The sequence below is a fragment of the Spermophilus citellus genome, assembly GCF_964194105.1.
Source record: "Spermophilus citellus genome assembly, chromosome: 1".
Lineage (NCBI taxonomy): Eukaryota > Metazoa > Chordata > Mammalia > Rodentia > Sciuridae > Spermophilus > Spermophilus citellus.
Window position 1 is genome coordinate 118,831,701 of NC_138182.1, and position 72,089 is coordinate 118,903,789.

At 43.3% G+C, this 72,089-nt stretch overlaps 2 protein-coding genes and 1 long non-coding RNA gene across 3 annotated transcripts; 2 read left to right on the forward strand and 1 right to left on the reverse strand.

The window, feature by feature from the left end:
* Positions 1–12,659: 12,659 nt before the first annotated feature.
* LOC308655954 lies at positions 12,660–15,043 on the forward strand. Its single transcript, XR_014023564.1, has 3 exons — positions 12,660–12,841; positions 13,232–13,513; positions 14,935–15,043. It is a non-coding gene; the product is annotated as an uncharacterized lncRNA (long non-coding RNA).
* A 14,927-nt stretch (positions 15,044–29,970) lies between these two features.
* Positions 29,971–50,417, forward strand: LOC308648844 (uncharacterized protein; the record flags this gene model as incomplete). Its single annotated transcript, XM_081293921.1, is given in 5 exon segments — positions 29,971–30,094; positions 39,784–40,756; positions 49,437–49,752; positions 49,756–49,873; positions 49,876–50,417. Coding segments are annotated over 5 exon segments (2,073 nt in total).
* A 12,243-nt stretch (positions 50,418–62,660) lies between these two features.
* LOC308648902 (olfactory receptor 11L1-like) lies at positions 62,661–63,632 on the reverse strand (the record flags this gene model as incomplete). The annotated part of the gene is made up of 1 exon (XM_081294060.1): positions 62,661–63,632. The coding sequence occupies one exon, from the start codon at positions 63,630–63,632 to the stop codon at positions 62,661–62,663; it is 972 nt and encodes a 323-aa protein (XP_081150186.1).
* Between the last annotated feature and the right edge of the window lie 8,457 nt (positions 63,633–72,089).

Below are 72,089 nucleotides of genomic sequence, written 5' to 3' on the forward strand. Positions count from 1 at the left end.
TCAACAGAGAGAGAAAGAGGGAGGAGAAAAGCACATAGGTCAACCATTCACAAGTTTGAAACAAAAAGTAGAAAAAAATTAAAATGTGATAGTAAATTGCTGTTTGAGCAGTAGATCAAGCAGTACAAAACAAAACTGTAAATAGAAAGCCCTGAGGGCACTGCCGTGGTTGTGGGGAGTCCACAGTTGACCAGTGACCCCCTTAGACAACAAAGCCTCTGCCCACCTCCAGACAGCAGCAGATTAAACCAGAACACCCTGCAGTGGGTTCTCTTCAGAATCCAGCTAGAGAGGACGTGTAACTGGATCGCTACTAGCTGAAAATGGTGACAACCCCCTGCCCCTGACCAGAAACAAGGACCACGGGGTGGAGCAGCCCACCTGGAAAGTTTAGGAAGGACCCAGGACTCAACTAGGCTGCCACCAGGCAGACAGAGAAGGAGCAGAGGCCCACAGCTGGCGGAGGTGGAAGTCAGAGCTCAGATCTGGGCAGCAAGGCAAGTTAGGGCCTGAGCATAGGGAAGGGGCAGGGGACCTTAGAGCTCTGCCCAGGAAGAGCCTTAGTTGTAAGAAACCTGGAGAGACTGTCCCCCTGACCATGCACCCACATGGGCCAAAGCTCAGAGAAGCTACCTGAATGTTCACATTCAGAGGTGGGGATCCCAGATTGTGGCTGTGGCTGGGGAAAGTAGGGCAGTGGTGCCTGAGTCCCCAGGGAGCTTAAAGGGAGAGTGCCCAGACCTTTACCACAGCAGAAACTCTGCAACTGCTAGAAGAAAATGTGCACCCAACACTCCTATATGGTAGCACAAGAACTGACTTCCTTAACAGGAGTCCCAAAGCATAAGAAAGAAAAGGGAGAAACAATAATTGGGGTGGCATCAAGTTAGACTGATTCTGTGTAACAAGAGAAGCGATTAACAGCATGAATCAAGAGCCTAGAGAATGGGAGAAGACTTTGACACCTGCTTCCCAGATAGAGCATTAACATCCAGAATATACAAATAATGTAATATATATATATATATATATATATATATATATATATATATAAATGGGCAAAAGAACTAAAAAAATACTTCTCAAAAGAAGAAAATCAACTGGCCAACAAATATATGAAAAAATATCCAACATCTATAGCAATCATGGAAATGCAAGTTGAAACTATGTAAAGATTTCATTTCAGTCCAGGGAGAATGTCAGTTTAAAGAATGCAAGTAAAAGTAAATATTGGTGAGGATGTGGGGGAAAGTACAATCACACATTGTTTGGGGAGACTGCAAATTATTACAAACACTCTGGAAAACCTTTGGAGATTTGTTGAAAAATAGGAATGGCACTATCATATAACCCAGCTATGCCACTCCTTAGTATTTACCCAAAAGAACTAAAATCAGCATACTATAGGGATGCAGCCACATTATTGTTTATAGCAGCACAACTCACAATATCCAGACTGTGGAACCAACCCAGGTGCCCGTCAATAGATGAATGGATAAAGAAAATGTGGTGTATATTCAATGGAGTATTAATCAGCCGTCAAAAAAAGAAATCAGGGCATTTGCTGGAAAATGGATGGAACCAAAGAACATCATGCTAAGTCAAATAAGCCACACTCAGAAAGCCAAAGGATGAATGTTTTCTCTGATATGTGGAAGCCAGTCCAAAGTACGGGAGGCAAGGGATAGAGTGGGAGAGAGGGAAAGGTAAAAGAGGGGGGATTCCACCAAAACAGAAGAAAGACTCATGGACTAGATCAAGAGGATCGAGGGGTGGGAGGAGGAATAGAATAAGGGAAGAGCAGTGGAATGGATCTGATCCAACTTTCCTATGAACCTACCAAACTAAGTCTCAGCTTGAGGTATATCCACAAGACACTATTTTTTTTTTAAGTAAATAGCAGAAAAATCAGTACAGTAGAGTGAAGGGATCAGGAAAAGCAGGATAGGAGAGGAAGGAGAAGTTCTGAGGACTGAACTAGAGTAATTATATTACATGATTTTATAATTATGTGAAAATAAATCCTAATGCTCTGTATTACTGAAATGCACCAATAAAAAATGACAGTCATTCATTGATAACTGAGATATTGTTTCAAGTACCCAATATCTCAGCTCTATTTGATGAACAATGCCATAAAAATGAGAAACTCCATTCTAACCCTGTAAACCAAGCTTTCACTATTGCTTTTCCTCATTTTTACCAGTATGAAATGTTTCTTCTCTGCCTAGGGTAAATTAGGATCCCCTCGGTAAAACCAGTTGGACTTGGCACACCACTCAAAATCTCCCCAAATTGTGTCCAGAACCAGTGTCATGACATAAGTAAAAACACTACATGGCTTCTTCCCGGAGAATGGGTGTCTGCAGCCAGTTGGAGGCTCTGGCTAGAGGCCCAAGGCTTCCCTCCTTGAGCAGCCGATTAAGTTCACACCCCAACTCCTTTCCTTATCAGGCTCCCATTCAGGAGCCCCATGTACCTACCTATCTCCCCGAGCCAGAAACCCTGCCCCTGGAACCTGGAACCTGGGGAATTATTCAAATCAGCCAATCCACAGGGTGCAGAGAACCCTGGACAGCCCCAGCCCACCAATCCTGCCTCAGATGCTCCCCAGAGCCCAGCCTGTCTCCTGGCCCTGGGGACAACTCTCTCAGTGGCCCTGCCTGGCAGCCTGCTCTTCTTCAACCTGTAAGTAACACTCTGCTTTTCATCTACCCAGGCTCAGTGTTGTGTCCCATCATAAAAGAAAGATTCTTGTTCTTGCTAGAATCTTAAGGGGGGTGGACCAGGACCTTCACTGGGTCCTGAGGAAACCTGAGTTTCTGTGGCAATTAGAGAGAAATGCAGGGTTCAGCTCCATTTATCAACAGAATTGCTGAATAAACTGAGACTTGTTTTTTTGTTTTGTTTTGTGTATTTTGCAGCATTATTTATGGTATTTATATTGCCATCATCATATTCACATGTCTTTCTATGAGTTCAGCCACAGTAAAAATGGGTCCATTTTCTTATATAATTCTGAGTCTCCGACCCATCCCTAGATTTGCCTAACTGCTTCCTCCTCAGGAGGCAGAGCTGCTCCCTTTTCCCACTCACCTGTCAGGTGAGTGGCTCATACAGCAAGCAGCCTTTCCAGGTGGCTCTGGGACTGGACCTCTCACCTCCCCATGCAGCCTCTTCCTTATCCTCTCTGCATCCCAGAGGGACACCAGCTCCATCCTCACTAGAGCAGGCCTGTTAGCCTTGATTCTAAGCTCTCACTTCTGAGGGCAAAGCTTCCAGGAACCCATGTGCGAGAGTTCACCTGGACCTCCTTGTTTCTCCTCCCCAGGGTTTTGGTCAGTGAATGTCAGCAGTCAGCATTAACCTTCTTTTTTTTTTTTTAATTTTTTTATTGGTTGTTCACAACACTACAAAGCTCTTGACATATCATATTTCATACATTAGATTGAAGTGGGTTATGAACCCCCAATTTTACCCCAAATGCAGATTGCAGAATCACGTCGGTTACACATCCACAATTTTCTTTCCCCAGGGTTCTGTTTTAGAGTTCCCTCTGTGGCTGCAGCTCAAAAGCACCTCCTGCCTGCCCACCAGTAGGTGGCGCTACTCTTATTCTTTATTTGGCCTCTAATAAGAGTGTTCCCTCCTGTGGCTTTAGGTTGGCTGTCCCAACCAGCATTTGAAGACATAACAGTCACATGAAGTTGTCACCTCCCCAGTTAATTGAAAGAATTCTGGATCAGAAAACCTGACAGGGACACTAAAATAGAAAGCCTCTGGGCCAGAATGTTCCCTGCCCTGAGGCGCTGGCTTCCCAGTTGATCAACAGCCTGCCTCACTTTTCTTCCTCCTCAGCTGCCCTTACTATGCAGCAGGTGGAAGAAGAGTCCACTTACCTCCTGCTTCTGCTTCCCACATGCAGGTGTCCAGGAGGCCAGCTTTCTGTCCAGGGATCCTGTTCACAGTGTTTCAGGAAGAGTGTGCACAGCAGTGAACCAGAGGAAGGACTTGACCCAGGACAGCCCCTGAGAGGACAGAGGTCTGAGATCCCCAGGATGCAGCCCTGGAACAGGAGCGTCAGGACCCTCCTGCTCTGCCTCCTGCTTCCCTGGCCAGGCACAGGTGAGTGACAAAGGGCACAGCTGCCCCTTCCTTTACCTGGTGTCTGGCTCAGGCTCCCTCCTCCTCAGGTGCCCCTGAGCCCAACTCATGCCCCTTTGCTGGAGCTGAAGCCCAGGTGCTTCTGAATTCAGTCTGTCCTTCTGGCTCTTGCTGATTCCTGTTCTTTTCTCAGTCCTTTGTGAGAATAAAGTGACCCAAGTATCTGAAGCTATTTTTTTTTAAATTATATATATATATATACACACACACACATACATACATATATGGTTGTAGATGAACACATAGTATCTTTATTTATTTTTATGACCACATAAATCTTTCACCTTTTACTAAAGCTGTGTCTTAGGGATCTTTTCTGATTAATTCTGCTCAAATTTGTTTGCATCTTCTCTAAAGCAGAGCCTGGAGTACAGGTGCCTCCTGGGGACACTGGCTGCCCTCTGACAAACCTGGGGACAGAGCTCAGGGACCCCAGGGTCCACTGCCCCCACCCAATATGCAGGCCCTTCTCGGAGTCTTTAGCTTCTTCCTCTCATAGAATTGATTTCTTGTGTCTCTCCCTGTTGTGTTTGTCCCTGACTGGGAAAAATGTACACCCAATGCGTGAGACAGCATCCTGAGTGGCTTTGACACATGGAGGTGGCCTATGTCTTGAAGTTTTGGTGTTTAACAAGAGTTTATGTGAGAGCAAAGCTCACTTCCAATAAGGTAATTGACCTACATGAGGACCCAGGAGCTTATAGATAGAAACAGAGACTTTCCATTGAAATGAAAACCACCAACATTAAAATGAAAGATCAAAGCATGTTAGAGAAAATACATATTTACTCCAAGAAAGCCATCCTGATGGACAAGAAAATCAGTAGACATGGTTTCCAAAACAGGTAGGAGACAAGTTTAGATTGTAGGCTGTGTCAGCCCACCACCTCAGAAGTCACCATCTGTTAAGATCCCAAGAAGGCACCTGGCACCTTGCAAGAGGACTTGGTCACCTCAGTGAAAAACTTCCTTTTGCTAATTTCTCCTTAGCTGTAAGATTCTCTGAAGTCCTTTCCTCTGGTTCCATGTTCAGAAATGAGGGCAGGATTGGGTCTAAGGGGATCAGGATTGGGTCTAAGGGGATCCAGCAGGAGGAGGGCCACCTAGAGGTCTAGTGGTATGTGTCTTGCTGCCTCTGTCATCCCCCAGGACACCTGAAGAAGGAGCCCCTGAGGTCCTCTGTCATCAAGCAAAACAGATATAGGACTTCTGGCCTCTTCTTCTTGGAAACAATTGTCATTTGCTGTCCCTGCTGAGGTCCTGGAGCCTGGCAGGAGAGTCCCTGATCTCTGTCATCTCCCCTGGTGGCACTGTTAGTACCTGTTGAAAGAGGTGAGACAAGTGAGGTCCTCCATGAAGGACCTCCTGCAGACAAGGAGCAGGCTGTGCTCATCTCTGGCCTCTAGTCACGCTGTGTCACACACAGAAGGGGTCTTCTTCTGTCAGATCACGAGCAAGTCCTGCCATTTCCTAGTTATTTTAATGTCCTTTTGTCCCCAAGGTCAGGTCTTCCTCTGTCTCATCATCTTCTGGTGACTTCAGTGTCAACCTAGTCACATGCTATGCCACACTGACTTGAAAACCAAGCTCCATGATGCTCTGACAACTGGAATTTTTAAAGAAAATGCCAAGATGACCCTCAAAAGTTTCCCAAATCGAGCATTTTGGCTTTTGAAACATTTCAGATTTGTGATTTTCAGGTAGGAATACTGAACTAGTATAGTTCATGCAAATATTGCAAAATCCAAAGAAACTGAATTCTGAAACCGTCTGAGCACCCTAATGATGACAGTTCAGGCCAGTACCACTGCTTTAGCTTTCAATGTTGGAAATTCTCTTTAAAAAATAAACAGAATAAATTTGATTTTTGACCTTTTCTATGGTGCTTGAAAACCATTTTTAACTGTTAGCGTTTTGTGTTGTGTTGTTTTACATCATTCTGGTGACTTTCTTAGGCAGGTAACACTTATTTTCAATGGTGCATTGATACTGGAAAGTCCTAGGGATGGATGCAATTGTTCCCTTACATTTAAATTGGCTGCCAGGTCACTTTAAGTCCTTCTCTGACACCACTCAGTTCTAGATTTATCCACACCAGCTCTGTGTGCAGTGAGTCGCCTCAGGTATGACACCACCCACTCAAAGTTGCTGGAACCACAGCTTAAGGGCTCAGTCCACAAGAGCACCCACAGCAGGGGCTACCTGTACCTTTGTTCTCCTGACCCTGGACTTAGGGGTTCTTGTGACAAGCTTCAGAACTCAAAGAAGCATGATGTTTAACATCCAGTTTCATCACTGGGGATAAAATGTGGGAAACTCACATGCAGGAGGTCCTCAGGGCAAGGTAGGTGGGGCCCTCCCTGGTGGACTCTGGTGTACCCCTGGCAGTACCTTGCTATGTTCACTATGTGGAGGTTACCTGGCCTGGCTGTTTCAGAGGTCATGAAAGTTTCTTCACAAAGCCCTGGCTAAGCCAGTCATTGCCCACTGGGGAGAGAACTCAGTCTCCAGACCCCTCCTGTCCCTGGAGGCTGGGGTGTGGCCCGTAGGTCAAACCCTCACTTCCCAAGCCACCCTCACCATGTCTAAGGACAGCCAGGAGCCAACCCATTAGAATGAGCCACAGAGTGGTCAGAGGGGACAGTAAGAAGTAAGGATAAAGAGTACTGGCACTCTTTTGTGGATATGCCAAAGCTTCTATTGTCCACTAGAGAAAACTTAAAAAACAATGTGAAGCCTGTCTTGAAGATTAAGCCTATCAGTGTAGACAGTGATGACCCTACAGGCCATTACTGAATTTTAACTAGGTAGATTTCCAGAACTCCTATTAAATGGTCTCCTGGGGCTTTGGGAGGGATGGGAGACTCCATGTAAGAAAGAACAAGGCAGGAGTTCAGATCCCTGTTCTCACGTGATGAAGAAGGACTGGACAAAGGAACCATGAACTTCGGTTTGCCTAATTCTGCCTACATGATATAATCCCCAATGATTTGTTTTTGTGCTCTGTCTGAGATTTCTGTGCAGAAATTTTTTTTTAATTTGTAGTTTAACAACTCATTCATATAAATGGAATTTTAAAAATTTTAAGTGAATTGAGGACTAGGAAAGTAGTGCACATATCTTTCAAGGCTTTTGATAATTTATTTTCAATTTTAATTGATTTAATTGATTTTATCTGGTACATATCAACATAGATATGTATATTTTCATGTTGTACAACGTGATGCTTTCATATTTTTATCTATTGCAAAATGTTAAGTCAGGGTAACTATCTGTGCCTCCTCAAACACACCACCTGTCATGGTGAAGTCTTCAGTACCTTCCTTCTGCTTCTGAGAAGCACAGTGGGTCGCTGTTGCTTCCAGTACTCTCCTGTGGGCAGCCCACCACCTCCCATCACCCAGAGAGCTGCGCCCAGGCCCCCTGGGCAGCCTCCAGGTAGCTCCTCCATCTCTCCCACTTGTGCCCATTCTGCTCTCAGCTTCCTGGAGCTCCCCCTGCTGGGGTGCTGGGTAGGAGCGCAGTCCTGCAGAACTTCTCCTAGCCTGGCTTCTTTCACTTCACCTGAGGATCTGCAGATCCGACCCTGTTGTCCATAAAGGACAGATTTCATTTTTTTTTTAAGCTGGAAGAACTCCATTCTGTGTATGTGCCACTTCTCTTTAATCCACTCACGTATTACTGGAGACCTGGGCTGATTTAGTATCTTGGATACTCTGCATAGTGCCGCAGGAAACTCAGGAGCATAGAAGTCTCTTTGGGATTGGGATTGGGGTTTCACTTCATTAATTTTAATTTTTTTAACCTTTCCACCCAGGGACACAGCACCACTAAGTGAGGACACACCACCCCCAGATTTTTTTTCTTTTCTTTCTTTCTTCCTTTCTTTCTTTTCTTTTCTTTCTTTTTTTTTTCTTTTTTTTTTTTTTTTTTGGAAAGGGGTCTTGATAAATATCAGTTTGTCTTGAGCTTGAGATCCTCCTGCCTCAGCTTCCCCAGTCACTGGGAATACAGGTGTGCACCACTGTGCCTGCCAATTTCATTTCCTTTGTCTAGGTATACAGTAGAATCATTACTGCTTCCTGATGTAATTTAATTAATTAATTTTTTTTTTTTGGTGGGAGGTACTGGGATTGAATTCAGGAGTACTCAACCATTGAGCCACATCCCCAGCCCTATTTTGTATGTTATTAGAGACAGGATCTCATTTAGTTGCTTAGTGCTTTGCTAAATTGCTAAGTGTGGCCTTGAACTCATGATTCTCCAGCCTCAGCCTCCTGAGCCACTGGCATGTGCCATCATGCCCAGCCTAATTTTAATAATTTTCAGAACCTCCATGCTGTTCCCGACAATGGCTGGGCTAATTAGCATCTCCACAACAATGTGCAAGGGTTCCATTCCTCCACATCCCGACCAACCTTCTTCTCTTTGTCTTTTTGATGGTAATTGCCTTTTCATGGAAGTGAGGTGATATCTCATTTGGTTTTCTCTTGGAGGCACACTGGGAGGTGAGGTTGCAGGATCCTGTGATTTTCTTGTTTGCCAAAGGCTGCTCCAGCACATTCCCAGCACGAGTGTGCAAGGACTCCCTTCCTCCACACCCTAGCTGATGCTTCTGCTCTTTCTACAAAAGCCTTTCCACTTTGGTTTAAAGGGAGCATCTCCTGGTGGCTTGGTTTGCTTTTCTCAATGATTGATAAAAATCTTTCCATATTCTTGCTGGTCATGTGTGTGTTCCTTGGAAAATGCCTACCCATATCTCTTTATGGTTTTTTATTAGCTTATTTTTCACTGTTCATTTTCTTGAGTTTTGGCCTCTGACACATCTGTGGCTGGCACACCTGCTTTCTCCTCTCTGGGTGTCCTTTGGCTTGTCTCTGCTGTGTGACCTGGTTATTTGATGATACCCGCTGGTTCATTTTGGCTTTTATCCCCTCTATGTTTTTGTATCATATTCAAAAATTATTGGCAACACCAATTCCAGACAGCATTTTTCATTTTCTTATAAAAATGATACATTATGGGTTTTACACTTATTACCTAACTCAGGTTATCTAACCCTGGTGTGCAGAGGGTCAGATTTTAATCTTCCACCTGAGGATATTCAGTTCACTCAGCTCTGTTCATTAAGCTGTGTCCTTTCCACAGTCCACATTGTTGGACCTTTGCTGGATTTAGACCACAGCCTAAGTGTGTGCTGAGCTCTGGGCTCCTTGTCCCTTGTGCTGATGTGTGCCTGTGTCCATGACAGCACCTAGTGCTCTGCTCACTCCAGAACTGAGGTCCTTAGAAACCAGCAGCTGTGCTCAGACGGCCTCACTCTGCCTGCTGGAGGGTGTCCACTCTTCATGAGCTGTGCGTTTCCACAGGGACATTCAGGATTTGTAGTCTATTAATTGTGAATAAACCATTTTACATTTTATTTTTTTAAATCAATTTAAAACACTGTGCTGTGTCCTACAGAGTGTGTGCTGAAAATCACACACTGTGTAATGGTTATGTCCACTTAATTAGCAACCACCTTGCTGCACATAGTGGTCCTTGTGTGGAGAGAGCTCAGCTACACTTGAGAACACAGTGTGCCATCCTGACTTGTGGGCACATTGGTTTACGCCAGACACAGCAGTGCTCATGTTGATCTCAGTGCACAATAGGAATTTAAAAAATATTAATTCATATTTTCAGTCCATAAATACTGCAATACAGTTCCTTTTATTTTTGCTTCTTTAATTTCCTCCACTAGTGCTTCACAGTTTTGGAATACACTCAGTCCTGGTGATGCTGCCCCTGGGTGTGGATCCAGGGCTCAGCTCATGCTGCTCTGGGCATCTCCACCTCCAGGAAGGCTCTCAGCCTCAGTGTCTCAGGCCCTGCTGCACCTTCCCTGTGGCCTTGGGATCCTCCCTGAAGAGGCACATGGGGCTGGAGCAGCTCAGAGCCTGAGGTCTGTCTAGAGCCAGGCAGAGCTGCCCTCCTCTCCACCTGGTGCTGCTGTCTCCAGCTCTGGGGTGAGGTGACATGGGCACAGCCAGCACAGGAGCTGGAATGGGTGACCTGGCACACTGATCTTATACCTGAGAAAATATTCTGTCAGTATTATTTTGTAGCATAAAATTATTCTAATTGCTTTGAAAATATATTTTAAAATATATATGTAGAACATATATAGTTGTAGAACAAATATGTATGAGCATATATGTAGAATATATATCTTAATTCATCGAACTTATATTTTACTCCATTCTTTAAAGCAAAGAAACATAGTATACTCATTACTATAATGCTTGCATTTCATCTTAATAATTACATACAACAGGTCAAGTACCTGAATCACCCACTGGCTGATTCCCTCATATCTAAAATCAGGCTGATCTCTGTAACACATACACTTCTTATGGGAAATCATAATGGATTATATGAACTTACTTCCCACCCTAGGCCACTGGAAGAGCAAAGTTGAACATTTGCAGGTTTCCCTGAGGTGCCATCAGCATCTGGGCCTCTCTTGCCTCCTCTGCTAATGTTGCCAACCTCCCTGTGTTGGGTCAGCTCATGGTGCTAATGCAGCTGGTCTGCTTCTCTGCTCAGTCCCAACCATGCCTGCCCCAGACTGAGGAATGACTTCATCCTGCTTTCTCTCCATCACTTGCAGGGCAATTCCAGGTGATGGGACCAAGATCACCAGTCATTGCCATGGTGGGGAAAGAGGCTGTGTTCTCCTGCCACCTCAGGCCAGCCATGGATGCGCAGCAAATGGAGGTGACATGGTACAAAAATCATCAGTCGGGCCTGGTGCACGACTATAGGAATGGCCAGGAACACGTGGAGCAGCAGCAACTAGAATATTGCGGGAGGACCCAGTTTCTGAAGGGGAACATCAGCCAAGGACAGGTGGCCCTGAGGCTCCAGCCCATCCGAACTTCAGACGGAGGGGTCTACAGGTGTTTAATTGCAAGCTCCACAGGGTACAGTGAAGCACAGTTCAAGCTGTTAGTCACAGGTGAGCCCTGGCATGAATACTCTGAGACATAGTGTGTTGTAGTTTTTTCCTAACAGCACTCTGTGGTGTGCATGGCCAGAGGTGGCTGAGTCCACACAAACAGGGAGCTGGAATCCAGAATGCCAGAGCTGAGCCTCACCTGGGTGGCCCACTCTGGCTGCACCATGTCTCAGTAGAAATCCACTCTCCTCCCTTTTCTTTCTCTGTGTGACTGCTGAAGGGGAGGTGTGAACAGGGAGCACAGTGTGTCCTAACTCTGAAATGTCCTAGAGACACTTCTTGGTCTGAAGATGTCACTCTCTTTTCCAAAACCCAGAAGCAGCTTGATGTGCAGGAGGGTTCTGAGCAGCCCACCAGCAAGCCTGACTCTCTGACCTCATTCCAATGCACACAGACATGCCAATGAGCAGTCGGACATGGTGTTGTACACTCTTCTTTTTTTTTTTTTCATGTAGGGCTAAAATTTTTTATTGTGCATATTTAAGGTATTTTAACATGATGTTTAACATGATGTCTAATATGCTTATCTTGATACACACTTGCATAGTAAGTGAAGCAAATTTCCATACCATCATTGCTAGTGGTGTGTACACTCTTCTTAAACACCCTTGTCTGTTCAGGTCACAGCTTGTGTTTGTGCCTTACATCCTTCTACAGAGATGTGGCTCCCACTCCTGTCCTGAGTGGCTGAAAGAGTGAGGAAGGTTTCTTTCCTAGACACTGGATTTGCCAGATTTCAGAAGCTTCTGCTCTGGCTCAGAGGACTTCTGCCAGCAAACACAGAACAGCTTCCCACAGCTGTCCCACTTTGTCCCCAGATTCCTTGCAAGCACACACCTTTCCCCTTGAAGCTTGGCCCAGGATACTAGGGCCTAATGCTTGCACATGTGTGTTCTGAGCTTCAACAGTGGGTCACTAATGCATTCCCAGCAATCTACATTTTATTACATGATTGCAGGAGAGGTTCTCCCATATACTACTCCTCAGAATTTCTCCTCAGCAGAAGAAAAAGTGGTATATGTTTTTCTTACTGCAAAGCACACAGAGAATTAAAAGAAACCAGGGCCTATGTTCAGCTTTCGAATTTGAAGTATGTGCATATATTAGGCACAACACACGGGAACCCACTCAACACTGTAAGAAGCCAAAGTATCTCCAGCATATCCAAATGTATAGTTGAATTTATAGTTTACCATGGGCAGTAGAAATATCCTGAACTTTATTCCCCACTAAGGACAATATCACACCCTTATCTCCCAGCTGTAGCTGTCTCACAACCACCACTATGCTTCAGATCTGGAGGACAGAGATAGCCTGAGGGGAAGCCACACCCCCTTTCTCTATTGATATTGTCTAGAGCATTTCCTTTCAGACTTGTCAGCATCTGAAGGCCACTCCTTAGAGCAGGAAGTGGGAAGGTGCTTCACAGCTGGGTAGGCACTTCCCCAGCTAAGAAGTTCATTACCCCAGAATGCGCTGCCCAGGTAAGGCAGCTACCTCCTGCATGTGGCCATGCAGGTGCAGCTTAACCCCTACTAAATCATACAGGAATTCCAGTCCCACAGCCACCTGGCTAGTGGGTCTCACACAGAGCCCTGGCCTATTGCACCAGACAACAACAGCTCCAGGGCTTCCCCTATAAGAAGAATTTCTGCAGGAGGCCTGAGCAGGAGGAGGGTGAGTGAATGTTGGGGAGCAGTTTACCACAGGAGCCTCTAATCCACACGTGCTCTTCAGTTCTCAACCATGATGGATGGATGGATGGAGGGTCTCAGCCCTACTGTAGTGAGCCTGAGAAGAAAGGATGAGTCATGAGTCCTAGGAAAGGGGGAAAGAAAATGGTCCAGTTGGTGTTTGACCACTTGTATACGCACTGGTCTAACGAATTCAATTTCTTTCTCAAAAACATAAAAAAATGTCTTTTGGATGAACAATTTTCACAAGCAGGAGAGTTCAGAGCCTGCAGGTTGACCAGTAAGCCAAAGTCCATAGGCCTCAGGGGGGGCAGAGCCATTGGCCTCCTAACAGTACAGTCTCTCTCTCTCTCTCTCTCTCTCTCAATCCCAGCCTCAGGCCTGGATCCTCATATTCTTGTTGAACCTGGTCCCAGTGGGAGCATTAAGCTGACCTGCACATCCTCTGGGTGGTACCCGGAGCCAGAGGTACAGTGGAGTGGCCCAGGACAACTCCAACTGGAACCTGCCTCAGAGGCAAATGCAGTAGAAGGAGATGGCCTGTACCGTGTGGAGTCCTCTCTCTCAGTAGAGGAAAGTTCCAGAGAACATGTGACTTGTTCCATCAGGAACCCTGTCCTCAATGAGGAGAAGAAGGGCCACGTGTCCATGGCAGGTCAGTTCCCTCCCAGGTGCTCATCCAGAGGTTCCAGTGCAGATAGGAAGCTGTGAGGAGCAGAGACTCCTGACACAGACTGCAATGAGGGTCCAGAGTGTGCCTTGTCACTCTTGAGTGGGGACTTCCTCAGATATACCCCTGTGCACTCCTGCTGAGGTCAACAAGGTCATTATTTCACAGGGTAGAAGTGGATATGCCAAAGCCTTCAAGAGTAACAGGGCTGACAGGGGTCTGTCAGAGCCCCTTGGAACTTTCCACTGCCCAGACTCACCCTGCACAACCATTGAGATTCTTCCCCCACTTGTCAAGTTTACCTGATGTGCTTATCACAGCCACCTCTGTGACCTTGACACATGCAGACTGTTTTGTGCTCAGGTTTGGACTAGTAAAAAGGGCTAATAATAGTATGTCCTTTTTGGAATGAGGGTTAATGACACAATTCTTTTCACAGGCAGAGAGGACCAAGCACCCAGGTGTGCCCTCCACCTCTGCAGAGTGGCTGTCAGGGAAACATAGCCTGCCCCCAGCTCTGCCCTGCACCACCCCTCCCTCTCCCAGTCAGGGAGCAGAGTGCAGTCTGTGCTCCAGGGTGTTCTCAGGCCCTTCTCTCCCCAGCTCGCCCCACCCTTCCTGGCACCTCACATCAGCACCTGTGCATACCCACCCTCTGGTGCTCATGGGCACTGGGGGGCACTATCTTTGTATCTCCCCTGAAGTGGCATTTCCTGCTGGTCCTTCAATACCTAAATCAGGAGGTCTCTTTTCTGGAAAACTCCCCCACCCGTGTGCACCTGTGTCCCTTCAGTCCTCAGCCTGCCCTTAGACATACATCTATGTGGCGACAAGGACAACTGGACAAATGGACCCATGATGAAGGCAGTTAGTACCTCAGGAGGGAGGGGAAGGGCAGGTGAAGGTGTATTGTATCTGCAGTCTGTTCCTCAAGAGCTGGCCCCAGAGGATCTCACATGATTCTGAACTTCCTGTGGATCTTACTCCAGGTGGGCTCTGTGTGGCAGCACAGTTAGGGGCATTAGGATGCCCTGGCATTTCCCTCAGGCACCCTGAAAAGCTGAGCCCTCAGCCCAGGCAGGCCAGCGCCATCCTCAGAAGCCCTGAGCAGACAACTACCCAGTGGGATTCCCAGCGGAAGCACTGCATGTGGAGCTGGTCTCACAGTGCCTGCTGGGTTACTTTCCTCTCTTCAGCCTGTCCACATAGCTGCCTGTTTGACAGGGCAGTTCGGGGCCTGCCCAGGCTGGGGGGAGGCAGGAAGTGGAGGTCCTTAGGAGGGCTGGGGAGGCTTGGGGTCTCTGATGCCTGGTGACATCTCCATGAGGAAACAAGAAGGACTCGTCCCCATCAGCCAGGCCACCTGCAGTCAGCCTAGATCTCAGCGCCAAGGTCCTGTTTTCCAGGTGACCTGTTCACCAGGGTCAGCCCCTGGACTGTGGTGCTGGCTGTGTTTGATGTTCTTGTGGCTATCAGCTTGGTGGTCATCGGTGCTATCCTCATGAGGACCACAAAAGCCAAAGGTAAATGGAAAGAGTGGGGCTGACATCATTTTTGGAATTTTCATGGGATTGCCATAAAGGTAACAGGGAAATGGACTCAGGATCCTTTATCATTACAATTGCAGAGGAATCACCTGAGGAGGAAGAGGTCATTCACCTGCACAATCAAATCTTGTGCTTGACCTCATCTTGGACTGTGTGCTTGCTTTAGTCTGCCCATGCAGACTAGGAGAACCACTTGTTCAGGAGGGATTGAGTCCTCTCCAAGACTTCTCGGCCCTGCCTCACTAACTCTCACATCACATGGAGCTCTGTGCATGTGACAAACCAGTCTATGTGATATGGTTCACGGCAGCCATGACTCTCTCAAGGTCACAGTGCATGGCTCTGTGCTTGTGACCAGATGGGGCCATGTGACCTTATTCACTGCAGCCATTCCCTAACATAGAGGAGTAGTAGACCCTGGTTGCAGGTGAGGGGCTGCATTGGTGGGACCAATTCACACCCACATGCATTGGGAGAGCTGGATCTGTGTGGTCTGCTTAAAGAGCTAATGGGCAGAGCTAATGAATTTCTCATCCTAAACCCACAGGATTTCAGGTGGTTCCATAAACCAGTCACAGAGGCCAAATGCCTGTCACTTAGTCACATTCATGCAAATTATTAACATTAGGTGTGTGACAAAGTCCTTCTTCTTGTTAGTTGGGTGCAGCCCAAGAAGCCCACTGGGTAGTTGTCTGCTTAGGGCTTCTGAGGATGGTGCTGGCCTGCAGAAATTTTATGTGTAATTCAAAATGAATAAAATCACTTGCTAAGTCTGCAGGGGAGCAGAGGTCTTTGTTCTCTGTAGCCCATGCTCCTAGCATTGAGCTATGATTGACAGGTGTCTCTCAATGGCCCTGAGGGGAAGAGACCCTATTTGCTCATGGTGATATCCCTAGTACACAGGGCAGCAGCTGCACTGAAGTGCGTCCTCAATAAGTGTGTGCTGAGTGGACAGGAAAGAGTGGCTGTGGCCTCAGAAATGCCATGGAGATAAACTGACCCAGAGCAATGGCCACTGGTGAGCAGCAGACTGTGGTGGACATAAGAAGCAAATTGGAAAGGCTCAGGGCATTCAGGATTTCAGGAGCTGGGCATGTCCAGTGTGGGAACATAAGACAAGGTGTCCTATCAGTCTGTGCCCCTCAGAGTCCAGCAACATGGCCCACATGTTCAGTGGTCCCTTCCCATCACATAGCAAAACCCAGGATGAACTTGATTGGCATCTCAGAGACTCATCTCCATTTACCTCTGTGTTTTCTCTTTAGAGACTCTCTCTGAAGAACTTGGTAAGTTCTATGTCTCTGTTCTAAGCTCACTTAAAATTCCAGCCATTTTGTCCTCCAAACACTGATCTCTCCCTGTGATTGATTACAGAGGAACGAAGTTCAATAGGAGGGATAGGTAAGTGAAGCCCGTCCCCCTTTTCCCGCATGCCCATTACTGCAAAACCTCACTGTCCCCGTCACCCAGCTAACCCTGGATGTGTCCATCTCATTGCAGATCTGGAGGAAGCTCAGAAATATGCAGGTAGGTGCACAGAGAAGGAGGTGTGACTAAGAATGGCCTCATGCCTGTCCTCTAAGCTGTCTGGGATTCTATTGTGTAAGAAAATTTCTTCCCAAATGATCCAGAGAATACAAGTAGGCAAAGACAATGCTTAGACACTGCATGTAGGGACCTAAGTTGGTTAGGACCCAAATCCCGCTATGGGAGAGGTGGTCTAGCTAGACTGCCACAAATGCACACATGAGCTCTGGGCAGCACAGACACTTCTGACCTGACAAGCAAGCGCTGCTCCATAAGGAGTAAGTCCCCACCATCCCCTTGTGACCACCACCACAGTTCTCTCTGGGGTGATGATGAAGAGATGGCATTTGCTGGTAAATGGATGGAATCTCCATTCAAATCAAGCCCTCCATGTCCCTCAGGTCATTCTCACCAACAGGAACACACCCTCTTTTTCCTCCTTAGTTTTCTTAACAATAAAGTAAACATCAATCTCAGTTAACCCAGTCTCTCCATTGGGCTGTTTTCCTACTCCCTCTCCCTCTCCAGAACAGACTCATTTCATACTTGTGCATCCTCCTTCCTAATTTGTACCCTCTGCTGTCTTCCCACCCCAGCTACACAAATACCCACAGCCTGACAACGGCCCTCGTGGTCCTCAGTGGTCCCTACCACCCTCCTGCTGCCTCCTAGCTCCACCTCCTCCCACTCCCTCCTCCTGTGGCACTGGCCAGTCTCCTGCCCTCTGAACCCACTGCTGAGCTTCTGCCTCTGAGCTGAGCAGGGGGATCGTCTCCTTGACCTTCCCCGACCCTTCTGTTATGTCCCCTCTGTCCATGGAGGGCCTGGTGTTCCTAGTGCTAACACCTGGAGACCTTCTAAGTGTCAGAACCTTGGTAAAGACCTTTCCCAAGGGGTTTCCATGCTCCACCCATCTCCTACCAGCTGAGGCCTTGCAAGCTCTGAGGTGACAACAGAAATCTGTTCCCCAGATGGAGCCCTCTGGAGTACTTTCTTGCAGGAAATGAACTTCAGATCAGTAGTGGGGATGGTGTCCTGGATATGGACAGAGTGCTGTTTATTTTCTCTCCGTGTTGAAGAAAAGGGCCCTTAAGGACACGGGCCTTGTTCCTCTTCTTTGCTTTGACCCTGGCTGAGACGGTGAAGAGTCTCTTCTTTCTTTGTTATAATTTTTTTATTTGCTCTTTTTAGTTACACATGACTGTAGACTATATTTTGACATGTTATACATACCTGGAGTGTAACTTCCCCTTCTTGTGGCTGTGTATGATATGGAGTTACACTGGTCATGTGTTCACATATGAACACAGGAAAGAGATGTCTGATTCATTTTTCTGCCTTTTCTATTGCTACCCATGCTCCCTCCCCTTCATTCCTCTTCATCTAATCCAGTGAACTTCTATTTTCCCTTACGTTGTGTGAGCATCTGCATATCAGGGACAACATTTGGCCTTTGGTTTTTGGGTTTGGCCCATTTCACTTAGTATATTATAGTCTCTAGTTCCATCCATTTACCAGCAAATGCCATAATTACATTTTTCTTTATGGCTGAATAATATTCCTTTGTGCATAAGTACCATGTTTTCTTTATCCATTCATCTTTTGAAGGGCACCTAGATTGATCCCATAGCTTAGCTATTGTGAGTTGAGCTGCTATAAACATTCATGTTGCTGCATCACTGTAATATGCTGATTTTATGTCCTTTGGGTATAAATGAGGATTAGGATAACTGGGTTCTGCTCTAAATTTTCTGAGGAATTTCCATACTGCTTTCCAGAGTGGTTGCACCAATTTTCAGTCCCCCAACATTAGATGAGTGTACCTTGTCTCCCCACATCCTCACCACTGTTTTCTCTCACATGTATTCTTGATAATTGCCATTCTGAGTGGAGTGAGAAGAAATTTCAGTTTAACTTTAATTTTCACTTCTCTAATTGTTAGAGATATTGAGCGTTTTTTCAATTGCTGACTGATCATATTTCTTTTTCTGTGAAGTGTCTGTTCATTTCTTTGCCCATTAATTGAAAGGGTTATTTATTGTTTTCATTTTAAATTTTTTGAGTTCTTTATACATCCTGGAGATTAGTGCTCTATCTGAAGTGCAGGTGGCAGAGTTTCTCCCATTCTATAGGCTTTCTCTTCACATACCTGATTGTTTCCTTTGCTGAGAAGAAGCTTTATAGTTTCATATCATCCTATTTATTGATTCTTGATTTTACGTCTTACACTTTAGGAGTCTTACTGAGGAAGTCTGTTGTTAGGCCACCATGATGGGCCCACTTTTTCTTCTAGTAGGTGCAGGCTCTCTGGTCAAATGCCTATATCCTTGGTCCACTTTGAGTTGAGTTTCATGCAGGGTGATGAATATGGTCTTAATTTCATTTTCCTGCATATGGAATTTCAATTTTCCCAGCATCATTTGTTGGAGAGGCTCTATTTTCTCCAATATATGTTGATGGCACCTTTGTCTAGAGTGAGATAACTGTTTATTTGGGTTCGTCTCTGTGTCTTCTGTTCTGTACTATTGGTCTTCATGTCTGTTTGGGTGCCAGTATCCACCCTTTTTGTTAATATAACTCTGTAGTGTAATTTAAGGTCTGGTACTTTGATGCCTCTTGCTTCTCTTTCCTTACTCAGGATTGCTTTGGCTATTCTGGGCCTCTTATTTTTCCAAATTATTTTTATGAATTCTTTCTATTTCTATGAATAATGTCCTTGGACTTTTAATAGGAACTGCATTAAATCTGAATAGTGCTTTTGGTAGTATGGCCATTTTCACAATATGAATTCTACCTATCCTGGAGATGGGAGGTCTTTACATCTTCTGAAGCCTTCTTCAATTTCATTTCATAGTGTTCTGTAGTTTTCATTATATTTCATTGTCCTTCATCTCTTTTGTTAGATTGATTCCCAAACATTTTCTGAGGCTATTGTAAATGGGGTAGTTTTTTAATTTCTCTTTCAGTGGATTCATCACTGATGTAGAGAAGCAATTGATCTTTGGGTATTAATTTTATATCTTGAATTAATGAATTCATTTATGAGTTCTAAAAGTTTTCTGTTGCTGTTTTTTGGGGGGTCTTCTAAAAATAGAATCATATCATCAGCAAATAGTGATAGTTTGGGGTTCTTATTTTCCTATTCATAACCCTTTAATTTTTTTCTTCTAATTGCTCTGGCTGGGGTTTCCAGGACTATTAAATAGAATTGGGGAAAGAAGGCATTCCTGTCTTGTTCCAGTTTTCAAAGGAATGCTTTCAGTTTTTCTCTATTGGCATCTATCAAGTTAATCATGTGATTCTTTTATTTAAATATATTGATATGATAAATTCCATTTATTGATTTCCATATGTTGAACCAAAGTTGAATTCCTGTGATGAACCGCACTTAATCATGGTGCACCATTTTTAAAAAATATGTGTTGTAGGAAATTTTCCAGTATTTTATTAAGAATTTTTGCATCTATGTTCATCAGATATATTTTTCTGAAGTTTTCTTTCCTTCATATGTTTGTCCAGTTTTGGTATCAGGGTGATACAAGCTACATGGTATGAGTTGAAAGGGTTCCCTCCTTTTCTATTTCATGGAATCATTTGAGGAGGATTGGCGTTAGTTCTTCTCTGATGGTCTGGTAGAACTCCACTGAGAATCCATCTGGTCCTGGGCTTTGGTTTGTTGGTAGGCTTTTGATGGCATTTACAATTTCATTGCTTGAAATTTATCTGTTTAAATTTTCTATGTCCTTCTGATTCAGTCTGCATAGGTCATATGTCTCAAGAAATTTTCTGATGTCTCAAGACTTTCTATTTTATTAGAGTATCAATTTTCAGGATAATTTCTGATTATTATTTCTATTTCAGTAGTGTCCCCTGTGATAATTCCTTTTTCATAGCAAATAATTAATTAATTATAGCAAGTAATTTAGTAATATGAGACTTCTCTCTTTGTTAGCTTGGCTAAAGGTTTATCATATTTATTTATTTTTTGCAAAGAACCAACTTTTTCTTTCATCTGTTTTTTGGGGGGATTTTTTGTTTGTTTCGAGTTCATTGATTTTAGCACTAATTTTAATCATTTGATGTCTTCTAGTGCTTTTGATGTTGATTTGTTCTCTTTCTAGTGCTTTAAGATATAATATTGGACTATTTATTTGTTGACCCTCTATTCTTTTAATGAATGAGCTCAATACAATGAACTTTCCTCTTAGTACTGCCTTCATAATGTTCCAGAGATTTTGTATATTGTATCACTATTCTCATTTATGTGTAAGTATTTTTAATTTTATCCCTGATTTCTTCTGCTACCTATTGGATATTCAATAGCATATTATTTAAATGTCTCCAGTGTTAGAGTAGCTTCTATTTTATCATTGATTTCTAATTTTAGTCTATTATGATCTGATAAAATGCCAGGTATTATCTTTATTTTTTGTATTTTCTAAGAGTTGCATTGTGGCATAAGATATGGTCTCTTTTAGCGAAGGATCTGTGTGCTGCTGAAAAGAAAGCACGTTTTGTTATTGATGGATGAAATAGTCTATATATGTCTGTTACATCCAAATTATTAATTGTAATTTTTTGTTCTGTAGCTTCTTTATGTAGTCTATGTTTGGGGGATCCATCCAGTGATGAGATAGGTGAGTTAAAGTCACCCAGTATTATTCTATTGTGGTCTATTTGATTCTTGAAATTGAGAAGGGTTTGTGTGATATATATACAGATGCTTCATTGTTTGGGGCATAAATGTTTATGATTGGTATGTCCTGTTGATGCATAATTCCCTTTAAAAGTATGAAATTTTCTTCTCTGTCTCTTCTGATTAACTCTGCCTTCAAGTCCACTTTATCTGATATGAAGATGGAAATCCCTACTTGTTTACTAGATCCATGTAAACGACATGTTTTCTTCCCATCCTCTGACCTTCAGTCTGTGGATGTCTTTGCCTATGAGATCAGTTTCTTAGAAACAGCACATAGTTGAGACTTATTTTTTAATACAATCTGCCAGTCTATATCTTTTCCTTAATGAGTTAAGGCCATTTACATTCAATGTTTTTACTGAGAAATGATTTTTCCTTCCTTATCATTGTGATTGATTTATGATTTTTAATTTGAATTAGTTTCTCCCTTGATTTACTATTTCTTTAGTGTATTTCCCTCCTTTACTAGTTTTCACTTTTATTTTTTATTTCTTTTTCATGAAATACTTAATTGAGTGTGTGTTGCAGTGCAGACTTTCTAGTTGTGAATTCTTTTAACACTGTTTATATGGAAGGTTTTATTTCATCATCAATTCTAAAGCTTAATTTAGCTGGGTATAGTATTCTTGGCTGGCATCCAATTTGTTTCAGAGATTGGTATATATCATTTAAAGACCTCCTACCATTGAGGGTCTGGGTGGATAAATCAGCTGAGATCTGGATTGGTTTCCCTATAAATGTGAGCTGTTATCTGGCTGTTCTAATTCTGTATATTTGTAGTTCTGTTAGCCTCTTGCAGTTGATTTTTTATTTAATTCTTTAGATTTGGGAAATGATATCACTTCATTGAAAAGACTGGGCATTGTTTGGGTTTGTATCTCTGAGGCATCATCTATTCTTATACATCTTAAATTTGGTCGTTTCAGATTATCTCATATTTCTTGGAAGTTCTGTTCATGGTATCTTAATATCTCTTCTCCATGGTCAACTATATTTTCAAGATTACACATTTTGGGTTCATTGCCTGAAACTCTGTTTTCTGAGTGGTCTAGTCTTTCCATTGAATTTTTAATTTAGTTTCCTAATTCCTTCACTTTGAGGATTTCTGCTTGATTTTTCTTCTCAGAATTTCTCTCTTTATTGAAATGATCTTTCACTTTCTGTATTTTTCCTCTGATTTCACTCCTTACATCATTCTTTACCTCATAGATCAACTTAACTATGTACATTCTGAATTCTTTCTCTGACAATTCTTCCACTGTGATGTCAATGGATTTCTTCCACTATGATGTCAATTATTGAAGTATCTTGGTTTGTTTGGGACAACAAGTATCTTGATTTGTCCCTTTGCTTTTTCCTGTTGTTTGTGTATGTGTACAAATCTAACACTATGGATCTGAGGCAGTAGAAATTCTACTCTATGAACTTATAGTGTCCCTGAAGGTTTCCAGTACCGTACCATTTAAGGGGAAACAAATAATAACAACAAACAATGCAAACAATATACAGCATTAAAACAAAAGTTCCTGCTATGACTTCTAAATGTTAATTGTCACAATAAATAGAAATGATACATTATTTTCTACACACAAAAAAAACAATGAGTTTGCAAAAAGAGTTTACAATTTTGAATACGGTGGACAGGGAGAGAACAGAAATGATATAAGATGTGATGACTATGAGGGAAGAGGAGAGAAGATAGAAGTAAAAAATTAAAGGAGTCATGAAAGAGAGAAAAATAGAGATTGGCTGTTAGCAGAAGAAAAGAGAGAAAGAGAATCCAGGGAAAGAAAAGGTAGAAAAAACATATATTTTATATAATATATATTTAATATATTTACATATGTAAATTAAAAATTCCATAAATAAATATAAAAGAATATTTTCAAAAACTGAAATATACTAATGAAACATTCTAGTCTTCCTAAAACTAATTTATGAAAGATAACTGGCTTCAAAACTGCTAGGAATGAGAAAAAACTCACAAATATGAATATGTATAAATGTCCATGAATTATTAAAGTCACAATTAAACAGAGAAAAAGAGAAAGGAAAAAAACTCAATGAAAAATTACGGAATTTTTCTGTTGCAGTTCAAGGTTCTCAGCAGCGTTAGGTGAGGTCCTCTGGAGTGTGATGCTTGCTCCTCCCTCAAGGTGGGGTTGCTAGAGTGACAGAGGCAATGCCATAGGTCGAACTCCTAGAGGCGAGGTTTAGGCATGGGGGGACTCCAGGCCCTTCCCTGCATGCCAGTTGGTCTGGAGATTTTAAATCAGGCATCTCCAGGGCCCAGCAACTGCCTGTCCATGCTGGAAGTCTGCACCCCAGGATCTCCCTGGGTTCCACTCATGTGATGGAGGAGCCAATTCTCAGTCCACCATGTCACCTGCAGACCTCACATTTCCTAGTCTTGGGTTCAGTCTCCAAACTCCGACTCTCCAGCCCCACCCTATCAAATTCCCAGCTAGGTGGGTCTCTCCAAGCTTGTTCTGCAAGCAGCAGATTGGAGGGGGAGGGGAAGAGCTGGATGGGTTTCCAGGACCTATGTCCCCTGTGAAAACCTCTCTCCCAGTTTGATTTTCTCCAGGTTACTTAGGCACATTTTTGGGTAATGAAGTTTGGGTTTGCCAGACCTATATTTTGGGATAGACTCGAGTTAGCCAGGAATTGGTGCCCTCAGCTGCTTCCCCCATGCCATAGCTGCAAAATGATTCTTCTGTCCTCTTCAGGTAGGTAGGAGAGAAAGGGCTTCTTTCCCACAAAGGGATGCAATGCAGTGCAACTTTTAGTTTAGCTGGATAGTGGTTTTGGTGTCTAAACTCTTTGGACCCAGACATACCTCACGCCTCCTTATATGCAGGTACCTTTAATTCTCTTCTCCCTCCACTTTGCTGGTGGAAGGACCACTCTGGCTGGTGCCTCCATCCCCAATAGTGGCTGCAGCACTGGGTATTTCTTCCTTATTTTATTATATTCAACCTCCTTGAATATATATATATATTGAATATATATATATATTGATCTGCTTTAAATTCCAATTCAACCCCCCCCCCCCACACACACACCTTATTTTGTTCACCGACCTCGCTGAGAATCTACCTGTGTATTTCTTGGTCTCACACCACAGAACTGCCAAGAAAGTGACCCTCTCTATTCCTCTATCTTAACTCCCCCTCCCCCAGTGTCCTTTCTTATGCTCACAAGTGACTCATCTCCTTCCTTCTGCAGAGGACATCACACTGGATGCAGACACAGCTCACCCTTCTCTTCATGTGTCACATGGTGGGAAACATGTCGAGACCCTGCCTATGAAGCAAGATGTTCCTGATAAAACTGCTCGATTTACTCTTGCCCCATTTGTGCTGGGCCAAAAGAGCTTCTCTAGTGGCCGTCACTACTGGGAGGTTGAAGTACCAGACAAGTACACGTGGAATGTAGGGCTCTGCTTGGATTCAGTTAAACGAAAAATATCATATAATTACACCAGTCCTGAGAATGGTTTCTGGTCCATTTCCCGGATTGATAGGAGGTATGATGCCCTTTCTGTGCCACGTTTTGTTGTTAATGTTGAAAACCCACCCCTTAAAATAGTGGGGATATTTTTGCAGTATGAGAAAGGGTTGATCTCTTTCTATGATGTGAAGGCATCTTCCATTCTCTATACTTTCAAAAGCAAGTTCACCCAGCCCTTGAAGCCATATTTTTCCCCTGGGCCTCATATCCCAGGAGGAAATCAGGCGTTTAAGATCCTCCAGGTGCCAGGTGGTTCTCAAGTCTCCAGGGGTCATCCTCATAGACAATGAAAGCAGTGGCCATTCCCCAGCCAGGATGCTGCAGGGCTGGGGTTAGAGGAACCCCCAAGGGCCCTGGCTTCTCCCAGTCTTGGGGGACTAAGGGTGGTCCTGCTCACGTGGCTAGTTCCACTGATCATTAAACTGTGACATCCTAGCTAATTACTACTGAAACTGATTAGCTTCATTTCTCAACAAACATCTCTTTGATGTTTCTCACCATGCCTCACAGCCAATTCAGAGTATTTTACTTTCACTAATAACCTATTGGTTCTTCAGAGCTAAACATCAAGTGCTGCCTATTTCCACAAATTTCTTTGATCCAAAATCAGTGACCTGAACCCGGTTTTATACACAGAGCCATGACCTCAATAAACTTGCCTCTTGTAGAAACTGACACACCTGTACTCAAAGAGGTTTTTATTCAAGAAGCACCATATGTCCCTCTCCAAGTCCCTACATTATAGAACACATTTTCTTAACATCATTATCAATTTTTATATATTTAATTAACAAATGTTATGTAAATTCGTGGCATACAGTCAATTTGATATTGAGAATCCATTGTGCCATTTTTACCAAAATTACATTAAGAGATACAGGGTGCATATAAAATTTCAAGGAACTATTCACCTTCCAATATAAAGTCAGTAAACCTTGAGCAGTACTTCACAGTACTCACTGACTATTTCAAGTCCATCTAGCCATTCTCTGCTCTGTACTAACCATAGGCTGAGATTCTTATACATTTTGTAGATCCCTGGTAAGTGGTCAAACTGAGCTGCCAAAAGTAGATTAAAGGCCAAACTGGAAGGTCAGTTCTAAGACTTCCCCTTCCTCCCAAAGTCACCCAGCTGCATAAATGGGGCCTCTGAGAAACAAAGTAAGACACATACCCCAGAAACATTGATAGGAAGCTCAAAGTGTCCTAAATGCCACCCACAGATTAGCTCAGGTGAACAAAACCCCAGGGAATTAAAGAGAGATTTGAACTTTCACACATTGCAGTTTGGAGAGCAAAGTCACACATCAGCTCAGGGAAGGTTTGTGGCATATTCTCATGAAGGTAACCAGAAAAGCATCCTATGATCCTCATAGTTACACGTTGGAAGGAAATGAAAACATGTGAACACATGAGCAGGCACTAAAACTTCAAGCAGCCTTATTAATGATATCTAGTACCTGGGACCAACACAAATGACTCTCGCTTGAAAACTGTATGAATAAATTGTAATTGATTCACAAAATGAATCTGAAAATTTGACATTTTAGAACCAAAACCCTGACACATTCAACAGACACAGGATTATCAAAGACACTGTGCTAGATGACAGAATTGAGGTGTAAGAAAACTGTACACAGCCATGTATGAGGGTCTTAAAAGGCTTATCAGCCTGCACCCAAGAAATGGTCATGGTGTCAGGGAGGGCTACCTAGAAAGGGAGGAAGAGGGACAGTCTGGAGAGGGACATTCTGCTCCCCTTGTGCAGGGGTGTGTGCATGATGTGAACCCAGGGCACAGTCAGCACCTGCCTCCTGGAGGTCCTGGCATCCAGTGCTGGGCACCATCCCCCAAGGTGGCCTCTCATCATCCTTGCTTCCTGGGGTCCTTGCCCTGATGTCCAGGTGCTGCTGCCTTTGCTAAGTAAGGGCTGACACTCCAATGATAAAGATAACAGTTTGCACATGCAAGGTTCATCCTCAAGTGCAGGTCCACCTGGGTCCCCAGCAGTGCGTTCTATGAGAAGATGGCACCACACCATGACTACAGTCACGTGGTCCTATAAAGGGGCCAGGGAATCTGAGTCTCTTGCACAGAGCCCTGTGAACCAGGATCCTTGAAGTGATTTTTCCAGTCCCATTGAGACAACCTCAAACTATCATGTAGGGACAGATCCAGGATGAAGCTTCTGACCAAGGCCCAAATCCCTGAGCTGCATCTCTCCATGGCTGGTGCAGTGCCCAGGGCTTTCTCAACTAACTCAGTCTGAGGAGGGTGTTCCTAGCTGGATGGGAAGGGTGCATGGTATCTGTGGATTGTGTCACAAGCATTGTAAATAACAATCAGTAGGTTTTGTCTTTGAAGCACTATAAGAAATTCTCTGCAGTGTAGGCTTAGAAAAATGAGAAAGTATATTGAAGTTAATGAAATCTGAGTTTCTCATAGGTGGAACCTTAGTTTCCTGTGAGTCTGAAGTGTTTCAATCACTTTTCATTGATTTTTTCATATACAAATATGAAGGGGAAGGAGAACATGTGCCCTTTTGTATTCTGGATTGAAATGGAGGCAAATTTCTATGTTTCTATATGTATATATGTGTATGTATGCATATGTATAGATATATCCCCTCTATGAAAGAGTAATAGATTATCAACTAACAGAAATGTATTATTATTACCAATTCACTTAATGCAGACAGGAATCATGAATATGAATGTGTATTCCATACACACGTGCAGACACCTGTTGCTTAGAAGGTTTCAAACCTTTGAAAGCTCAGTATCAGTGAGCACACCAGTGACCAGAGATTGATCTGTAAAATATCCTCATGTAATGAAACTAGAGGTCTTGAGAAAAGAGGTGATTTCCAAGCAAGTCAATGTGTGGGTTGGGCTTCTTAGGTATTGTTGTAAAGAAGGGAATCTCTCTAGATAGTCCTGTTTATTGAAGTATAAATTTTCGAATGATGCCTCAGATTTTCAGAAGAATTGTGATGTTAATTCATCTTACATTTCTACTTTTGTTGATTTAGGTGTTTTCTTCCTCTCTCTCTCTCTCTCTCTCTCTCTCTCTCTCTCTCTCTCCCCCCCCCCACTCCCCCACAATTTATAATTAGTTTGGCTGAGGGTTTACAAATATTGTTTGTGTTTTTAAAGAAGCAACTCTTTAATGTATTGAAACTGCAAATTGTTTTCTTTCCTCTTTCATTAATTTCATTTCTAATCTTAATATTTTCTGTCTTCTACTGATTTTGAAATTAGTTTGTTCTTTTCTAAAGACTTGAGTTGGAACATAAGCCTATTTATTTGGGAACTCCCTATTTTTTAAAGTAAGCACTTGATGCTCAAAAATTTTGCTTTAGAATTGTTCTTCTCTGTCCCAGAGATTTTGATCTATTGTATCTATGTTCTCATTTGTTTCTGAGAATTTCTCAATTTTTTATCATTTCTTTTATGATCCATTCTTCATTTTAAAAGAGTAGTGTTCAATCTCCATGTGTTTATGTGGTTCATTTGGTTTATAGCAATATTTGGGTCAGAAATATTGTTATTGATCTTATATTTGGCCGGTGGCTATGTTTTGACTGATTATTCATCTGGAGTATCCATCTCTCCAGTTCTGTGTGTTGAAATGTTGTTGAGGCTCACATAGGGATAGATGTTTTGTGGAGTGACATTCCCTGTTATTTGGCTGAGTTGTGAGAATTTCCTGGCACCAGGATCTCTGCTCTGTGAGTCTGAAGTGTTTCAATCACTTGTCAGCCTCTCTTGGAGAAAGGGAGAGCCAAAGGTAGCATTAATGTTGGCAACCGTTGTATAAACTTAAGATAAATGTTTAACATTCGTAGCACCAATTGTCATTTGTATAGGAATGGAGGGGGTCATCATCTAACATCTGAACCAACAATAAAAACCTGAGCTAGATCAGGCATTAAACAGGGGCATCTACTACATCATTCACCATATTAACAATCACTACACAAGTAGGGGAGGAATTATACAAATTACTTAACTATATCAGAAAGTTGTCAAGTGAACGGAAAATAAACCATTGAGGCAAGAGAAAATCTAAAATATTTAAAAAGTGAGTGGAGGAAGACAAGAGAGAAGTAGCAGACAATGACTATAAGGATGGAGAAAAATTTAATAAAAAATTTAAAAAAAATTAGAACTGGGAATTTAGCTAATAGTGTAAGAGAGATTAAAGGGGTGCATTAATAAGGACAAAAACCAAGGTACAAACAAACACACAAATGTAAGATCAAAACCACTCAAACCCATGGATAAATTTTACCCAACTAAGTCAAATTAAGGCTACATGATAAATGAGTCAAGAACAAAGCAATTAAGTGAAAGTTAAGACTGTGGCTGCTGTCACTGCCACCACTGCTGCTGCCAGCCCACTGGCACCGACACCCAGAGGCCTGCGGGCAGGTGCGGGCAGGTTGATTCCATGCAGCAGCTCCATCTTGGGACGCGTCACGGTCTGGGGGAAGAGGGCCCAGGAGGTTTGCTGCCACTGCCATCTTGGGGTGGACCCGCCTTTGCCTGTGGGGATGCAGATCCCGCTATGGCTGAGGTCGGGCTCGCCCCTCGCTGCCCTTGTTTCTCGAAGGTTACAGGACCGTCCACGTTCACCGGTGCAGGTCCCAACTACCACTGTACCTTGACCCGGTTTCGGTCAGCAGCTGTCCTGCCCTCAGCACTGTGCTGCACAGGCAAAGAGACAGTCGTGTCCTTTTGATCTTTTTGCTGTATAAGTTCTTTGGTCACATTTTAGAATTACAGTTGGGTCAGCTTTTAAAACTTTAATGTCTGTGTGTATGGGTTTACTCATTTCATGTATTTTTTCTCCCTGGGTGGGGCTGAAGGCCACCGCTCTAGTTCCAGTCTCTGATGCTCACCGAGTGGACCCTCTGTGTGGTTAAGGAAGGAGTGGGAGGTGGCCTCATCATACAGCCCCTCCCGTCCCTCCCAGGGCCTGGGGTTTGGGTCTGGAGAGCTCTGGCCTCTCCTGGATCAGCACAGGGAGTCCACAGCAGCTGGCCCAAGTTGCCCCTCCGGGCGTGATCATGCGCGGCACAGGCTCGGGGGCCTACGTGCTCTGGTGAGGTCCCTGTAATGCTCAAGCAACAGCATAATACGGGAGTGAGCGCAATGCAGGACGTGATCTTCCTCTCCTTGCTCCAGAGAGGGTTCCATGGGTGCTACCTGGATACTACGGAGGCTCTGGTCCGGGTAAAACGCCTAGGTGACAGGATCTGGGTTCATACCAGCAAAGGTAACAGGAAAGAACTTATTTAGTCAACCAAAGAGGCTAGGGATCCCAATTATCTTCTGTGGGGAAGGCCAGCCAACTCCTCCTCCGCTGGAGTAGCTGGAAACACGCAGAAAAGCCAGGTTTCTACTCCTAATAATGATTACACTGACAGGAAGACGTGTACACCACACATTTACAACATTATTCCTTGTCAATAACATTACACTTAAAAAATTGAAAAAAAAAAAAAAAAAGCAGGAACCCCTGGAACATGCCTCTGCGACACACAGGCTGTACATGGAGACACAACTCAGTGCCAGGCCCCACAATGCAAGGTCAGCTCAAGTGGCTGCTCTGAAGTGCCCCACCTGAGTTACCACCCAGACAACTGGAATTCAGCCAACTGGCAGGACAGGTTTGAAGACTTGGACTGGGAGACCTGGGTAAGGTAAGTGCTGGGAGCCACAGCAAAGCTCAAGAAGCAGCTCAGCAACAGCCATTGGTCTGAACCAGGGGCATTTGCAGGACCTGAATCTGATCAGGGAGCCAGAGAAGACCCCTCAAGGGGCTACTGGAAAAGAGGTCATAGGCATGCCACCGTGTACACACCCACCCATCTGCTTCAGTGGACTTAAAGATAGCTCAGATGGAGGGTCACTCTCAGATGGTGCTAGGAGGGTTGAAGGGCAGAACTCCTGCTATTTACAATTCCACAGGGCAAAGGGCAGTCAGGAAGGCCATGCTGATTGCTCCTGGGGTCTGGAAAGAGGCAGCTAGGGCTGTGGGAAGTGGATTATGCCCCAGTAGGCAATATGGCTTCAGCCCAGGGCTGCTAATGTGGTTTCCTGTGCTCTGGGGCAGAGGGCTGTTCCTGGCTGCTGCTGCCTGGCCCTGGGATGATTAGAGCTGGTGCAGTAGCCAGGAGTGTGAAGTCCAGGTGGAAAGAGTGGTCATCGTAAGAGATTCAAGGAAGGGAACTGACAGTGCCTCATTACTATAAAAAACACCAGTGTATACCATGGAGGAATACCACAACACACCTTGAAGTTTCCCTGAAATCAAAAATTCTAAAATCTCCAAGCACTGATGAAGGCTGGACAATGGAAATTCTCATAAGTAAGCTGGTCACCCTCTCTGGAACTGTGAGGTTGTCTGGGAGATTCAGGTGTGCTCACATGGGGTGCACACCAGGTTGCTCCCAACACACCTTTTAAATTAGCCCCAAACTGAAACAGTCACACTTGTCCATTGTTGGTGGGACTGCAGACCAGTACGACTCTCTGGGAAGCAATATGAAAATGCCTCAAAAAAATTGGGATGGACCCACAATAAGACCAGCTATCCCACTCCTAGGTATTTCCCCAAAAGAACTCAAATCAGCATACTACAGCAATGCAGCCAATTCACAGTAACCAAATGATGAGATCAACCCAGATGCCCATCAATGCATGAATGGATTAATAAAGAAATATATATATATATATATATATATATATATATATATATATATATATATATATATGATGGAGTTTTACTCAGCTGCAAAGAAAAACAAAATCATGGCATTAGCTGGTAAATGGAAGGAAATGGGGAACATCATGCCAAGTGAAATAGGCCAGATTCAGAAAATCAAGGGTCAAGTTTTTTCTCTTCTATGCAGAAGCTAGGCCAACCTAAAGAAAAGGAGAAGGGAAGGGTAGCACATCACAGAGACAAGGGGAAGATCAGTCATGCACAAGAAGGGGAGCCAGAGGCAGAACACAGGGCCAGGAAGGGCAGGAAATGTGGAATGGATATTCACTCATTCAGTGAATATATAAACACATGTTATGTGTGCAATGTGTGTATACAAATACAGCACAGGGATCCACCTTTATGTGTAAGTAAAAAGAACCAATTGAATATAAATAAATAGAAAAGCCAAGTCCAGCAGAGCAGAGGAAGGAAAGTGAGGTAGGGAAGGGGAAAAAGAGGGCAGGGGAGAGGTGAACTGAAATCAAATTCCATGCATTTCTGATTTTCTTAGGATGAACCCAGCTACTAAATATAACTATAAAACTCTAAAAAAAAAATAGCGTCAAACCGAAACCTCCCAAATTGTTGAAAAAAAGTAAATAAATTTTTACATATTTATGTGAAATTCTACAATGTTAAAAGAGAAGAGTCTTCAGGTACCAACAGTAGGTTCAAGGACACATCTTACAACTAAAATATTGAGTGAAATTAATCTCTCACAGAGGAATACACATTTCCTAAAAGTTTATTTTAAGGAATGCATAAGTGTTAGTCAGCTTTTGAGTCATTGTGACCAAAATACCAGAGAAAAACAACTCAGGGAAGGAAAGTTCATCTGGGGCTCACAGTTTCAGAGGTCTCAGTCCACAGACAGCAGCCTCCATTGCTCTGAGACTAAGGTGAGGCAGCACTATTTGGGGGAAAGGCCCAGAGGAGGAAAGCTGCTCGGCTCAGGGGAGGTCAGGAGGCAGAGAGGGACATGGGCACACACATCCTTGCAGGGCATGCCCAGGGACCATCCATCCCCACTGCTACACCTACCATCACATCAGTCCAGTCAAACTAAGATGGAGGGCTAGGTTACATCTCTCACAATCCAATCATCTTACCTCTGAATATTTCTGCATTAACAGGAGCTTTGGGGGACACCTCACATCCCCATGGTAACAGCATATTTGCTGCATAAAAACGGGGAAAAATGGGAATATTGAATATATCAACTCAAGAAACACATTCATGAAATAAGTGTCTGATTTAACATATCTTTTTAGAATTGCACATTTTTTTCATACTTTTCAGGATCTATGTCATTTATAAAACTAAAGAAGTCCTTATATTTGATTATTTCTGGAAATAATCACAAGGTTATATAATGACAGTGATTGGGCCTGGTCATGAAGTTCTCATTTCTGGTGCCTGAGGGTTTGAACTTCTCCTGCTTGTTTAGGGAGTTTTCTTTTACTGCATGTGTAGGAAGTAAAGGATGTGTCCCCCTAGGTGCCAAGAAACTCAAATCTCAGCACTCTGGTCCTGCCCACAGCTGCTAGGGGATGGCCATGCTCATGCAGTGGTGGCTTCTCCTGGATGTCTAGGGGGGTGAAGTGCCCTGCCATCACTGATGGAGAGCCACCTTGTTTACAGCCACCTCCCAGGGAAGGGTCCCGAGTTTCCTACAGCCCCTAGCTGTGCCAGATGTGCATCTGAGAACTCAGAGGTGGGAGCAACCTGAGGGCTGCCAGGTGAAGGAAGCACACCAGACAGCGGTGGCTGAGCAGGGCAGCAGTGAAGCAGGTTTGAGAAAAGGATTAATTACAGGAAAACTTCTGATGATTTCAACCTTCTTGAGTTTATTCCCCTCTGCTCTCAGCATAAGAACATGGCAAACCTTGTTCAACCCAATGAAAACAAAAAGTAAGAAGAAGATCTCTCTCCCCCCCCCTTTTTTTTTCAGTATTTTGAAGTAATTGAAACTTATTAGTTGAAGTCTTCCTTCATATCCTAAATTCAAGAGCATGAAATGTCACCAGGCACGTGTTCATGTGTAATCTCAATGAATCGGGAGGCTGAAGTAAGAAGATCACAGATTCAGGGCCAGCCTCAGCTGCTTAATGAGGTCCTCTCTCAAAATAAAAAGGGTGGAGTTTAGCTCAGTGGTAGATCACTCGTGGTTCAATTCCCAGTACAAAGTAAAAAAAAAGAGTGGTCAAAATCTTGATGAGTTAAACTCATTTCAACACATTCCTTTATTCCATGATTTTTAAATTATAAGTGACTCCATAGAGTCACTTATAATTTTGTAGTGACTAGCAATGAAAGCATTTAATAAATTCCAAAACACTTGTCATTTTTATAATGTTTATATTTAGAAAAAAATCTGCTTGCAATTTTGATATTTATCTCCAATTTATCTTCATGCTTCTCTGAACATCTTTTTTAATTCTAATTTATTTTGTCAGTGATCAGCTCAGTGGTGGATATCCTCTAATATTGCATCATTGGACCTCATCTCTTCCACCATCTTCTCTTTCTGTTAGTTGATTAGGTGTCCACAAGATCAGCTGCCTAAAATGTGCTCATAAATTCTGACAAACATCCAAAATTTATGTCTTCTCCTGCAAAACTCAGATCTAAAACCTTAGGCACTCAGGTCACTCCTTAGGCACCTGTAAAATACATATATTCTTACTTTCCCAGAAATTCTATTTTGCTCAAATATTTGTCTCTTCATTTATTCACCCAAACAAAATGGAGTTGCTGATACTGTAAGTCACACCTCATGGACTTAATATTTGCAATACAGCATGAGGAACACACCTGTAGTCCTGGATCTCTTGGAATGATTCATTTAGCTAGAGGGAAGCATAATTCAGACAATAAGAAATGTTATTAGTGTTCTGTAGCCAAGAACTGTGCATGACTTTGGTGGAGGCAGGTTCCATTCCCCTAGCTGTGAAGATGGTGATGTTTGCAGAAGAGACTGTGAAACTCAGGGCATGGAAATACACAGGCTCGGGATTGAATGTAGCTTGAATACCCCACAAGGAGGGAATCTGAGGTACATCATAATCTGAGAATCACTTGGCCTCCACTGTGAACCCAAGCCCAACAGAGGTGCAGCACAAAAGGGAGGGTGAGGAGTTGAGGTTTCCTCCCCGTCAGGTCCTGGGGGGACCCTTGGGGAGCACTTGCCCTTCTATTGGTGAAGTCTGGTGGAAGCTCCTTCCTGTCTTTCTATGTCACTGCATAATTGTACTTTCCCACCAAAGTGCACAAGGGCTCTAATTTCCCCTCCTCTTCCTGATACTGGCTACCCATGTACTGTTATTTTCACATCTAACTGTTTAACTCTAGACTAATTTATACACTCTTAGGACAGTGAATCAAAATATGGACTAAGCATTCAGGAGGTGCTAGCAATTACTTTTTAAAATAATGTTTTAGGCCAGGTGTGATGGTACACTCCAGCTACAGGAGACTGAACAGGAGAATCACAAGTTCAAAGCCAGCCTCAGCCATTAAGTGAGGCCCTAAACAACTTAGTTAGACCTCATCCCAAAATAAAAAAAAATAAAATTGACTGGGGTCAAAGCTCATTGGTTAAGTACTCCTGGATTCAAATGCCAGCACCACAAAATAGGGGGGAAAATTTTAATGATGTATGTTAGGTAGCTTCAAATTTTGTAATTTTTTAAAAATTATTTTTTTTATTCTAATTTGTTATATATGACAGCAGAATGCATTACAATTCATATCATACATCTAGAGCACAGTCTTTCATATCTTTGGTTGTACACAAAGTAGAGTCACACCATTCATGTCTTCATACATGTACTTAGGGTAATGATGACCATCTCATTCCACCTTCTTTCCTACCTCCATACCCCCTCCACTCTCCTCCCTCCCCTTTGCTCCACCTAAAGTTTGTCTAATCCTCCCATGATCCCTCACAACCCCACTGTGAATCAGCCTCCTTATATCAGAGAAAACATTTGGCATTTGGGTTTTGGGGATTGGCTAACTTCATTTAGCATTATCTTCTCTAACTCCGTCCATTTACCTGCAAATGCCATGATTTTGTTCCTCTTTAATGCTGAAAGAGTTATTCCATTGAGTATACATATCACATTTTCTTTATCCATTCAGCAACTGAAGGGTACCTAGGTTGGTTCTACAGTTTAGCTATTGTGAATTGAGCTGCTATAAACATTGATGTGGCTGTGTCCCTGTAGTATGCTGTTTTTAAGTCCTTTGGGTATAAACCGAGGAGTGTGATAGCTGGATCAAATGGTGGCTCCATTCCCAGCTTTCCATGTATTCTCCATAATGCTTTTCATGTTGGCTGCACCAGTCTGTAGCCCCACCAGCAATGTATGAGTGCGCCTTTTTCCCCACATCCTTGCCAACTCTTATTGTTGTTTGTCTTCATATTAGCTGCCATTCTGACTGGAGTGCGATGAAATCTTACAGTAGTTTTTATTTGCATTTCTCTAATTGCTAGAGATGTTGAACATTTTTTCATATATTTGTTGATTGATTGTGTATCATTTTCTGAGAAGTGTCTGTTCAGTTCCTTCACCCATTTACTGACTGGGTAATTTTTTTTTTAATGTTAAGATTTTTGAGTCCTTTATATATCCTAAGATTAGTGCTGCATTTGATGTGCTTGTGGTAAAGATTTGCTCCCATTCTGTAAGTTCTCCATTCACCTCACTGATTGTTTCTTTTGCTGAGAAGAAGCTTTTTAGTTTGAATCTATCCCATTTATTGATTCTTGGTTTTAATTATTATGCTATAGGACTCTTATTAAGGAAGTTGGAGCCTAATCTGACATGATTGAGATTTAGGCCTATTTTTTCTTCAAATAAGTGTAATGTCTCTGGTTTAATTCCTTGGTCCTTGATCCACTTTGAGTTGAGTTTTGTGCATGGCAAGAGATAGGGGTTTAATTGCATTTTGTTGCATGTGGATTTTCAGTTTTCCCAGCATCATTTGTTGAAGAGGCTATCTTTTCTCCAATGTATGTTTTTGGCACCTTTGTCTAATATGAGATAACTGTATTTATGTGGGTTAGTCTCTGTGTCCTCTCTTCTGTACCATTGGTCTACAGGTCTATTTTGGTGCCAATGTAATGATGTTTTTGTTACTATTGCTCTGTAGTGCAGTTTAAAGTCTGGTATAGTGATGCCACCTGCTTCACTCTTCCTGCTAAGATTGTTTTAGCTATTCTGGGTCTCTTATTTTTTCAGATAAATTTCATGACTTTTATTTCTATTTCTATGAGGAATGTCATTGGGATTTTGATTGGAATTGCATTAAATTTATATAGTGCTTTTGGTGGTATGGTAATTTTAACAATATTAATTCTGCAAAGCAAGAGCAAAATAGATCTTTCCATCTTCTAAAGTCTTCTTCAATTTCTTTCTTTAGTGCTCTATGGTTTTCACTATAGAGGTCTTTCATCTCTTCTGTTAAATTGATTCCCAGGTATTTTTTTAGGCTATTGTAAATGGGGGAGTTTTCCTCATTTCCCTTTTAGAGGACTTGACACTGATGTACAGAAATGCCTTTGATTTATGGGTATTGATTTTATATCCTGCTACTTTGCTGAATTTATTTATTCATATTTTGTAATTTTTAATATTTTAAAGTTAGTTTTTTCTTTTATTGCTTATGTAAAATAGTTATCATAACTCATGGTAATGGTGCCACCTATTTCATATGGTTATCATAAGTTTACAACTAACATCCTTACTATTTTGGGAGATTACTAGTGCATATTATTTACTATGGGTGCTAATAGCTAGTAGATAGTACTTACTAAAGGTTGGCTAAGGCGATAAGGTCTAAGAGGGTGAAAATCTACCTCCTGCCCTGATGGTGGAGGGACAGTATTCTGCAGTTAGTGGAGCCAGCCTTGACCCACTGATGATTTCTCTGGAGGTCCCTGTGTTTCTCATGGAGGTTGTGTTTGCAAGTTCACCTGTTCAATTTGGAAAACTTTTTCTTTTCTTTTAATTACAGAGTTTTTCTTTTTGGTTGCATAAATTGATCTCTGGAGACCACCGTTCCACTCGAAGCCCTGCCTCTAGGGAAGCCACCCACTGTGCCAAACCTTGGCTTCCCTCCTGCTTTCCAGCTCCAATAACCTGAAGACGAACAAGATCACAGACTTCACATCAGTTCTTCCCAGAGGCAAGTGGAGAAGGCACACCACCCCCAGGCGACTCACTTGCACACACACACACACACACATACACACACACACACAGTTGTAATCTCCATAAATTTGTTTTGAGACTGTCTGAAAAAGGAAATAACCTTTAGAAGCATTCCCACTGTGGACCATACCCAAGTCATGCACTTAAAAGTAAAGAGAACTGGAGGCAATGCCCTCAAGCACTCACAAACTTCTGATACACTGTAGAGGGTGAGTAGATGTTCTTTGTTCCCATTTCCTCTTTATATTCTCTCTATGGCTGTGACTCTCCGGCTCTTTTCCATCTGCTTTCACTTATTGAGGAACCCATGCAGAGTCTTCTGATTGACTAGATGGAGCCCCATTACCTCTCCACCTGTTCTGCCAGACCCTGCTGTACATCATGGCACACAGTGATTGCTCACAGTTAAGCCAGCTCTATGGGGACCACAGGAGGAGCTCTTTCTAGTGACATCCTGTAATCAAATGTTGCTTTGCACTTCTCCATCAGCCATTCACATGTCCTCTGTCATGATCACAGGAATGAAATTGATTGCAGTTTTTTTCACCACATCACCTTACTGACATGTTCAGTGCTTATTAATTAAAATATTGAACTCAGATTAATGTATTTGGAAAGGTCATTATAAAGGATTATAGTACAAACCTCCATTTTAAACCAAATCCTTTTTCTTCCTCATATCCTGAAATGAGAAAGGATATGAGGAAGAGAAATTCCTATAAGAAATTTATCTGCACATCTACTTGCTTTCCAGTGTGCTATAAATATGTAATAATAAAAGTGAATTAAAGAACAAACTAATAAATATTGTGTCATACAAGCATCCAAACCTAAAACCTAATTAGATACAAAAGCTTATCTTGTTTGCAGCACGGGCCTTTGTGATAAAATTTTCCACTAGCCTCTAACACACTCATCCATCACTCTATGGAAAAGTAGCAATAAAAATATCCACTCTCCTAAAGTCAGCTTTGTCAAAGCCTGTCAGTATCAATTTTTTGTTTGTATTGCAATTTGGGATTTGAAATCATGCCTCATTTCAAACTTCTACTCATAAGAGTGGATAACTTCAGTTGATTACCTTGATAACATAACATAAATATTTCTAAGTGACAACTTAACACATACAAAACTGTCTGTAACAGGTTCCTGTTTTCTCTGTACTTCTGGCCCTTGATTTCTGAACAACTGCATAATCTTAGGTTCTTGCTGTTACTCATAAGAAAAGCAAAATCCCAGAGGTTCAACTCCTCTACCTCTCTTCCTGAACATTTGCTTTATCTGTCTGAATTCCAAGATAAGAATAAGCAACAGTGCTATTTTTAAAAGTTGTATTTTGCGATCTTTTCCCTTACTTCTGAATGCTCTATTAACATTTAATGCACAATGACATCAGATTCCATGGGGAGTTGGCACAAGGCTGACTTTAACTATTTTAGTGGCCAATTTGACAGTGTTGGTTGGTGCTCAGGGGTCATCAACCTATTATGTGATTGTGTATAGTTGTGTTTCTTCAATATTTTTCTTTCTCATTGGTAATAAAATAACTTTAAAAGACACTTTGTATCTATGCACTAATGTAGAGTTGGTCTTGATTGCAGCTGTGCCTGTCAGCACTGTAAATGAATACTTGGCCTCTGAGAGGGTGAGGGGCACTACAGTATGTCCATGCAGTTGTCCACAGGTCTTGAGAGCCGCTGGATTTCCCATCACAAGTGGTTCACAGCTTTCCTAAGGAGAGGTGGAAGTTGTCATAAAGTCCTTAAGACTCATTCCTATTAGGAGGGCGTCTCAGTTCTGAGCTCTCTTATCTTCCCTGGCTCATCTCAGGGCCTATTTGAACACTGGAAAATAATCATTTGCTTTCATTATGATTCCCTCCATAAAAACAAAAGGGGCTTAATCCATGTAGATAGGATGGGTGCCTCCAGGGCGAGATGCAAGGAATGGCAGGAACCCCTCTTTCCTTCACTACAGGTGGAAGTGGAAGCTGCATGGATGGGAGCAACCTGACCAGGGTCACTGAGTTCATCCTGCTTGGGTTTCAGAATGAGAAACCCGTGAACATTCTTCTTTTCTCTGTGTTCCTGCTCATGTACCTGACATCTCTGGTCGGCAACACTCTGATCATCCTTCTAGTGTGCTGTGACCGTCGCCTGCACTCACCCATGTACTTCTTCGTAGCCAACCTCTCCTTCCTCGAGGTGGCTATCACCTCCACCGTGGTGCCTGAGATGCTGGCCAACACTTTCTCCCTCACCAAAGCCATCTCCTTTGTGGGCTGCCTCACGCAGTCTTTCTTCTACTTCCTCTTGGGGTCCACCGAGTTCTTCCTCCTGGCGGTCATGTCCTTTGATCGGTACGTCGCCATCTGCAACCCACTGCGGTACGCGCTCATCATGAACAGACAGATGTGCTCGGCGCTGCTCCTGGGGTCTTACGTGGGCGCCTTTCTGTCCATCCTGGCGCCATCAGTTTTAACGGCCCCCCTGCCCTTCTGCGGCCCCAACGTGGTAAACCACTTCTTCTGCGACAGCGCCCCGGTGCTGAAGCTGGTCTGCGCGGACACCTCTCTGGCAGAGCTGGCGGACTTCGCCTCCTCGGCGGTGCTGCTCCTGGGCTCCCTGCTCCTGACTGGCGTGTCCTACACCTGCATCATCATCACAGTGCTCGGGATGCCCTCGGCGCAGGGCCGGCGCAAGGCCTTTTCCACCTGCGCCTCGCACATCACGGTGGTAACGCTGTACTATGGCAGCTCCATCTTCATCTATGTGCGCCCGCGGAAGGGCGGCGTGATGGACGTGAACAAGTTCGCCACCGTGCTGAACACCATCGTGACGCCCATGCTGAACCCCTTCATATACAGTCTGCGCAACGAGAAAGTGAAAGGCTCGCTCAGAGACGCCCTGGCGAAATGCCCTAGCAGACTCAGGACAACCATGTGCCCAAGGTGACACTTCCGCAAAGGTGCCCTCAGGACGGGCTGCAAAAGCATTTGTCTTCTAACTGCACAGAGTTAATTTTCCGTGTGAGGGGTTAATAACCTCTTAATGCCCGTCAGACTCTCCAACAGAGGCTGACAGATGAGAAATAAGACACGTGCTGCATTTGTCAGGCATGTTGTAGCTTGTGACAAAAGAAACCGCAAAGCTACAGCGTCTGCATTTGGTGGGTTCCCTTGCTCCTCTTTGCTCCTTGAGGATCTAACTGGTTCCTCCCCGTGAACTGGGGATGCTCTGCGCTTCTCCGATTTTGAAAGTCTGATTCTCCTCTTCTAATCGGAAAAGTGAGTCCTAATAATCTTCCTCGTGTTCCCGGTCTTCCCAGCAGCATCTGCTCAATTGCCAGCAAGCTTCTAGGGCACATCTGGAACACTCTCCTAGAGTTCAATCACGGCTGGCCAGCGGAAGGGAGCTAGAGTTCCCCCAGTATAACATATGGAAGTCACCGTTTTATTCCGCTATGTTGTCATGAGAAAAACCTGGGAATATGATTAGTGATGAAGTTAGTGGGCATGAACTTCGGAAGAAAAGCTTCTCTAGAGCAGCTGGCCAGCTTGCAGATGGGGATGATGGCAGTCAGGCAGCTTCTGGCAACAGCTCCCTCCCCTTCACTGTCCCCAGATAAGGTGGCTATCCACGTTTCCCGGGGAATTGCATGTCCCGGACCTCCCATATCAAACAATACTTTCCTTTACTTGAAATTGTATTGCATCCCCTATTGCGATTGGTTGGTAAACTTCATTGCCTATGATACAGAATTTACAGAATAGGTCATTCCTGTGGCTGTTTTACTTATATTTCTGTTGCTAGTTGTCTTGGTATGCCTCCATTAGTTGAGGAAAATGGGAGAGATTAAATAATATAATTTAAATAGTTTCTGATTTGTTAATGCAACTGAAACAATTCTTTTTATTTTTATTTATTTTAATTATTTTTTTTTTATTTTTTTGAACTAGGGCACTTGACCACTGACCACATCCCCAGCCCTATTTTGTATTTTATTTAGAGAGAGGGTCTCACTGGGTTGCTTAATGCATTGACGTTGCTGAGGCTGACTTTGAATGTGCGATCCTTCTGTCTCAGCCTCCTGAGCTGCTGGAATTACAGGTGTGTGCCAGCATGCCCTGCAGCATCTGAAACAATTCTTGTAAGTTAGATTTATTTGTGAAATATCTTCTGTAAATGCATACTTTTGTATTACTCACATGTGGGTGTAACAATGTTCTGGGGAGAATTTGAAAGTGTTCAAAAATGTGTTAAAAAGTTCACAAATTTTTTTTTAAATTTTCCCTTTTCCTGAAACTTTCAAATAAAACTCAAAAGCATGCCAAAGTAAGATCACCATATAACTTCTTCAAGATTGAAGATAAGTTCAGCTATTTGTCAACAGGATAATAAAATTGTCTAGATGAAAAATATCTAGAATACCTTATTCTAACTTCTTACATGGTGAAGATAAGAAGGGAGGTCTGAGGCCACAGCGTAAGCAAGGCAGGGGCTGCATGGAGCTCAGAGATTCAGTCATTATTTCTCAAGCTTATTATGTATTTTTATCCTGTTAAGTGCAAGGTTACTCAGAGTTAATGAGAGCCAGTGTAGACAACCTAGGTAAATATGAAAAGAACATGGGGAAGAGAGATAAACAATAACACAAGACAATAAATGGTTTATTTGTCAATAACCTTACCACATTTTTTGCACATAGACTCACATGAAGGTTCTAAATTAATTTTTTATACAAAAACTGAGCCATACATGATCCATTCATGATAACTTTACTGGGGCAAAATTCACACAACATAAAATCTGTGTTTTCCCTGTTGCAGGGCACAGTCCAGTGGCCTTAGGTGCATTCACCTGTGGGCAGCTGTCCCCACGTTCCCTGTCCAGAGACATGCATCCTCTCAAAATGGAACTCCACGCCCCCTGGGACAGAAAGTCCTCAGCCCTTGCACCACCTGCCTCAGGGGATTTGTGCTCCCCCAGGCTCCTCCTGTAAAGATGCCTGTCCTCTTGCATCCAGGTCAGGTTACGTAGCATACAGTTCCAGGTTTATTGCTATTGCAGCACACATCAGAATTTCATTTCTTTTACAAGGCTAACTAATCTCTCTCTCTCTCTCTCTCTCTCTCTCTCTCACACACACACACACACACACACACACGCACACACACACACACGCACACACACACACATACACACACACACACTCCTTTGCTATCCTGCTCTCTGCCAATGGACTTAGATTCCCATAGTCGTTCTACCATTTGGTTAAAAGGAATAATGGTTCTATAGCCATTGGTTTACAAATATCTGTTTGATTTCAATTCCTTTAGGTATATACCAGTAGTTAAAATGACATGCCATAAGGTGATTCTATGTTTAATCTTCTAAAATTGATAGATATTTACATTTAATTTTTGAGGACCCTCATACTGTCATCACTAGCAATGCTCAGGGGCTTTAATTTATCCACATCCTGTGAACACTTGTTATTTTACAGTTTGGGGGCCTTTTGAATAACTGGCATCCTTTTGGATATGTAGTGGTGTCTCATTGAGCTTTGGATTTGCATTCCCTCAATAATGAGTGATGTGGAATAGGTTTTGATGTGTCTATTGGCCATCTGTATATCTTCTTGGGAGAAAGTCTGTTCAAGTCTTTTGCCCATTGTTGACTTGGGTAGCTATTCTTAGGTTGACTTGTTTTCTTTATTGTTGAGCTTTGCAGGTTCCTTACATTTTCTTAATATGACTTCCTTACCAGACATATGATTTGCAATAATTATTTCCACTCCACGAATTGCCTTTTCACCATGCTAATTGTGTCTGTTGATGCACAGTTTTTAATTTGGTGAAACACAATTTACTTCCTTTGTTCCTTCTGTTGCCTGCTATTTTGATCTTATATCAAGAAATCCTTGCCAAATCAATGTAATAAAGCATTTCCCCTAGGATTTTAACGAGTTTCATAGTTATACACGTGGAAGCTAAAAAAGTTGATTTCTTAAAGGAGAAAACAGAGTAGTGTTCATAGAGGATGGGTAGAGTGTATGTGTTCCTGGGTTCCTAGTGTGGTCCATGGTTACTCAGCTACTTCAGTGGGGGTGGGGGTGGGGGGTAGAGACGCAGTGTCAAAGCAACACAGGGATTCTGGGAGCTGGTGAGAGCTGGCAGGTGACAATCTCAGTTGACCTCCAGGCCAGCTCGTTTATTTTTGGAATGCATACAGCTGTTATAGGGTTCAGGTAGGGCATGCCTGCCAATCACACATAAGCACTTTAACATCTATAAGCCAATCATCTCATGCCTAATGTAACCGCACTATGAGGAAGCACTAAATCTTGCTGTCGTGATGGAAGGCAGTCTGGAAGGGTCTTTGACCCTATGGGAGGGGGGCTATGAGTTGGGGAGTTACATGCCCTGAAGCACTTGACACTCGGTTTCCTGACCTGGTAGTCTGGTAGCTTGACAATGCTGACCACAAGTGCTGAGGATGTGGATTCACAGATAGCTGGCTAGAGCAGGGCGCCCTATCCTGCTGGTGTTCCTGTCAGGTCTGTACTACCTACCATAGGTTTTCCTAGCACTCTGAGCTGCTTGTAGCTGCTAGCTGTGAACTGAAAGTTATTCCAACAGTAGAGCAGGGAGTAAAGTGGGGGCTAGGATAATTGGGACCCAAAATAGTTAGAAGGAATAAGTTCTATCATTCTATACTACTTCTCTATACTACTTAATAAATAACAACTTATTTATTAAGTATTTTTAAATGAACTAGAAGAGAATAGTTCAAAGATTATCAATACAAAGAAAGGATAAACATTTAAGGATAAGAAGCTAATTACCCTGATATATTACTCATTGTACACATGTAGTGAAATATCACAGTGTATCCCATAAATATGTACAATTAAAAATAAAATGTTCTTTTTGGAAAATAAGAGTTTCTAATTTTAGCTTGTGGTGAAAACAACCACAAATGTCTTGCTCCTGATCCCAATGGAAGAGGTTTCTGTCTTGCACCATTGAGTATTATGTTGACTGTGGATTTTCATATATGGCCCTTATTACAAGTTGAGGAAATTTCCTTCTATCCCAAGTTTTTTGAGTGTTTTTATCATGACAATGCACTGAGCATTGTGAAATTCACTCTTACGGGGTGCCCAGAACCAGGGCCCGGGCCTCTTAAGGATGTTTTTAATGACCTATTTGGTGCAGTGCTTGACATCACTGTCCTAATTGTTGGGCAGACTCCTCTCTTCCAAGTATTTCTCACCTTTAGTGAAATATTAACCACAGCCCATGCTGTTCTGTGAGGTTAGCAGGCTTCCTTCCAGCAGAAAAGAGCCTCATTTACTGGGTGCTTCACCCAGTCCTGTTTACTTTCTTTCTGGAGGCTCTGAGTTATTCCCTTGGCTGTCGCATCCTATGACCACTGTGTGGCCATTTGCAGCCCCTTTCAATACCCTGTAAAGAAGACCAGTTCCTTCTACCCACCTCCTCGTCCCCTCTGGAGTGGGTGGCTCTCTCCTCACCCTTCCATTTATCATCCTCAAGGCAGGGCTGCTGCTCTGTGGTCCAAGTTGACAGATCACTCTCTCTGTGGAAGTGCCGCTCTTCCCCTGGACTTGTGTGGACACTGGTTCCATGAGCCCCTGGGCTTCCTCAGCCCCTTGTCCCTCTCAGCAGGTCCTGGCATTCACAGAGGTTCCCAGGTCCACACCATCTCCACCATTCTGCAGGGGCGCTCGGGCTGAGGCCCAGGGCAGCCCATGGCAGCAGCACCTCTCTCTGCTCAGTGGTCTCTGTGGCTGTGGGACCCCAAGCTTTGCCTGAGTCATCCCCTCTCAGATGAGCAGCCTGTCATGGACAGGAAGCTCCAGGGTCATGCACCTCTCCCAAATCCCTTCACCTTCAGCCTATGCAATGAAACCGTGAAAGACCCACTGGATGACACTTGGCTAAGGCCAGATATCCTCCAGGGACGAGGCTAAGTGACAAGACCTTTGGGAGTGGACCTCAAAGTACAAGACCCTCAGCCCCACAGACAGCAAGTTAAGGATCTGTCACTACAGCTGGGAGAGGGTGGCTGTGTTGTGTTCCCATCGTCTACGCTCACAGTCATGGTGAGATTGTGTTTGAATATGAATTACTTTAAAATGACTAAAGATTAAAAAGCATTTTGATGGTCACAGGGACACTACAGAACTGCACATCATAGATTATCAATGTGTGGGGACAGCACGCTCTCTAAGATGGTCACAGTGATAGTTTGCAGTCACATTGCCTCCTGTTGAGTGTGGTGGTTTACTGAGTTGACATTATGCAGAAAAAGGAAGCACTCAGGTGTTCAGGAAGGAAGGACTCATGCCACACACACACACACACACACACACACAGAGGACACGGTCGAGGGTTCACTTAAAACAGAATCTGAACTCCCCGCGTCCCTTAGGAGCATCTGAGACACACCCACCTTCTGCTTCAGCTCGGCCACTATCCAGTGTGCCCTGCACCTCTTTCTTTCATCGCCCCACCCCAGAACAGCAAGCTCATGGATTGGGGGTGTGTGCACTCTCCACTCTGCCCTCCAGTAATCCTTCCTTACCTACAGCATCCTCCATTTCTCCAGGTATCCTCTCACCTGTTGCAACATTATGAAGTCTTTGCTCGACTTTGATCAAGGCCGGTACTTTGGCTATTCTTTATTTTACCCGGCTATAAGTCATAATGCTTATCACTGCATGGTAATGTGTTGTGATGAACACATGGACAGGTGAGGTGTCTTTGCCCCTTCAGATGTAAGTTTCATGAGCATCTTGTGTATAATTGGAACTTTGCCCTTGTTCCCTCTAATTTTGTCTGGAGATAATTTGATGCTCAAAAACTCAACTTTTAAAGGGAACAGGCAATAGTAACAACAACAAAAAAAAACAGTTATTTTTATCAATTTATACAGAATTAAGTCAATTTTTCTGCCTGTGATTCAAGTTTGTTAAAGGTTTGTTATGGAAGCCCACCCAGGAGCTTTATCTTGCCAGTGTTCTTTTTTTTAAAAAAAATATGTGTGTATATATATATATATATATATATATATATATATATATATATATGTTATAGGTGGTCACAATATCTTTATTTCATTTTTATGTGGTGCTGAGGATCAAACCCAGTGCCTCACACATGCTGGGCAAGCGCTCTCCCACTGAGCCACAACCCCAGCCCTTGCCAGTGTTCTTGCTTTGGAGAATGGCGTATGTCTGACCACAAAAGAGTTATCCACACTTAAGTAACATAACATTTCTTTGTTAATTGTATTACTTATATTTATTACATAATTGAATTTACCTAGGATTTTGCAAAATTTCTGTTCAGAAAATTTGTATGTCTTAAAATATGGCATTAACATATTAGTTTTAAATTTTTTGAATTTAAAATTCCAAATTAAGGTGTTCCTCTCAGAGAAGAAACAGAGTCAACACCTGGCACCATTAGTAGGAAATTAAAGTTGCATTAATGAGCTGTCTGCATCAAAAGTAAGAGGCACAATAATTAATTAGTTTTTATTTTTTACATGAAGTTAACTGGTTCCCTTTGGGATTCAGCTAAAACTTCGGCGGTTAATATATTTCCCTTAACTCACTGAAGTCTCTACTCCGATTTATAATGCCTAGAAAGCATCTTTCCTTCACTTCACTCTCATTTCCTTGCAGTGAATGCAGTATAAATTTTGGGGGGGGGGAGTAAGGAAGGGAATAGGAGGATGTGAATAGCTTCTAAGCTTGACTAAGAACGAGAAATGGGCTTTGCAGATTATTACAATGGTCCTCTCATTCTTTGCAACCTGAGTTCCACAGTGCTGAGAAGCACCTTGTGAAGAAGCGACAATTTCTAGCTAAGCTTAACTGTGAGGAGCCCCAGTGGCTGACAAAGCTGTGCTCTTCATGCCACCTCTTTAATAGGTGAATATCTGAAAATTTGATCCTTTTCAGGACAATTCATTTACAAAGTACCAGTACCAACTATGAATGAACATGTTGCCTAACATCTAAAAGCAGGCAAGTATGGAGACTCCTCTCCCCAAGCTCCTCCCTCCCCGTGGGCATCCTCCAGTTCCAGCTCTCCCTCTCTGGCTTCATCTGGGCCTCTGTTTCCCTTTTATCCTCCCCCACCGTGTGGCTTGGTGTCAAGTAGTCCTGCTCATTGTTTGATGAAGTCTGTGCAAAATGGAAAAACACTTAGAAGAGAGTAGATGGAAAAATCTAGAAATATGCTTCATAAAGAATCAAACAGGGAAGCGACAAAAGGGGGGATTTTAAGCAGGACAAAGAGAAAATAGTAGAAATAGAACTCAGTGGAGAAAAGAGTGACGTCTGAGTTTATGTGAATCTTGGGCTCCATGTTTTATGATTTCTGCACTGTTGTAATTCAAAATATTCTCAGAGCTGGGCAGAGTGAAACAAACTTGTAATCTCAGCAATTCAGGAGGCTGAGGCAGGAGGATCACAAGTTCAAGGCCAGCCTCAGCAACTTAGTGAGGTCCTAAGCAACTTAGGGAGACCCTGTCTCAAAATCCACATTACAAAAAAAAAAAAAAAAGAATCTCAGGAACAGGACTGGGAATGTACTCAGTAGTAGAGTACTTGACACTTGCCTAGCAGGAATGAGGTTATGGCTTGGATCCCCAGCACTGGGAGGGAAAAAAAAAATATCTCAGAAGCTCTGTTTGTTTCCCTTTGGTGCTATGCTGCATGGTAGCAGCAGCGGATATTGGCATATGTGTGTCTTAGAAGATGATCTGCACTTCATGTGACCAGTCCACAGCTTCTGTTTCAGCACAAGCAGGAACATGAAATTCATGTTTTCTTAAAGATTATAGGAAGTGTATTGCTGTAGATGTGGGCATATTTGGGAAACACAGTTTGGTGGAGCCAATCCCACATTGCTTAGAGTAATCAAGAGGCCTGGGTTTGAAATGACAGTATTATGTACTCGGAGATCATGACTAGAAATTCCTAGAAATTCAAAAGCTCCATTGTTTAGATAATTAACTATATTATTTTTACTAACACTAAGATGGTTGAAATAGACCAATTAGCTGTAGTATTCCACAAATATGAGATGATAATTTATTTTCCTTAGAGATCAGGAAGAAAAAAAACAAACCTTTTGTCATGATAAGGGAAAACTATTCTGTCATTTCTGTTTTTACTGTAGTTAGAGGAGAATGGAATTATTTTCAGCCTTCAAATTTTCAATGTGTGATATTGGACAAGTCACCTTATTTTATTGAACCTAAAACATTTGATTAGCAAAATATAGGGGTGCACTGGATACATGGAAAATAGTGAGTAGAGGTGGCTGAAGTGCTCAGCTTGAAACCTAAAGATCTGCCTTGCGTCATATATGTGATTAAAATAAATACCTAAGTAAAGTTCCACTTTGCCAGAAGGCAGGCCATGGGGTGAGAGTGCTGTGCTCTGAGTGTTCTGCTGTCCAAAAGAGATTTCACAAACGGTTGCCACTTCTGTTTAAAACGCACTGACTTTGGCAGTGGAGCCGAGTGCAGGGGGACTGGCTCGACCCCAGGGTTCCTTCCTCAGATGCTGCTTTCTCCTCCCTGCCACAGGCATTGGTCAGTGGCGGCCATGAGACTGGCCAAGGCCAGCGTAGTCTCTGAGCTGGTGCTTGTGGGCTTCTCCAATCACCCCCAGGCCGAGCTCCCCCTCTTCCTCCTGCTCTCTTTGGTCTATCTGACGTGCTGCTTCGGGAACACGGCGGTTGTCACCTTAGTGGTCCTCAATGTCTCTCTGCAGTCGCCCATGTACTTCTTCCTTTGTCACCTGGCTTTGCTGAACGTCCTCTTCAGCACGCTGGAGGTGCCCAAGATGCTCTTCAACTTCCTCACAAGCAGGAAGGTCATTTCCCACGCCTTCTGCCTTACTTAGACCTACCTCACCCTGTTCCTCGAGTGCACCGAGTGCTTCCTTCTGGCAGTGATGGCTCTGGACCACTACGTGGCCATCTGCCACCCGCTGCGATACCTGCTGCTCCTGAGCTGGCCCGCGTGATCGCGCTGGCGCTGGGCGCCTGGGCGCTGGGTTTTTTCGCTTCGGTGGTGCAGCTCTCCTGCATCATCTTCCCACTCTGCGGTCCCTACGTGGTGGATTACATTTTCTGTGAGCTGCCCATCCTTCTGCACCTGTTCTGTGCAGACACGACGCTGCAGGAAGCCATGATGGCGGTAGGGGGCGCTGGAACCGTGATGGTACCCTTCCTCCTAATTCTGCTCTCCTACCTTCGCATCCTGCTGGCTGTGATGAGGGTGGACTCCTCAGAGGGCAGGAAAAGAGCCTTCTCCACCTGCACCTCCCACCTGACTGTGGTGACCATTTACTACGGGACTGGGCTGATTAGGTACCTGAGGCCCAAGTCCCTTTACTCGGCGGAGGGGGACAAGCTCATCTCCTTGTTCTATGCAGTCATCAACCCCATGCTGAATCCTTTCATTTACAGCCTGAGAAACAAGGAGGTGCAGGGAGCCCTGGGGAGGGTGATAGGGAGATACCGTGCAGCGCGAAAGCCACAGGCTCTGCTCCTTAGACGTTAGCCACATGCCCACTTTCCTTCTCAGCATGCTCACATCCAAATTCCATCATGGAAATCCAGTCTGGCAGATTGCAGGTGAAGATCACCACTACATTTTTGCAAACCTTCCCTAGTGCTTCCAGCTCAATTTCTCCTCTGCAAATGGACATGCGTAGGTGTTCACGTAGAGAGTCATGGAGCATCGCTCTGCTGGTTCGGATGGCATACCCGTGAACCTCCCTCAGACTCCACCCTTGCATAGCATTTGATTCCTGTCTTCCGAAGCCTCAGGTCTCGCTGAGGTGTGCATTCCTGTTCCCCACAGCAGCTGCCTGATGGGGTCTCAATGTGAAGGTGAGTCTCAGCTCTTTCAGAAGCAAAAGAGTGGCAATGAAAATGGAGAAATCCATATTGTTTTCAACATCAAGAGATGGAAATATATTTAAAGCTATTAATGATCATTTTTAAAGGAGCATAGATTCTGTTAATTTTTATTTATCTAAATTTTTGCCCATTTTGAATAATTTTAGAAAACTATGTGTTTTCCTTAACTTTAAAATGAAAAGAAATTCTCTATTCAGTTTGTTCCCTATCGAAGTCAGCTCTCATAAATAAATAATAACAGTAATTCCATTAATTTACTTTTTATATACTTAAATAAATTGGCTACAATATAATAACAAGTGTGGAATTTCCAAGGGCTACATACTAATTTGTTAGTTACTAAGATTGCTGAATTTGGAGGCAGACTGCAGATTTAATTCCAAATCACAACAATTAATTGTTCTATGTTCTTTACAAATAACTTCTCTGTGCATGGATTTCTTACTTGAAAGCTCAGGAAATGTCATGTAAACTTATGATTTTGTACAGGTAGATGAACATTGTCCCTTTAGACCCAATAACACTGATTTAGAACACCATGCAGTCTAGATCCTCTGCCATCTTCCATCTGCTAGTGAGAACAATGTCATACTGAAATTGTGATTGTACTTCCACTAAATAGACATCCTATTTATTTATTTATTTTGGTACTGGGGATTGAACCCAGGGGCATTGAGCCAGATCCCCAGCCCTATTTATTTATTTACTTATTTATTTTTATTTTGAGACAGGGTCTTGCTAAGTTGCTTAAGGCCTTGCTAATTGCTAGGGCTGCTGTTGGACTTCAGTTCTTCCTCCCTCAATCTCCCCAGCTGCTGGGATTACAGGCCTGTGCTATACACCTAGCTTACATAGACATCATTTTAGATGGACTTTACTGACCACTGTTGGGAGCTGATGTTCCTGTTGAAGTGGATATTGTTTTCTAGGGCCAGGTAGTGTACTAAAAAAAAAAAATGAGGCTCTAAATATAAGGTGACTAAATATAGGATCCAAAGAACTTAAAATGTGTCAGGTTAACCCATGCACATCTGTACCCTGGGGATAACTAGCTGATCATAACAGTTCATCCCTGTGGGAACAAGTGCATAGAGTACTGCATACCTGGCATCTATTAAGGGTGTCTGAGTGGCAGGCCACTCCCCCAAGCTTGGCCAGTTAGTGGCAAACGGAAGGCACAGCCCTGGGCGTTTGGCCTCCTGTTGCAGTCGCTGTGCTTGCTCCACAGCCGGCTCCTCCACTGGTCACTACAAGGACAGTTGGCTAGACATTGCATTGGTGGCTGCCTGAGATCTGCTTAGCTGCTTCCTGAGTATATATACATGGTAACTGCACAATAAAATTAGACCTGCTCCCTGATTGGTCTGTAAAGATCTTGATTAGCGACTCTGCAGCCACACTCTCCTCTACCTTGTTCCGTGGATCTCCTCGCTGAATGAGATAGAGCCCACACACATCCCTATTCAGATGGACATAGATTTCTTTTGAAGACATTTAATACTAAAATATCCAAGAATCTGGACTTGTTCCTCTGCCATAAATTTTAATATATTTTTATATGCAATGCCTCAAGAGAAAAAAGAAGCAAATATTAAGATGGAATGAGACAGTAGGTGCTTAATTGATACATCTATGCCTCCATTGCAACATTGTACAAACATGGTTTTGTGTGTCCCCAATTGTATGCTTTCATTTTACAGTAGCTATATGTGTATGGCTTTTGTTGAAAGCAACAATGTTTCTGTGGTGACCCAGAGCCTTGCCATCTTACTGACACAGTTGAACATGACCTCTTCTTGCTCTCAAGTGCATTGCCTAGCCAGTGAACAATCCTGAGGAAAAACACTGTGTATAAAATCAGAGGCCTATTAAATCCTGACTCAAACCAAAGTTAGTAAGCATTACTGTCTATTTTATTCATCTTGAATTTAATAACTGCATTACTCTTAATTCATTGCAAATTGATCATTTTTTAATAAAGTTTCCCAATTACTTACATTGTGCAAAGAAAAAAAGCAGAAATTTTGTATGAGACTGTGGTAGGGGGTAAATAAACCTAGAGTTGGGCTGGGGATATAGCTCAGTTGGTAGAGTGCTTGCCTTGCATGCACAAGGCCCTGAGTTCTAATCCCCAGCACCACACACACACACACAAACCAACCTAGAGTCAACAAACTCACAGTGAAAACATTGTGGCATTTCTGTTTGATATAATTATGTGTTAGGTGAAATGAATTTCACAAAGCACCAAATTAACTGTGAACTCATAGACTTGGTTTAATATAAACTAATAATAACCCTGACTGAAAGATCACATTTTAAGAGAGCCCATAATTATAGATTCCCATGTTTCATCTTAAATTCAATAGAATTAAATGTTTAGCTACTTCTAAATGAAAAATCCCAAGAGTGTGGATTCACCTATTTCTCAGTGATTCACTCTGCTCATTAGTTTTCTGGTTTCACATAAGAAACACAAAATACATCCATTTAATACTTGCATGATAATTTATGTTTAAAAACTTTGCAAAACTACCTGAATTTGACTAAATTTTGCACTTTATCCTGCAAAGACTTAATTAGTTCACTCTTCAGTTTTGATTAGACCAGACCCTGAAACTACATGAAAAGTAAACCTTAGATTGGTTACTGATGAGTGTGTGAAAACTGAAAAAATTTTGCAAATCAATCTGTTCCTGGAAAACAGACAAGAAGTGGGTAGAGGGAAAGGTGTGTTTATGGGAGGGTGGCACAGGGAGAAGTCAGTTCCCTGAGTGACTTGAGGTTCAAGGATGCTCTCAGTGCTTCCAGAATCTTAATGAGATCACAGCAGAAGGTGCTTCTTGATTTTGACTCATCATTCCCAACACATAAACGAAGATGACTTTTTAGGAGTCTAAATGGGATACCTGCAACTTTAAACAGAATCAATTTGACCAGTTGAGATGAGCTGAATAATCCAGTAAATTTGTTTATTTATTAATTACATTAAGAAAGTTAAAAGCCCATTAAATTTTTTTCTCTCTAGCATACAAAGAGGACAGATGTGTGTGTGTGTGTGTGTGTGTGTGTGTGTGTGTGTCTGTCTGTAAAATATATGGTCTTAATCAGTTCTTTGTTGTGGGTTCTAATCAAGTAAGAATTTGATATGTCTTAATATTTAGAAGCAAAGAAGAAAGAAGTCTCTAACAGCATTGCACTACAAATTAGAAGTAATCATCTTCTTCCCAAAGAGTAACTATGTTTAGTCACAAGAAATCGTGTATCTCTTCCTTCCTTTTATTTTCAATAAAATATTTTTGTTTTTAATAAAACGTTTCAGAATTCATCTTTCCCCAGCTTGAATATCACACTTGACAAGTGAAATTGTAGAAATTTACTTTACACAACTTGATGCTTTTATATATGAACATACTGTGAAATGATTAAACCTGTGTTTAAACCTTGAAAATTCTCTTTTATTTATATATGTGAGAATGTTGAGCCCAAAACTAAGAAATTTCTTCCCTATTATGATCTCATTAAGGTTTCTGGAAAGCTAGATGTGGTAGTGCACACCTGTAATCCCAGCAGCTCGGGAGGGTAAGGAAGGAGGATCACAAGTTCAAAGCCAGCCTCACCAATGGCAAGGCACTAAGCAACTCCAGTGAGACACTATCTCTAAAAATAAAATACAAAATAAGGGCTGGGATGTGGCTCAGTGTTAGAGTGCCCCTGAGTTCAATACCTGGTATTTAAAAAAAAAAAAAAAAGATTTCTGGGAAAACCATGTAATCATTAATTAATGCAGAAAGTGTCCTACATATGGTACTTAAAGAAGCTGGCTTCCCTCCATATCTCCCCACAATTATACTTTTTTGGCCTTGTTTAAATTTGCTGTGGTTCCAGGAACAGAGTTATTTGAAAAATTGTTTGCATTTTCCACATCCACATATTGTCCACAGCCAGTCTGACATTCAGTTTTGTTTTTTGTTTTGGAAGGGGTTGTGGGGGGGGAGTGGGTATAAAGAATTGAGCTCAGTGGCACTTGACCACTGAGCCCCATCCCCAGCCCTATTTTGAATTTCATTTAGAGACAGTGTCTCACTGAGTTGCTTAGCACCTCACTTTTGCTGAGGCTGGCTTTGAACTTGCAATCCTCCTGCCTCAGCCTTCCAAGGACATTCAGTTTTAGTGTGATTTTATTCAGGCCTCTGGTTCCACACCCAGGTTTCCACACCCTTAAAACTGCCACAGTCATCCCTTGGATGTGGGCTGTCTTTAAGTGGTGACATTAGGTCCTTGGGGCTTCATACTTACCTAGAATGGATAGAACCTCTAAATTATTATATGCACAGTGCCTGGTCTAGAAAGAAGAATTTTAATTCCATGGAAGCATCAATTTCAACAATGATACATGCAGCAGTCAGACAAATTGTCCTTTTAGCACCATTTCCTTGGGGCTTCCCCTGGCTGAAGCATGGACCACAAGAGCAGGACATGATGTCATGATATCAGTGTGCACTTGCGTATGTAACATGGTGTCATTTACGATCAACAAGGTGGCAGCACATCTCTCAACAGATGTCCAGATGCAGCCACTGCAAAAGGAACCCACTAGATTGGAGTTTGGGCCCAGCATTCATGTTCATGTTTCTGCAGCACTGAGATACCTGCTGCAGGAGGCATCATAAACTAGACATACAACCTGTTTTCTTTGTTCTCTGGCAACATCACATGTGAAAATCCAATGAAGCTCCTAACTGAAGAATAAATCCAGATGCTTGGAGTGTTTCAACATTGAATGTCTTTGGAAGAAACCAGAGGTCTTTCACTGGAGAAGCAGCTGGAGGGCCCTGGATCCAGGTAACACTAAGATAGCTGTGGATGTCATGTTCCCGGGGCTTCTCGTGTACCTAAAATATGGACGGAACCCCAAATTATTCTCAGTGTACTATCTGGCCTAGAAAGAGGAGTTTCAATTGCCAAGAGTGGTAATAAAAGTCTGAAAAGTTGTCTACTTGGTTAAATTGCATATTTCTCTTCTTTTGTGAACTTACAAAATTCAGCACAGAACACTTCCTTTGCACTTAGTAACAGATGAAAATGATGGTATCGAGTGCGCTCCGGGTCCTCACTCTGCTCTAGCTATCTTGTTTGTGTTTACTCGAGCAGTGTCCTGTAGGCTGCATCACCTGGTCCATCCAGTATGAAAGTGACACAGAGTGGTTTTTTGATGAAAGATGGAAAAACCCAGTTGCTGATTTTGGAATTATCTCCGAAGTCTGCCTCCAATTTCAGCAATATCAGAATAATTGACATCTGGCTCCTTGAAATATCAAAATTGCAAATGTTGTAACAAATATATCTTCCTAAAAAGTAAGTATATAAAACTGCTATAAGTATTTAGGCATCTAAACTATTTCACATATGGAGCTAATGAATATGTAATTGAGAAGAGTCTCTTTCAATTTTAAGTTGAATCACATTTTTTTTCCCTCACAGGTAACATTTTTCTTAAATGGACAAAACAAAAATGAGAATGCCTACACATCTTTTAAATTTTTTTATTAATTACTTCAAAAGATATTTTCCTCTAGTAAGGTTTAAGGGTATATGTATTTCATAAATTGGATGACATTTTTTCTTTTTTACTTTTAACCTTGGTATTCACAGAGGATTGACTTTTGCCCCAAAGACACCAAAATTTACTGATTCTCAAGTCCTTTACCAAAAAAAAAAAAGTATAGCATTTGCATATAACTTACACATATTCTGCAGACACTGCGCACATCAACTCTAGATTATATAATACTTAATACAATGTAAATGCTACCTTAGTTTAGGGAATAATAAGAGAAAAGTCTATATGCGTTCATTACAAATGCAATCTCTAAAATATATTCAATGTGAAGTTGGTTGAAGCCATTATCCAGAAACCATCCAGAGTGAAATTGCTGGATCATAGGGTGTATTTTAAATTTTCATTTTTCTCAGCAACCCTCAAATTGTTTTCCATAAGGGCTTCAAAATTTTACATTTTACAAGTAGTACACAGGTTTCTAATTTCTCTCATTTTCAATTAAACTTATTATTTTATGAAATAATAGCCAAAAAAAGCTACATAGTAAAAAGGACTGGGGTATAGCTCAGTGGTGAAGCACCCCTGGAATCTATCCCCAGTACATAATAATAATAATGATGATGATGATAATAATAATAATAATAATAATACTTTGGACATATAAAAGTGGATATATTTCTGTTTTGTTGCTTTGTCTTGCTAGTCCTTTACCAGATTCTCCATTCCAATGGAAAACAACATGAAGTTTCCTCAAAAGTTGAAGAGAAAATAGAACTACAATATTATCCAGATTACCCTCTTCTCCGTAGAATGGAGAAAAAAAATTATAGTATTAAAATGGAATTGTGTACACCAGTGAAAAAAAGAAACTAGTTTCACTTCTACACATGAGTAACTATCAAAAAAAGAACTGTAATTAAAAAGGGTAAGGAAATGTAAATTTATTTATAAGACTTTCTAAAGTGGGGAATTCTATATATATATAATATTCTGCTTAGGCATACATAGATAGTGAAATCAGCAAAATTAAGCAAAGGGAAGGTTATTCCAAAATTCAGACTAATAATTATCTCATAGAGCAAAGAAGCCATATTCTTCTTTAATCTAAAGTTTTGACTACAAAACCAATGAGAACGCAAAAGTTTTTAAGCCAAGGTGATTGCTGCAGAGTTGGTGTGAACTGAGATCATGGAGTGACTGCACTTTGGCTCAGAGCCCAGAACAGAGCTGGGCAGCTGTGGAGGGCACTGGGCCCATTGCATTCTGACCAGAAGTTTTTGGGTTGTGCCAGACCACAGAAACCACTACACCCTGGGCCCTCACTTGCTCTTCCTGCATCTGCAGCGGCTGAGCAGTGATAAGTAGTGAACTTGTGGGCTGTGAAATGGCCATTCCCTGAGAATGTGGGTCAGTCCTAGAGTGTCCCTGAGTTTGATTCCTGGGAGAGAGAGAGAGAGAGAGAGAGAGAGAGAGAGAGAGAGGAGAAGAGAGAGAGAGAAAGAGAACTATACAAATTTGGAGCTATTCCTTGAGGGCATCATACAGATTTAGAGATGGGAAATAAAGGTTATAAATAGATTTTTGGTTAAAACAACAGCAAACATGTGAAGAGGATAAAAGATTACAAACCCAGGAAAGAATGTGGATTCACATGCCATTTAGACTCTAAGATCAGGCAGTCATTTTCCTCTATTTTGATCATAAACTCTTTCTCACTGTTGAATCACTCCGCAAAGAAAAGACCACTGATTCCAATTTTAAATCAAATTAAGCAAGTTTATATTGTGTACACAAAGAAAGCTGGCCAGGACTGTCTCTCCCAACCCTGGGCTAGAGATCAGCACCCCAGATCTCCAGAAAAATGTTATAGCACAAAAAGTTGCAAAGGGAGGTATCTTGAGAACTTATAGCAAACAGGATTTTGACAAGCATAATACAATGATCTGCATGGCTTAACATTTCAAGGTAGGGAATAAATTCAGATCCCAACATCAGAATTTATGAGGTGCTGCTGAGGTTTAAGAGAGGGTTGTTATCTGGTCAGGGATACCCAGGCATGGATGAGTTCAAGGCATGGGCAGGCATTCCAAACAAGTTGAGAAATCTCAGTAATTTATAGTAAAACAGAAATGAACTTTTCATGAATTTGTGAGGAGATGCATCCCAATCTTAAAATGGAATTAGGCTGAGTTTATCAGTCACTTGGTGATTCAGAAGTAAATGGAAAATAGAGGTGATTTTCATGAAAATGGAATAGTTTCTCTATTCATCAGGAAATTGAATGTCAATTTTCCTTTTCTACACCATCATTAAATTGTTGGTCATGTTGACAACTTAACCAAAAGAATGGTATTCATATAATAAATGCACTGTTTTCATTCTATGTGCACAATAGGTAATGCACCCACGTGATTCAGTTTGTTACATCACAGTCAGAGAACTGAAGCATCCTTTAGGCATTAGTAAGGCTCACAGCCACAGGAATTATTTTCAGCCTGGGGTGAGCTTTATTCTACCTCCTGTCTATGTTGTACCTATGACAAAAACACTTCAGGTATCTGAAATGACCCCTTAAAAAGTTGATACATTTATTTATTCAACAACTGAGAGTCAAAAAAATAATAATTTTAAAACACATAATATTACTCATATAACACTGTACAATGGTCCAGTGATCTTTGGAAAAGTAACCGAGGAATAAATTGCGCTGAACTTCAGTTCCATTAAACCATCTCCCACCAAAGACAGGGACTCCATGAGCCTGCACTTGCACAAGCCACTGAAGGGGGAGCGAGGTGTAGGGCGGAGTGACAGCTGCGCCTGAGTGGCCTTGCACAGCCCAGAGGGCGCTCCAGGCAAGGCCAGTGTTGGGCAGAGGGCACAGCTACATGCCTGACCCCATCTCGCTCACTCCATCCAATGGAAAGCTGAACTCTAGATCTCCTTCTTTCTCAGGAGTGGCTGAGGAGCCTGAGGAAGTCCTTGCTCTACCCCGCTTAGTCCCGGGTGTCCTCCCACACTCCCTTTTGAAAACCTCTTCCTTGGAGAATCTTGCTCCTAAGTACAAGAAGCTGTCTTTCCAGATTAAGATCAACCCCTTTGCCCTGGGCTGCTCCCTCTCATTTGCAAATGACTCTAAGGCAGGTCTTCTCACAGCCAGGAGCCCTGCAGGGACTGACTCCTCCCCACTTCACTATGCCCAGCTCCTCACTGCTCCAGCAGCCACACCTTTGGCTCTGCTTTCACTCCAAGCCAGACAATGCCTTAAATTACTGATTGAAGACACCAGACCCCTAAGTATCACTTCCTGTCAATCCAGGTAGCTCGGGTAACCTGGTTAGGTCTGCCTTTAGTTTTTGCTTTGGATTTCTATCCTTGGCTTCCCTTACTAACTGACTCTTCATTTATCTTCTTGGTCATCACTGACTTGAAGTCCTTCCCTTTCTTGTTCCATCTCCAACTGTGCCCACAAGCTCAGCCTCAACCCAGGATGAACCCTGACTGCTAGGAGCCACAAGCAAATATACGATGTATGGCACCTTTGGTTGTAAAGTGACGCCAGCTAGCCACTGAGATGATTATGTTAAGATTTACATTCATATGGAAATTGGACTCCCGCTGTTCACCTTGGCCTGCTACCGGACTCATGTTACCGGACTCTTGGAGAGTTCCCATTGGTTGGGGAAGGATAGTAGGAGGAAATTCCGGAGGAGGTCCGGGGGACCCGGTTGGGGAGACGCGGTTCCGGTGGACGCCCGCGTGGGAGGACCGGTTTTGGCTTGCCGGCGCTGACAGAGTGTTGGCGGCTTTTTCAAAATAAAGTTTTGTTCCTGCTTGAGTGGCTCGTGATTCTGTGCCCAGCCAAAACTGCGGCACCTGACTTTCACCGTAACCCTAAGGTGCTGAACCCACAGGCAGTGCCACATGAACGAATGATACCACCCTCACTGGGCAAAGTGGGTCTGGGGCACCTGTAGCCCTCCCTTCAAGCCCGAGGGTGCTGCTGTCTGTGGCACATAGGAGCCACTGACCTTGTCATAAACATAAGCAGGTTAGGGCTGGGGATACCAGCTCAGTTGGTAGAGTGCTTGCCTCCATGCACAAGGCCCTCGGTTCAATCCCCAGCACCACATACACACCCACAAAAATTGGCAAATCTTACTGTATGTTAATTGTATCTCAATAAAATTGACACAACAATTAAAAAAAAAAAAGCAGATGAGCCCTCAGGTGAAAGTGCCCAATCCTATCTCCATTTCTAAGACCTCATCCAAGGAAGACCTCTGCCTTCTGCCCCTGAGGCTGAACCAAGTTCTCTCCCTCTGAACACTGCCACTTCACACTTGTCCTGGACCCTGTCCTGCCCAATCCCAGGCTTTCAGGTGCTGCTTATACTAGAGACCTCTCAGGCTTTTGTACACTAATGGCCTTCCCCACCTGTGTTGGAACCCACCCAGGTGCTAACATCTTACAATTTATAAAAACACAACTACACCTCCCTTGAGATATTTGGCTCTCACCCCTTCAACACTACCCTTCAGGAAAACTGTTTGCAAACACAGCTGCTCCCTTCCCTCTGGAGCATTCTCTTGGGCACTGCCCCCTGTGGTATCACCCTCTGCTTGACAAAGACACTGCCCTCTCGGGACAGCAGTGCTCTGGGTCAGACAGAGTGTAACCCCCTGGCTCCAGCTTCCCTGCTGTCCCTTCCTCCTGCCTGCTCCGCCCCTGAGCCACCAGCTCCGCAGCTAGCTCAGCCTCCTCCTGGCGGCTTCTGCTACTTGGGGTTCCTCCTCCCACCTTTTTGTATTTTCCATTCCTTTGCTCTGCTCTGTCTTTGCTCTCTTGATTTTTTGGTTGCACTCTCCTGAAGGGACCTGCTTATATGGATTTCATTAACAAATCTAAAATCAAACCAACTTCCTCTACCCCATGAGCTGCTGCATTGACCCCAACAGTTCTTTTTCTATCTTTTCTTTAAATAGTCTTTAAATAGCTGTAAATGCAAAATTCATCTTCAGTTCTATATTTAGTACCCTCCAATAATCAATCATTTCTCTTAGTGTAAATTCAAAACCCTCTACAGGGTTACTAATGATCCACAGGAACAAGGCTCTACCCCTCCCCAGGCTGACCTCTGTCCACCTCCCCAGTCACTCTGCCTCCCTCTTCTGTCCTGCATGCCACCATCTCAGCCTGGACTTCTCTGTCCACTTCTGCTCTCCTCCTCCCAGCAGTGAAGGTTAAGCACTTGGTGGGCAGAGCTTCCCTAACCCCCTGCTGATGCAGGCCTTGCTAAGGTCTGCCTTCATGCCCAGCCTACTCTCTGTTCCACAGTGTTTACAGAAACAGAAGCACATCCTTATTCTCTATAGGGCTCAAGCCCTCTTGCCTTCTGGAATTAGGCTTCATTGAGGCCAATCTTCCTCGCCTTTTCTATATCTTGTTTCTCCAGGCACTGCAGACTGAGACCTCCTACTTCAGGGGATTAAAAGTATTTGTGGAATTAAGGAATGGAATCTGTCAGGGTGTGTGTTTGGGGTGGGGTGGGGGTAGTGGCAGAGATCTCCTAAATCCTGGGTGAGCAAAGGAACTTGTGAAAGAAATTTGTATTATGCCACAGGGCCTGACTCCAGTCTTCTAATCCCTCTACCCCCTTCCTTCCTTCCCTGGAATTTCATTAAACAGAAAATATTAGAAGTCTATCTTATCCAAGACAAATGCTTAGCACTTTAAAAATCTTTATTTGTTCTCTTATTACTAAGAGATAATGGAGGACAAAACACAATTCCAAAGTCTTGGTTTGCTTTTTCATTCATTCTTTTTTTTTTAAGAGAGAGAGAGAGAGAGAGAGAGAGAGAGAAAGTTTTTTTTAATATTTATTTTTTAGTATTCGGCGGACATAACATCTTTGTTTGTATGTGGTGCTGAGGATCAAACCCGGGCCGCATGCATGCCAGGCTAGCCACAGCTGTCATACATCAGGTTTGAGGTGTGCAAGGCCAGTTTCCCAACAGTGCATAAGAGGTTAGAACTGCCTGTCCCTATGCTGTGCAAATTCGAGGGAATCCCTCAGGGACCAGTCGCCTTGCTGCCTTCTCAGGGCTTTTCTAACAGCCTCCTTGAAGTCTTTGTTCCTCGAGCTGAAGACACTGGGTTCAGCCCATCTTCTGACGTCTCGTGGGCGGGGGAACCTCAAGTCACTGATTCCTTACAGCCACAGGACCCTCTGCACACTAGCAGGAATGCTCAGCCTGGGCTCCGAAGCCAGAGTCCTGGTCCTGCCTGGCCCCAGGAGCTGCTGCCTGCAGACTCTCCCTACCTAATGAAGACCTGTCCTCTCACTCTGACTCCACAGCGGCTGCGCTGCCTTCTGATAGCTTTTCTAACAGCCTCCTTAAAGTCTTTGTTCCTCAAGCTGTAGATGACTGGGTTCATCAGTGGTGTGACCACGGTGTAGAAGACAGAGATGATCTTGTTGATTTCGGGTGACAGGTGGGCACTGGGGCGCACATACATGGAGATCATGGTCCCATAGTAGATGGTGACAACAGCCAGGTGGGACCCACAGGTGGAGAAGGTCTTCCTCCGTCCAGAAGCTGAAGGGATCCTCAATATGGAGGACACAATGAAGACATAGGACACAAGGGTCAGGAGAAAACAGACGCACAGCACTGCGACCGACAGGACAAAGATGGACATCTCGGTGACGTGGGCACTGGAGCAGGAGAGTTGCATGAGCGGCGGGAGGTCACAGAAGAAGTGGTTGATCTGGTTGGGCCCACAGAAGTCCAGCTGGGAAATCATCATGGATGGCAGAAAGCCTGTGCCCACCCCTGTCAACCAGCAGAGGGCCACCAGGTGCCTGCAGGTGCAAGGGCTCATGAGGAAGGGGTAGTGCAGTGGACTGCAGATGGCCAGGTACCGGTCGTAGGCCATCATGGCCAGGAGGAAACACTCAGTAGCCCCAAAGAACACGAAGAAGTAGAGCTGTGCCATACAGGCGGAGAAGGAGATGGCCCGGCCCCAGGAGGCCAGGTTGGCCAGGAGAAGGGGCACGATGGTGGATGTGTACCAGATCTCCAGAAAAGAGAGGTGCTGGAGGAACGTGTACATGGGGGAGTGCAGGCGCCGGTCCTGGCTCACCACTGCGATGATGACAATGTTCCCGGTGAGGGTCAGGAGGTAGATGAGTAGGAAAATGGTGAAGAGCAGGGTCTGCCACTCCTGAAGACTCTGGAATCCGAGCAGCTGAAACTCGGTGACTGCAGACACATTTGGGGCTTTCATCCTCTGGGGGCAGGGACTGCAGAAAACATGTATGATAAGCACGGGGTGCGAGGACAAGAATATTATGACCACTGGTGTTTGGAACTTCAGGGCTTTTATGTTTTGTTTTAGGTTTGCATGTGCTGCTCTTGGGAGGTTCAAATGCACAATCCCATGCTCCTTTTATTTGACCACATTTGGATCTGAATATCAATGGCTCTAGGCTTCCTGACCCAGTCACTCCTCCTGACCCAGTCACTCCTCCCTCTCCTCAGTGAGGATTGCAAATGTGTTCTGTTTTCAAACCTCAGCATGGCCTTGTCTCTTGACCAGAAGCCTGGGGTCCCCATTGGAGCACGTGCAGGCTTAGGCCACGAACACCCCCACCTACCGTTCATCTGTACCCCGAAGGAGTGGTGTGCATGGGTCTCAGCTAGTCCCTCACTTGGGCTGTGTCCTCCCCCATGCTGGGAGGTGCTGCAGGTTTCCAGCTCATCCTCTCCTGGCCAGCAGTGGCCACCTCTCTGCTGGAATTGTTCCAGTTTGCCAAAAGCCTGGTTTTTACTCTCTGTAAATGAGAGGTGAAGCACACATCAAAGGTCCAGCTGTGCTGCCTCCATGGGCTGCCCACCCCCATGGACTCCTTCCCTGGTGGAGACCGTTCCTTTCTTCAGTGGCCCTTAGTCCTCTGCTTCATTTATGAGTTGGTTTGTGCATTTGCTTGTTGTAGTGGGGGTTGAACCCGGGCCTCACTCATGCAAGGCAAGTGCTCTACCACTGAGCTCCACCCCAGCCCTTTGGATTTTAGACAGGGTCTCGCCAGTTGCCCAGGCTGGCCTTGCACTTGCCACCCTCCTGCCTCTGCCTCCGAGAAGCTGGGATCACAGGCGTGACCACCACCACCCCCAGCTCCTCTGCTTGCTTTGTCCACTGCTCTCAGGACCCCTCCCTCTTCCTGATCAGCTCGTCACTTAATATCCATGACCTTCCTCTGGGTTCCACCGTAGCTAGCTCTTCACGTTTGCAAACTCTCAGGGTTTACATCAGCTCAACATGCAGCTCTTGACTTTACTCATTCATTCATTCATGATGGTGGGGTTGCACCGGGCCTCCTGCTAGCCTGACTCTAGGTTCAGTCTCTCAGCTCTTAACCCTCAATTTCACGTGTTAGTCTTGAATATTAGGGTGCAAACAGCTGTCCTATCTGAAATTCACCACAGATGTTCACTCAGCTCCTGAGTCTTCTGTGACTTCACCTCCACCCAGCCTCCCAGAGCTGCCCACCAGACCCTTGGTGCAGCTGTCCACCCCCACAAGGGGGTACTCTTCACCACTGCTCAACCAGAAACCTTGACTTTGACCCAATATTAGACTGTTCTGCAAAATCAGCTGGCTCCACCTGCAACTATTTCCAGGTCCAGGGGATCACTATTATCCGCCCACTTTGCTTGCTGCCTGGAATAGGTGCCACCATCTCTCACCCTGATGGCTGCAGCGCTTTCCCTGCGGCCCTCCATGACCACTGTGCCCTACTCAGTAACTCAGTCTCTGTGAGGAAGTGAAAGCGCATCTTACACAGGGGCACAGAGGAGCTGCGGATTGTCCCTGGTTGGTGAACAGAACACTGGCCAGTCCACACACTCCCCTGAGGACCCCCTCTTCTGCTGATTTGCCACTTTGCTCATCATCTCCAAGACTGCAGTTCGGTTTTTTGCTGTGTTCTGTTTTCTCCTCTTGTGCCTGGGCAAAAGCATCAGGAAGGCTATGTCCATTGAACATGGAACCTTTACATGGACTGAAGACGACATTGTAAGATCTATGAAGCTGTCTTCAGGAGCCCAGCACAGAGCAGGAAGCCTCACGCACACACTGGATCTCTTAAATCCAGCTCAAGACGAGGCCATGGGGACCCCAGGGCATTCTTGGTTGGCTGGGCCCTGCTGGGTCCTCTTCCCTGCCTCTCACACCTGGGTCTGCTCTTCTCCTTGCCCATTTGGCTCCTGACTCTCATCTCCTCTGGGTTCTTCTAGCCACCCAGATCTTGCCTTTCTGTCCCCTTCACAGGCCCCTGGGATATTGACCCTGGACATGTCTGCGGGCTCATTTCCCACATCCTTTTGCCCCCTCAGAGACCACTTCCTGCCTGAAGTCTGGAGGAGCTGGTCACCTGTGTGACCAGCAGTTGACACCATCCAAGGCAAGCGCTGCCCCTTGGCCTGAAGAGCATATCCCAGCAGTTCTGCCTCCGACCTTCGCATGAACAACCAGGGGATGCTGGGTGCTGGAATTTAACCACATAGAAGGATTTGCTCCAAGACTGGGTGATACTTAGAAGCTGTCTAGGCACACAGCCATGATAGAGCTATGTCCCCAGATTCTTATAGTTATTAACTACACCATCTTGGAACATGGTCTTTTCCTGCCTTGGCTTTCTCACTTTTTGTGTGTGACATTATCATGTAATTAAGTAAATCTATTTACTGTTCCTTTTAAATGTAATATCCTGCTTATCTCGCTCACTTTTACAGACCCTTATATACACCTTATATCATACTTGTATTACCATTTACCTTGATCATGAATAAATTAAAAATAAATCATTTAGCCATGGGGAAGTATGGTATGCAGGTTTGTGAGACCCCAATAAAAGCAAACAAGCACAGCATCCCACTAGACTAAGTTTACAGGGTTTTGGGCTCAGTTTCCCAGTTAAAGTTCCTTTTTGGGGGGCAGGGTACTGGGGATTGAACTCAGGGGCACTCAAACACTGAACCACATCCCCAGCCCTATTTTGTATTTTATTTAGAGACAGGATCTCTCTGACTTGTTTAACACCTCAATATTTTTGAGGCTGGCTTTGAACTCCAAATCCTCCTGTCTCAGCCTCCTGAGCCTCTGGGTTTACAGAAGTGCACCACAGCTTCTAGCTAAACTTTCTCTTATAAGTTCAAATGCAACAAGAAACTGAACTTATTTAATCACCATTCGTGGCTTAAATACTTTCAATAATAAACTCACTACAATTACTTAAATATTATTTCCAACTTTTAAAATTAACTTCATGAGCCGGGTGCGGTGGCGCATGCCTGTAATCCCTGTGGCTCTGGAGGCTGAGACAGGAGGATTGCGAGTTTAGATCCAGCCTCAGCAAAAGCAAGGTACTAAGCAACTCAGTGAGACCCTGTCTCTAAATAAAATACAAGGTAAGGCTGGGAATGTGGTTCAGTGGTTGAGTGCCCCTGAGTTCAATGACTGATAAAAAAAAATTAGCTTCATTACATTAGCTGAAAATAATAAAGATTGCTGCCTCTCAGAACGCTGCCTGCTTCAGTACTAGGGCAACCAGCATAAACTCAGGTCTAATTCTGTAGTTTTTCTTTTCAAATTATATGAGAATAAACACAATCAAGAATATTATCGTTCTTTTTTTGATGTTTTTTAGATGTCAATGGACCTTATTTATTTATTTATATGCAGTGCTGAGAATCGAACCCAGTGCCTCACACATGCTAGATAAGTGCTCTACCACTGAGCCACTTACCCCAGCCCCTTTATTGTTCTTACATGCCATCTGCCTACAGTACATTAAATGGCTTTGATGTCTCAGGAAGCCTTTTTAAGTTTTTGTTGTTGTTGTCATTACAGTTTTATATCCCAGCACATTTAGGCAAGACCATCTCTTTCCACATAGGCAGAGCAAGTTGCCCTGACAAGGAGGAATCCACAACCATAGCCAGGAAACTGTGCCCTTGGATATGAAACACATACCATGCTGATTTTCTCCTTGAAAAGCTGCCTCATCTGCACGCGCCTCCCCTGCTGTCCCTCTGGCCATCACATGGAGACCCAAGGGCTGCTGCTCTGAAAGCTGCCTTGCCCTCCTCTGACCCAAAGTCCGCCTGCATTTTCATTGTGAGAGCTGGAACTTGTCTCTCCTGCTGGTGTCTGGCTCTGGGTGGAGCAGGCTTCTCCTTTCAGAAACCCTGGGTATCTTGGGGACCTGGTCCTACCGAGAATCCTTTTTCCCAATGCGTTCTATAATTTGCCAATCAAGTCTGTAAACAATGAAAGCTAACTTCTGATATTCCTCTGTGTCCACTGAGGCTTTGTTGTGGATAAAACGTTGAGATAGAAGCAATTTGCACATTCTTTTAAAAATGGATTTAATTTTTTCTTAACTTAGAATGGGTCCTAACTTTGCTATAATATATGTATATATATATGTGTGTGTGTATATATGTATTGTGTACATATCTATATGTATGTGACAGCAATAGTAGGACCATATACATATACACATATATGTATATACATATGTCTAATATATATCTCCATGTTCAAACTAACTCATTCAATTAAAGAAATATTGCAAAAGTCTTTCTTTCTTTCTTTCTTTCTTTCTTTCTTTCTTTCTTTCTTTATTTATTTATTGGTACTGGGGATTGTACTCAGGGGCACTTGACCACTGAGCCACATCCCCAGCCATATTTTGTGTTTCATTTAGAGACAAGGTCTCACTGAGTTGCTTAGTGACTCACCATTGCTGAGGCTGGCTTTGAACTCCTGATCCTCCTGTCTCAGCCTCCTGAGCCATTGGGATTACAGATGTATGCCACCACACCCAGCTTAAAGCTCATTCTTGGCCTGGGGATGTAGCTCAGTTGGTAGAGTGCTTAACTTAAATGCACAAGGCCCTGGGTTCAATCCCCAGCACCATTAAAAAAAAAAAAAAAGGCTCATTCTAAGAAAATGTAACATATGAATTACAGACAAATTGGAAAGGTTTATCAACCCAGGTCTTAAGTATAGCAGGATTTATTTTTAATCTAAGTATGTGGAAGTCTGTCTATTTAAGATTTAATTTGTTAATACTTCTAGTAAAAGTGATTTTGAATATTTCAGTTTAAAAGAAAGTGTTGAAGTATTGAATAAAGAAGTTAAAAAATAGAAACTTTTTTTGCTTTTTTAATCAATTATTAATTTAATAAATACATGCATGTTAAGCACCTACTACATACCTTGAACTCCTTGGAGTATTAGGATACACAAGAGAATCACACAAATACCGTGATAGAAAAGGCTACATCATTAGTTATTTGTTGATGCTGATTTGACTAATATACAGTTTTTTTTTTTAAAAATATGATTTATATGTATAATTTTAGAAAATTTGGAAAATGAAAGAAATTACAGACAAAATGTATATTTCCAAATACCCAGAGTGCTGTCACCCAGAGTCAGGCTCCTGGTGCTCTGCCTGGTGCTCTGCTCCACTCCTGGTGTGGCCCACCTACTGGGTCACACAGCAGGGGTTCTAGTCTATAGTCTGTAGCTTGTCTGCAGGTTTTTTTTTTTTTAATGGTTAATGTCCAGACTAGTGCAGTAGTCCATTCCTGTAATCCCAGTGGTTTGGGAGGTTGAGGCAGGAGGATCATGAGTTCAAAGGCAGCCTTGACAACTTATCAAGGCACTAAGCAACTCAGTGAGACCCTGTCTCTAAATAAAATACAAAAATAGGGCTGAGATCTGGCTCAGTGGTCAAGTACCCCTGAGTGCCCCTGAGTGCCCCGGGTACCCCTCCCTCCCAAAATAATAATAATAGTTAATGTCCGTGATAGGCCTTTTCTCTCTAGTGGGAAAATTAACATACTGCTTATGGATCCTGTTTCAGGATGGACTATTTCCATCTGATGCCATTATAGCTCTTCTAAGACCTGAGACCTTGCAGAGAGAGGCTTGGTGGGGCCTGCAAAGCAGATTGTGTATTCTTTCTTTGTCAGCTGCAGAAATAAGGTAACAGACCTATGTGCAGGACAACCCCAGCTGGAGAAAAGGAGAAGGCCAGCTGCAGGTTTTCAAAGACCATCTCAGCTCACCTCCACAGGCCATAGGGGCCGTGGGACGAAGCAATGCACACAGCCACCACCAGAATGTATCAGCTGCACAAGTCAGTCCAGCTGCCCAGTGAGAGCTGGTCATGGTGGGCAGGGGCATCAGGAGGCTACTGTCCAATGTTCCTTCATGTCATGACAGGGTGGGCTTCCCTATCCTGCAGCAAGGAGACACTAGCTGGAGACACATCGTCTCTAGAAGGAAGGGAATATTGACATGGCTTGAAATGTATAAAGTGCAGGGCAAAGTGTGCATTTGTATGTTCCCACAGGATTAAAGACATCAACCTGTGTGCACCCACATGCTACAGGAACTTAGTTTTGGAAGGCCCTGCTCTGTGCTCCTCTCCCACTCAGTCATTGCTATGGTGTGGCTATTACTTGTCCCTCAAGGGTTCATCTGCTGGGAGTGTGGATGAGCCCCAGAGAGATGGTGATACAGCCAACAGGGCAAGCCAGAGCCTGTGCCATGCTGTTTGGACTTTCAGCCACCGAAAGTATCAGCTAAATTGTTCTTTTCCTTATAAAGTCAACCCATCTCACATAGTGTTAAAGTAATGCAAAATGAGCTCATGCATTCATCTTCCCCTCTTCCTCCCAGCCCAAGTCACATGGTCATTCCTTCCAAGAACCTTTTCTTCCTGTGTGCACCATGATTTCTGATAGTGACTTAAGAAAGTAATATGTCCTAAGAAATGCTCATTTGTAGTCATTAACTGCATAGTGGATCAAGCATCCTATTACTGGCTTCTCATTTTGAACGTGGCACACTTATTTTTGAATTGCTTATTAATTAAGAATTATGTTGTGAAATTGGGTTTGGTGTGGTCTATCTGTAATCCCAGCAACTTGGGAAACTGAGGCAGCTGTAACAACTTTGCAAGACCCCATCTCAAAACAAGAATTTAAAAACAGGCTGGGGAAGTAATCCAATGGTAGAACACTCCTGAGTTGAATCCTCAGTAACACACATACACACACAAGGTTACACTGTTGAACTAAAAATAAGTATCCATTTGTGCATAACACTAAATTAATACATTTACTAATGTGTAAATATTTAAATTTTATCTTGGATTAATATTTTAATTTTTTAATATTTTCCAGTAAATTTTAAAATTTTTTCCTCATAGGTACATAGTTAATTTATTGCTGCACAGAGAAGTTTGAAATTCTGAAATGAGTTAGCACCATGATATTGGTGATATTATGAGTAGCCTGGCTACGTTGTGGTAACTGCTGTAGATATTTTGGTTCAGTAAAAGGAAGCGTGTTCTAAAACTCAGGCTGAAGTTGCGTGGAAGACTATCCCTTGCTTGGGTATTACAGAAGGACAGGTGATTTGATAGATGGGATAGACAGTCAAGTGTTTTCTAAAAATTTAATTCTATAATTTCATAGACAAAATGGTGGGGACACAGTTTGTTGACAAACCTAAACTCAACTTTGTCAGTATAGGAGTTGCCTCAGCACAGGGTCGCAGGGGAGGGATTTCCCAGGAGTGCCAATCAAGGCTTTACTGCCCCAAAGCCCCAGCCCCTCATCCTAACACTGCACCATTGCTAACCTGCAGAGAGGGCTTGATGTGCAATGGGTACGTTAAATGTCCAAGTCCTGCAACCTATGTTATTGGAAGAATTATTGTCACATATATTATTTTTATTTCTATTTTTTTAATAAAGGACTGGGATTATCTTAATAGTCTATGTCATTTCTTGCTGCATTGTCTGTGTACCTATTTGATCCCCTGGGCTATTATGAATAATGCTTTGCATTCTTCCCAGCAGGGTGACAGATGACATTGTATTTTATCAATATGTTAATGTCCCAGGAAAAATTGGGCCAAATGACTTCTTTTAAAAATTAGAACCATTCTCTGGAATCAAGTAATTGAGTTAAACTAGTGAATTAGCTGAAGCAACCAGCCACAGAGGATAAATGAACAGGCTCGAAACCACCAGTCACTCTTTCCAGGACAGCCACATCCTGAAACTGGCAGCCCACTTGCTGTTATCCTTGTCACCACCCGACTCATAACTAGAGAGGGAGCCTCACAGAGGAACAGCTCTGTTTGGAACACACCCTGGAGATAAGGAAACTCAGAACAATTAGCCTCTGCAGACAACAGTGTCCCCAGAGACCTGCACTTCCTCTTCTTTCTCCCGTGGTGTTCTGTGGCTGGGGAGCCGGTCTTTGGAAGAGCATCCACTGGGTCATATCAGAGCCACATGCTCCACTCTTAGTTTCCACCACGCCTTATTTAGAAGCCATGTCACCACAGGACACAGGCAGAGAAGTCCGTGTGAGTACCAGGGTCACTGCAGGGGCAGGTGGGAACATGGGGTATGCAAGTCCTCTCAGCTTCAAAGTGCTCTTGGGACAGTCACGGGATTTCAGGTGCTACATCAATAGAATGAAGCTCCAAGGGACACCAAGGGACGAGAACTAGTGATGGTTACACAAGCCATTCAAGGTCCCATCCAACCAGGCAGCTCAGGAGCTGGTAAGGGAGGCCCAAGGGGAAGAGACCAAAGCAGGCACAGCAGGGGGTGAACCTGCTGGGTGAAGGGTAGACAGAGAGTATCCA